At 39.5% G+C, this 72,089-nt stretch overlaps 1 protein-coding gene across 1 annotated transcript; it reads right to left on the bottom strand.

Annotated features, from left to right (window-relative positions):
* Positions 1-27,968: 27,968 nt before the first annotated feature.
* On the bottom strand, positions 27,969-62,964 carry LOC139472984 (LIM/homeobox protein Lhx3-like). Its single transcript, XM_071255481.1, has 5 exons — positions 62,780-62,964; positions 43,977-44,151; positions 30,582-30,793; positions 29,746-30,069; positions 27,969-29,111 (listed from the first exon to the last, which is right to left on the bottom strand). The coding sequence occupies exons 1-5, from the start codon at positions 62,892-62,894 to the stop codon at positions 28,765-28,767; spliced, it is 1,173 nt and encodes a 390-aa protein (XP_071111582.1). The 5' UTR covers positions 62,895-62,964; the 3' UTR covers positions 27,969-28,764.
* Positions 62,965-72,089: the final 9,125 nt, after the last annotated feature.

Raw genomic sequence — 72,089 nt, 5'->3', positions numbered from 1 at the left:
TATGCGGGACTCCGCATTATGATATGCGGTACGCAAAATATCGTGTTTGGTACAAAGGCTTAACATCTTAACACATAATGATCACTCGTGCCTTATAATTTGTATATATTTTTCTATTTTTGCAGTAATTTAACTTCGAATTACTCTCTGTTTTAACACAGGAGCGTGCATTCGTGACCAACTCGTGTTATTCCGGGACAAGGCAATAGCGACTCGTGCCCCATTCATGGCCATTTTTGCGACCGGGATCCGTTTTAGCGCAAAGAGGGAATTAAAACAATTGTCAACTCGTTGCGTAATGGTTCACATATATCTACCTATATATGATAACTTTCAGATGCAATGTAAAGCACTTCTGGACATGCGGAATTATACAGAATGATTGAATACATTTAACTGTGTCTTGAGTACATTTTTAGATGCAAGACATATGTAATATCAAAAAATATTTCTGAGGGATTTTTTGATGAACAACTTGAAATCATACGCGCATTCTGATTTGTTTGTCGTATTTTCGCACATAACATTCATCGACAGGGGGACGAGTCTTCTTGCAGGTTACGGAAAGGGGCGAGTGGTGACGAATAAGGAACGTGTTCTGTAGCTTTTTCGCCTGTTCCCGGCATCTGCCACGACATTTGTGACCAACTTGTGTCATTCCGGGACAAGACGTGCCCCTCTCGAAGATTTCCATATTGGCATATGAACACAAGAACTACTTCAAACAAGAAGCCTAGTTCTTATTATATCCGCATCTTACAGTCAAATGTAGGCTTTATAACAGCTCTGGCTTGTTGCTGTTGCCAAAGTATTGAACCTCTCTGATATGAATATAAATTGTATTAGCTTGAAAAAAAATATATTTGGCAAGCATTTACACTCATTCATTCTTAACTGACTAAATATGTCTATTCGTGGACAACGTTAACAAAAAGTATACACATTTATCACAATTACATTATGAAGGAATTCATATAGACATGTCTAGAGACGTACAGATGTATTTCTAAATACATTAATATTCAAACCCTGTATAGATTTTCAAGTAGCCTTTGATTGTCGTTGTGGGCCGGGTGGTCGGGTTCGGAGAACTGGTTGATCGCGTTTCATCGTATCCCAACTGCGTGGATCGTTACTTACAGCATGATTTACTTGTTGGCCTGGTCAAGTTGCGATTATGTTCGAAGTAAAGACAAATATACACTGGATATAAAATAAACAGATTTGGCGTAGTGGAGATTTAACTGAAGAAATTGTGTTGGGATGGCATAGCCCCTTACGGGTTTAATAAGTCAGAATATATGTACCTCGCCCATTTAGGTTTGCTTGAACGGTATCGGCCCGGGAGCGCCAAATTTGATATTTAGGAGGAAACTCCTCTTGGCTTTCCCGGGACCAGTCAGGACTCGGACATGGTTCATTGACACGGGATTTGGCACTCCCGGTACCAGGCAAATAAAACGAGAAACGGAGTACCTTTATCAACTTCATAACTATATTTATGCATTTAAGTACGTAACTGTTTAAAATGTACATAATCATATTAATGTTCAGTCCCGTTAAGAAGTTCCGAGAGGTTAATGTTTGATTAAAGCATTTTAACTTAAAATGTATAAAAAGTTAAAAATGTACACATTCATAATAATCCATTTTTTACAATACAGCATATGCAAGATTTTCGGTATGTTTGATCTTCTAAATCAAGCGTTTTATCTGTAAACACGAACCGTTAGTAGACTCGTTGCAGCTGTTAACAATGCCTCGTTTTTATCATCAAACGGTACGCATTGACGGTTCACTGCACTCTAGGGTAATCCGTCGATTTGGCACTCTGGGTACCAACAGCAGAATCCCTCAGATTGGGCGTCCCCGGCCCATAACCGCCTGAACCCGTAATGTTTATTACCATAAATTAAGTAAATAATTTCCATTACCAATTTCTGTTAGTATTCATTGCTGAACTTCATACGACAGCGTCTTTATAGCCTATTGTATGTTATAGCGAGTTTTCGCTATCACAAATTTCGAAATAATTCCTTTGAATATATTTGCAAGTATGATTTGTGGTATATAGTCATAAAGTCAATGTTGAGGATTCGATGTTTTTTCAAAGCCGACAGGCGCTTGTTCTTGCCACTAAAAACCGAGCGCCAGGCAGGGCAACAACATGTAACATCTTTATACGTCTTTTGGTATGACGCGGCCGGGGATCGAACCCCGGATATTCCGCTCTTCGGACCACTTGACCACGGAGGCGGTTTTCTTAGGGCGAGTTTTTCGCCCGCAATCCTGCAAACACGTCCGCTCCTATTACTATTGCTAGACACTGTTACTATAGCAACCACCTCTTTTTGTTAGTTGCTTCCTGCTGCCTATAATTATAAATTCTATTATTTCTACAACCACTTTTGTTGCTGTTTGTCCGCCCTGTGTAGATAAAACCTATTCCAAAAAAGGTTTATCTCCCTTCTACCGTGACTAAAATGCGTTTTTTAAACGGACTTTTTTTCTTGCGCACGTTTTCAGTGCAGCGATGCGGCTTGACGTAGCTATGGCTCATTAAACCAATTCAAATTTAGTCAAATTAACCAATCAAATTACATCACCTTCAAAGTCACGGTAGAATTCTGAATAGATTTGTGTTATTGCTATTCAGGGGGCGGCGAGGTAGCACAGTTGCTAATGCGTTCGCTCGTCATGCTGAAAAACCTTTTTTTTTCGATTTTCGACAATGTGACAGATTTGGGAAATAATTTCTTTTTGTTCCCCGTGATAATATTGTTCGACTGTCTCCAGTATGTCACAACTCACTCACAGGTAACGTTTATGTGGCGCGAATTTAAATATTGGCAGTTAAGTCACATTGTCAGGAATGAGTGAGTTGGGTTTAATGCCGCTTTGGTTGGTTTTTGTTTAACGCCGCACTCAGCAATATTCCAGCTATATGACGGCTGTCTGTATATAATCGAGTCTGGACCAGACAATCCAGTGATTAATATCATGAGCATCGATCGCATGATCGCCTTTTACTATGCCGCTTTGAATAGTATTCCAGTTATATCACGGCGTGTCAGCACAGTGGGAGGAAAGCCCGAAGTGATGCAGGTCTCAGACGTATACCCAGACATTGTTAGGAATATCGTTATTTGATAGTCTTCATTAATCCAAACGAATTCGATAAAAGTATGAACAACTTAAACGTAACGGATCGAGAGGTCAGGCATGATGATTGGTTATTTGCATGTCACGAGCATGGATCGATGTTCATGATGTCAATCACTGGATTGTCTTTACTCAAATATTTACAGGCCGCCGTCATGTAACTGGAATAATGCTACATTAAACAACAAACAAACAAACAAACAATATGATCTTCGTGTAAACAACTTCAAACTGTTGGGTCATACATACCTTTACTGCATATTGAATACATTTGAGTGTTAATCGCACGACAAATTATCCTAACGCCGTTTTTCTGAACAGAGCCGTTCCAAATTTAATTGTTCCGATTAAAAAATATTTTGGTGAGAGTGAGTGCGTTTGATGCCTCTCAGCAATATTCCAGCGATGTTAACGCGGGGCAGCAACAATGGGATTAGTTAACTGTACCCATGTTGGGAATCGAACCCCATTCTTTGGTGTGAGTCAAGAACGCTTTAACCACAGGCTACCCGACCGCCCCCAAAAATATAGAGTAGTGTCCCTTTGAATATAGGTTGCCTCGCCAATTGAATCATTCTTCCAGCCTCGCGGAGAATATCGTTATTGTTGGTCATGTGATCTATTTCCCCGATGGGGTAGCCTAGTGGTTACAGCGTCCACTTGTCACGCCCAAGGCCCGGGTCGATTCCCTATATGAAAACACTGTGTGGAGCCCGTCTATGGTGTCCCCTGGGGTGATATTGTTGGAATATTGCTCACTACAAACAAAGGATGAACTTTAACCCTAGAAACGTACACAATACTAGTTCGAGCAAGAAATAGTACCGTTGAGTTTTTATTGCAATCGAAAGTAAAAATCCATCTTTTAACAAATCTCCCGGCGAATGACATCACGCTAACGCTGTCTGCCACACAAAGTCCAGGCTCTGCCAATGAAATCTAGCAGTCCGTATAATGGCTTGCAATCGTAGGTGACAGGTTACATCGAAAACTTGAATTGCAATCAGAGCGAAAGGCTCGAACAAGTTTCGTCCAATTGTTTTCAATTTGTGGAAGTAGCGCTGGACCAGTGACGGGCGCCATACAATTCCCCTACTGCTGTCTCAGCATAAGAACTTTTGGCAGGGATTTCCACCAAGTGCCACTCAAATAGCGGCATGTACATCTTCGTATCGACTGAGAAAACTCCCGACGGAGTCTGCAAATCCTGCCGACAAATCGTTGCTTTGTGTAATTTCTCTCGCTTCGTGTAGCACTGTTATACTTTTCAATTTTCATCAACGCGAAATTTGACAGGTAAATCAAAACAACCGTTGCACGGACTTTTCCGAAATTGGACGTCCACAACGCCGCTGACAGGTCGGGGATGCGGATTTCATGTCACGTGACTAAAGAGTTGATCCTAACGGTTGGTCCTTCAGAAAGTGGGATGTTTTAAGCAAATGGAAGATCAACCTTCCTTGCGAGAGAGAGAGAGAGAGAGAGAGAGAGAGAGAGAGAGAGAGAGAGAGAGAGAGAGAGAGAGAGAGAGAGAGAGAGATTGTATTTTTATTCATTTCGGGAGGCATATCAAATGATATTTACAACATGTGCAATTTTCAAACATACTCATTTCACATTTATGTTTTTAATTGTTATTACAAGTCGAAGTCAGTTTTGAAGCATTAAAAAATATTTTATTATCCCTTTTTATCAACGTTTTCAGTTTCAATGGCTATTTTGTCTCAAACTTTGCAATATTGGGTTTTTTGGGCAATAAAATTTTCCACATGAATAATGTTATCAATAATTTAAAGAATATCAAGATAAAGTTGTTTGGTTCTTATAAACAAGAACTACAGACATATCTTTTTGCAGACCGGAGAATATGATTCTAGAAATTAAAGCCATTATCAGCTCCCGAGAATACTGCCTAGTTTGAGGATAATAACAAAACCTAGAAGTAATTATATGAAGTATTCGTGTGTATTCCATAACTTTTCACTGGAGGAAAACATGTGTTTTCTATTCTGAGTTCCAATTTCACAAAAAGTAGCCATATTATCTAATATTTTCTGTTTTTGCTTTTCATGGTTTGTGTGTTCTATTTGATAACTAAATCGATATTGTAAGTTCTGTAATTTGTGAGTGAGTATGGTTTTACGCCATTAGCAATATTCCAGCAATATAACGGCAGGGACACCACAAATGGGCTTCACACATTGTACCCATGACGGGAATCGAACCCGGATCTTCACCGTGACGAGCGGACGCTTTGACCACTACCCGACCGCCCCAGTAATTTGTGAAAATAAGATTACATGGTACCGCCACGGTAGCCAAAATTCCTCTTTTGTTCCACAGGAAAAATGTTTCTTATTTCATAAGTTTCACACAATAAACGTCCTTTTGTCAGCTAAATCAAATTAATTATAATCCTGTTTATACCCAATTTATTTGCAGAGTATTTTCAAGAACCTTTTTCAAGAACCATATGGTTAAGAACCATTTGGTTAAGAACTATTTGGTTAAGACTGAACCATTTGTTTTAAATGAAACTTTCATCTGATGTTTACTTGGAAATGTTTGAGTGAGTGAGGTTTTACGCCGCTTTTAGCAATATTGCAGCAATATCACGGCGGGGGACACCAGAAATGGGCTTCACACATTGTACCCATGTCAGGAATCGAACCCGGGTCTTCGGCATGTTTCACTTCTTTATAGATAACATCTTGATATTTCAAAAGCTGTTTATTCAGATTTTGCAATACAGGATTATTCCCAGTGTGTCTTCACAGGGTTCATACTAAAATCTTCTTATTCTCAACCCTTTAATCATATATTGTTATTAACAAAATTGTATTATATCGCTCAAGAGTTATAAAAGGTAACTGTATTTGTGATAATTTGTAAGATAACTCAAGGATATTATACACATAATACGACAAAGCAAACTTAAGGATAATTTAGATATAATTAAAAAAACAGACTTATTCTCAGAACATATTAATTGATATTTTAACTGTTATTTAGGTACTTATTATTCTAAGTAATGTTATTATCACACCAAGGCCTATACCTCTCGCCATGTGAGTCAAAAGTCAAAATTAGTTTATTTGTGTGTAGGCCTTTGGCCCATATACAAGAAATGCGATGTCAATAATACACTCTTCAAAAAGAGAAACGCATAGTTAAAAAATAAGGATATTTATTAAGCGGATATAAAAGTATCTACACAGAATATGCGTGAACACAATCAAATGAAATTAGACACAGTGATCGACAAAAGCATTGTCGTCATTGTCAGCATTAATTCAGTTCAGTCATTGCACATGTGTAGCCACAAGCGAGGCGTCATGGTCAGTACCTGGTCACACCACCTCTTGCAGCCGTCACTGCTCGACACCTCCTTGGCACAAATTGCACAAGTCGTCGGATTTTTTCGTGGGGAATTCTTCGCCATTCCTCCTGTAAGGCGTTGGCGAGTTGTGCCAGCGTGTTGGGACGCTGGTGACGTTGACGGACGCGTCGATCAATTTCGTCCCACAAATGTTCAATCGGTTTGAGATCAGGCGATTTGGACGGCCATGGAAGGACATTGATGTTCTCATTAACAAGGAAATTAACTGTTGCACGTGTTGCGTGGGGCCGAGCGTTGTCATGTTGGAACAGCTCCCTCTGGCGGTCCAAAGTTGGGAGGAGGTGAGGACGCAGAATTTGGTCTATGTATCGGTTTGCTGTAAGATTGCCCTGGACAACCACTAACTGTGATCTACCCGTGTAGGATATGGCTGCCCACACCATGACACCCCCTCCACCAAATCGGTCCACCTGTCGAACGCAGTTCGGCGCAAAACGTTGATGTCGACGTCGGCATACACGTCGTCTTCCATCCCGACGTTGAAGAAGTAAACGTGACTCATCGCTGAACCAAACGCGTCGCCAGTTCCTGAGATCCCATGCCTGTACTCTGTTGTACCACCAGACACGTCGTTGACGGCGTAGACGTCGCAAGACAGGTCCAACATTTGGTCTTCTCGCTCGAATTCCCACTTCCCTCAGACGATTTCTGATGGTTTGGTCGGAAATTCTTCGCATACCAGGCACTTGTCCTGCAGTGTCCGTTGCTGTAGCAAATCGATTCCGAAGGTGATGCAACCGGATGTACGGATCCTGAGCAGGGGTGGTCACTCTTGGTCTTTCACTTCTGGGATGATCTTGAGTCGAATTAGTGCGGGTATATCGATCCCATAGTCGAGATATGGTGCTTTGGTGAACGTTGAAGTGTCTTGCAACGGCAGACTGGGACTCCCCTGCTTCCAAACGTCCAATGGCGATATTTCGGTCAGCTGCAGTTAATCTTGGCATTTTTCGATCTCCGTTTACGTCAGACAATTCGTAACGAACAGATGAATTTTGTACGGTCTTTTATAGTCAGTGTCTCTATACTTGTTTCCAACATTTTGCACGTGCATTGTGCTTGAAATCCTTTGCATTTTTGCTGATAAACGTTTACAAAAAAACATTTTGAGATGTGTTTGCGCGCAATGCACAACAAACATGGTTAAGGGGAATCAAACATAAGAATTGTCTTTATGACGATTGCTGGGTGTGGGGGGGGGGGGGGGGATCTAATTGGAATTCTCAAAACACCTTTGCGTTTCGTTTTTTGAACAGTTTACAATGTGAAACACATATGCATAATATACATAATACTGTAGACGTTTTATTAACTCATCATGAGTTGTTCACAATAAACTTTTAAATTTATATATAGTTGGAAATTTCCAATACAATTCTGGCAAATACACTTTACGCAGTTCAATATAATGTTGACAGATCAGTACGAAATGATATTCAATAGATTGCCACCTACCCTCGTTCTGTCGTAAAGGTAAAACATTACATCTTAATTTAATTTTAAAAAACATTGCGTATATGTTTGCTTTTGTAAATACTCAAATATCTTTCAAGTTCAAACAGTGAATATGTTCTTTATACATCACAAATCGGGTACGACTGTTGAGCGTTGACATCCAGTTTTGACGAAATTCATCTACAAGTTTTAAATACCCAAATGGAAGCTATATTGTCCCCAACAGATGCTACCCAAGTGTTATAACCAATGTTGTCGAAATACATCAACGTGTCTTATACTTTTTTTGGGATACGCCCTTCGTGAATTCGGGTTAATTTTAACCAATACTTTATAATGCGGACCTGCGCATTGACATAAAGCGGGTAGCGACAATATTCACCATAGACAATGTCATTTGGTTTTTTTTCCCACCTTTAAAAAAACTTTTACATGCCAAAAGATGAACTCGTTGTAATTTATAATACCGCTGGTATCCCATACTTCTGACCCATATAAAAGTATTGGTAATACCTGTGTATGAAATATTTTTAAAAATATTTTATTAAAAAGGAGTCTGTAAGGGTTAGTTGTAAAACCGTAGCAATTATCTTGAGAATACAAGGGGTTTTTTTTAAAACTTTAAATAACCTATCTATGTGATATTTATAGAGAGGACATTTAAGCAAGAACGAGGCTTCCCCATGAGCTTGAACTGTGCTCCCCTTCTGCGCCTGGGAGTTCTGATCGAATTCAAAGGTAATTTAGTCAAAAAGAATGTATATCGATGATGTGATATCGTTAAAAAATGCTCAAATAACCACAGATTTACCTGAATTAGAAATAAAAGACACCATCGAAATAGCCTCATCTGTTTCATATTCAGACCTCTGCATAAAGATTCTGAAGATTCAGAGATCCAGAGTGCCCAAAATTGTGGAGGGCATTTTAACATTTGACGCATCAGTAACCAGATGTTATAATGCAATACCTATTTTGACTTGTACCGTATTTTCAAATAAACCTTTGCAGGTGTTTGCGATACGACCATTTGTACAGGATAGTATACCCTTTTCGAAAACACCTGGCACCGTCTCTATTTTAGCGTGATTCTCAAACATATGTTAATGGTATAGTGTAGCTAAAGTGGTTCAAATTATAAATTTTCTAAATCTGATTTATTAGTTCTAAAATGAGATCATGCAAACTTTTTTTCCAAAAGGGAAAATAATTATAATCGAAATTAAGCCCCAGGAAAGAACTTCATTGATTTAGTTGCTACTTTGATTACTAAAATTAATATTACCGAAATATATTTATTAGTTGATATTTTTAAAGAATCTATAAATGTTTTAATATCAATATTTCTGTTTCCTTTTGTTACTATAATCTTTCGAAGTATAAATCTTATCAGGTTTGCCATTTTAGATGAAAATAGAAAATCTCTCTAATTCATCTGTAAGTGTTTTAAGTGGATGAGGCAGAGTTGGAAAATATGTACTGTAGGTAGTGAGAAAGTTCTTATAGCCGTTATTTTGTCAATTGTAATTTTTTTTTCTCAAGTTTCCAAATATGTTTAAAATTGTGCTAATTCATTTCCCTAGCTAGGTATTTGAGAATATTGACAGATCTACACAGTCACCATGATGCCAACCTTTGAAATAATCTTATAGTACTTGTCTTAAAGCTGTCTTTCCTCCCACATTAAGCTGACACGCCGCGATATAACTGGAATACTGTTAAAAGCGGCGTTAAACCCAACTCACTCACTCACTCACTTAAAGCTGTCCATGTTGCCCTAGTTGTATCAATGTTGACTTTCAAGACTGACATTCTTTAACAAAACAGAAATAGTATCTATTCTTAAGATTAGTACCTGATCTGGGTGTCTTCGACATATAGACCAAGATTTTGTTCTTTGCCATTTAACAATTCCTTTGATATCAAGGTTGTTTCCAATCAGTGTGCCCTAACGTTCTCCTCCAAACAAATATAGACCCTCTTGTCTACAGACCCTTAAATTAAAGACTTATGCAGGAGTCGTATGGCGCCCTAATGACGTCACAAACACATGGGGGCGCCTCCGTGGTCTAATGGTATAGCGTCCGCCCGGAGAGCCGAAGGTCCGGGGTTCGATCCCTAGCCGCGTCATACCAAAAGAAGTTAAAAGATGGTACTTGTTGTTACCCTGTTTGGCGCTCGACATTAAGGGGCTAAAACAAGGACTGGTCGGCTCGGAGTCAGTATACTCTGTCTGAGTAGGGTATTCATGTTAAACTGTATCTCAGTGTGCTAGCACTATAAATCGGCATCAGTCCGGACTTGTACAAGCAGCTACACACACACACTAACACACACATACATGAAAATGCTTCGATTGTTCCCGTGAAGAAAACACGGCACATATGGCACAAGTCAAAATAGGGAATTGCCACGGACACCATTTTGGAAATGTCCTCCACAGGTCCACCATAAAGAGTTTTGAAGCCTGTACAATATCAATCTGCAATTAAAAAAACTCTTTTACTTTGTTTCTTAGTTTCCAATATTACTTCGTACAGAACCCCTAACTATTTCATATATCGAAGTTAACGATAAAGTGGGGCGTCAGGTATTTAACTGTTGTCAATGTTTTGTTTATGCTGAATAACTTACCCATTTATTGTCGGAGGCACTTTTTGTTGATTATTTAAAAATGATTGTTTAACATATCTAAAAATCCATTTTCCTTAAGCTATCCCAAAATATTTTGGGAATTTTCACGAAAATTCCGTGCTACAGAAATACACATTATTATCACGTTATAAAGGATACTACACCCCAGTTTAACATGGACACGCCACTCAGACAACAAACAAACAAACAAATAAAAAAAAGTCTCGTTGAGTCGACCAGTACTTGTTTTATCCGTTTAATGCCGAGCGCCAGACGAGGCCACGGAATCGAACCACAGACCTCCCGCTCTCCGGGCAGACGCTCTATCCACTAGACCAAGGCGGCTTATAAACCTGGACATGGAACATGAGGTCACATTTCCACAACTAAAATGGAATAACTTATTGGGCGCGTTAGAGGTACAATCGACTTTATCATAAGCATGTATTTAAGAATCACTATGAAATAGTGATCATACAAGGTGTTAGCGGAAAGGTGAGCGTATTCTGCCCCACCGGTGGCATCCGTCACAAACACATGCGAAAGAAAGGCAATTGTTCACCTGAATGGACACGGGAACATACGGTTCAAGTTAAAATAGTGAGTGAGTATGGTTTTACTCTGCTTTATAGCAATATTCCACTAATATCACGGCGGGGGACACTAGAAAATGGGCTTCACACATTGTGCCCATGTCGAGAATCGAACCCGGGTCCTCGGCGTGACGAGCGAACGCTTTAACCACTAGGCTACCCGACCGCCCCTAAAGTTAAAATAGGGAATTGCATCGAACATAATGTAGGTCCAAATTTAGGCGTCAAATTTGGAGATGTCCTCCTCATGTCTATGGACACCAGTTTGCAACCGCTGGAGCTGCTGGAATATTGCTCGATGTGGGAAAGGTGGCTTTTGGAAAGTTGAAGTCATCCCGCTTGGATAGTTTTCGTCATATTGAATCTTTATGCATAAAGGCAGTTTCTTTGATCTCCTAAATCTCTAGTTCAGGTGAGTAAATCAGTGGACTATTTGACCATTATTGAAAGATAATATCGATGTATCTGAAGAGTGTTACAAGTTAAAGTTATCGCTAAATGTACGTGTTTTGATTTCTTTATAGCCGACTCATATGGACAATGAAACAGGTGAGAGGGAGCACAGTTGGTGACTATGGTGATGCCTGCTTTTTGCCTAAATGTCCGTGTTTTGATTTTTCAAATCCGACTGTATGGATACTGAAACAGGTAAGAGGGGGCACAATTGGCGACCATAGTGATGTCTGCTTTTTGCCTAAATGGCCTATTCCTATATTTATGACCAATCTAGGAGGAAGTGATACATTTTAAATATTATTTTCTCAGTACACTTCAGATGACATTTGGTTTCATTTTGGACACAATCATCCAGAACCTCTGAAGGCTGAGATGTCACTATATCTGTGGTCATCACGTCTAAGGGCCAAAGCCCCTTGGATCAAGGCCCCGTTCCACAGAGCGATGTTAGTGCTACGTTGGTCGTAAGCCTATGATAAAGTACGGGAGTTACGACCAACTTAGCACTAACATCGCTTTGTGGAACGAGGCCCTGGAACGTAGTTTCTCCAGGGGTTTTCGTGTTTTAACTTAAGTGAACTTGGTCCTTTTCCGAGATTGCAAACACACGTTTGGAAACAATACGGATATTCTGATCCTGACATTTCCTAATTCAGGAAATAACCGAAAGCGTGGGTTGTTTAGGCTACCAACCATGTGTTTCTACAAGCAAGCCTCAACAACCCTTCTATGACGGCCTAACTTTGTTGCTGGCGACATATGGTCATATTTTGTTAATGAAATCACACTTTTTTTGAATACAGGTCTGTGATTATCAAGTTATTCATGTGCCCATTCGTTGAAAAGTGTTATATTTGCTAAGGTATTACTTATTGTAGTCATGATATGATTGTAATGCTGCCAATGTCTCTTTAAAATAATGTATAAGGACTGATATTTTGAAGGGTGGGCTGTAGGCGGCTGGGATTTTGTAAGGATGCCAGATTATTATTTTTTTCAGTTATAGCTACAAAACCAAATACTCTCTTTACTTATTCTTTGGGCCTGGATACTTTCTTGTGCCTGGCAATATTCATTTTCTTAACAGTCTGTGGCATCATAATTCTTCCCAGAATTTTTGGGGATAAAATCATAGCCGCGCCGATGTCGCTGGGACACTGCGGCAAAAACAATATTCACTCACTGACTGCGTATCTCGATATTCGGATCAAAAGTGTCCGTGAGTTTGACTTCACAAAGGGTCAACAAGACAATGAATGTGAAACGTCCACATACCAATCGATTCTACAGACTGTTTCGTCGCGTGAAAAGAAGTTAATTTATTGTGTACTATATAAATCGTGGACAGTTTACGATGTTTTAATTTCCAACATTGCGCCATTCCCTGAAGCGTTGTCGAACGGCAAAGATTTAGCTATGCCATTTGATGTTGGTCCAAGGGTGTCAGGATTGAGCTATTTTATTTAAAGATATCTGAGAAAGATTTTCTTTGATTTGTGACATAAGATAGACAATTTATTAACCTGCTGTTTGTGATGAGAAGACAATTTACGCCCAAGCCATAGAATGTCATACGGGCGGTCGGGTAGCCTAGTGTTTAAAGCTTTCGCGCGTCACGCCGAAGACCCGGGTTCGATTCCCGACATGGGTACAATGTGGGAAGCCCATTTCTGGTGTCCCCCGCCGTGATATTGCTGGAATATTGCTAAAAGCGGCGTAAAACCATACTCACTCACTCACCCCAAAGCATCGTCAATAATCTATTTTCAAAAGTGAGTTGGTTTAAAACTGTTTCAGTTATATCAAGGTGTGTCTTAGAGGTTCACCATTTTGGTCTTGCTGAAACACGTGTTAACTTGGTGGACTCAGCAGATCCTGGCAAGACTATGGGATACAACTCTGTACAGCGATCTGCGGTGCCTGACTCTGCAATCGGTATCTGGAGTATCGACTCCTCTCAAGGATGACATTCGCGAGGCGCCTCTTCATGCTCCTGATCAGACTGATCCTCTGCAATTCCCGGTGCAGTGCCTGGGTCTGTTCACTCAGGTTTTAAACTGGAGGGTATTGGCGGCCAAGGTAATCACAAAGGTGGCCATTTGGGTTCAGATCAATATTTTTGGAATTTGATTTTGAAACGATTGGGGCTTAATTAATGCTCATGTGAACATTGGTTGACATGGCAACATCAGATATTGTATTTCTACATCTCACATTCATTTCTAGTATATTCACGAGAGACAAACAACGAAGGCCTCCAACAACACCTCAAACCATTAGAGAGCAGCAAGGGGGCCGGGATTTTGGTTCGAGATGAGCAATTCTTTAATGTGAATGAGCTCAATAAAAAAATTAACACAGGTTCAAAGGCTCAATTCCTTTAAGTAAACTCACAAAAAAACGAACTGATTTTTGTATTTTAATTCAAGCCATATGTATTTTTTAGTAAAACAGGGGCTTCATTATATTTTAAGAAACAACTCCCCAGCCCCAATCCAATGGTTGCCCATTTGGTGGTATGATCTGACATGCGAAGATCGGATAGATGGGGTACATAACCGCCTCTAAGTCTTCGAGCCCGAGGGTGTGGATCGTAAATCACATTTGAAATGAGACAGCTCTCCATTATATTCTCGTTTCAGATGCATTCAAGTTGTAACCCAAGCAGCGGCTATGTTGTCAGTCTGCCCATAAGCAATTGAAGCCAATCATAAGAGTCTCTTAAAGACTCTGTTAAATGTTACCGTAGAACACACCCCATGGCTACAGACTTTCTTCCTCCGAAGTCTCGTGTATCAAATACATTTTGGATGAAATTGAAGGCTCAGAATTTCTGCGTTAAAAACCAAAGCTATGGAAACAAAAACTTCAAGCCTTTAAAACGATTTATTCCGATACACTATGGCTTGTGTAATTGCTTTGGTAAAATCTCGGACACTATCGCTATCCCATTACCTGTTATCATGCAGGTGTCCTCGAGAATGACATTTCAAATGGTCGTTTAGGTTCTTCCGATAGTTTGGAAAAGGCTCTCGTTACAAATATAACGATCCTTTAAAAGTTGCAGTAGAGCATAATGATGTTTTGAACTGCATCACCTCCTGACAGCGAGATTTAGAGGAAAGCGGGTCGTTGACGTAAAGAACGGTAGAATTCTGACAAAGAGGCATTCAGAAATCGGCCAAAGATCAGTGAATTCCAGCAGCAAAGGACTTAAACAGATAAAATACAAGAAAGTTAGTTTGTCTTTTGTCTGTAAAGTTCCATCCTAGACATTGTGTTGAATTGATCGAATAAATAATGAACTGAAACTATGAACACGGCAGTATGAAATATGCAGTCATCGTGGATTAGCGGAAACTGCCCGGTACACTTGCAAATTCGATTTGACCAGAGAATAACAACCGTTATGAAAACGTTACAAGGCTGAAAACAAAAGGTCCTATGAGTGAGTGGGTGAGTTGGGTTTAACGCCGCTTTTAACAGTATTCCAGCTTAATGTGGGAGGAAAGCCCGAAGTGATGCAGGGCTCAGACGTTTACCACTTCGGTGAAACCCACGAGAACGGGTATGGTGCTGACAAACCTAGAAACATAATCGGGGTGAACCGGGATTCGAACCCACAATCAATCAACAACAAATCGTTTCATTTTTAGCAACCTTATCTCATAGTAACATTGTGAGAGGTAGTACTATCAAATGAGACAATAATGAAATAAATCAAGTTCAATAGACTGGCCTTTTCATATGAATTATATTGTTGTTTTCTAATTGGTTAAAATTCAAAAAAAATTAAACATGAAATTTCAATTATGAGAAACGGCTGCCCCACATATCGCGTTTTGCAACCGACTGTTTTCCCACTGAACCACTGGGTTAGGTGATGAAAGGTTGTTCAATTTTACATGTCATGACTTTGTGTGCATGCTGCACGCGGTCTTTCTCTCGCATGTTCATATCGAATTCTTTTCATACCGCGATACACTCTTCCGTTTTCTTATTTTTCTAGTATTTCTTACATTTAGACCGTTCATAAGTTGGGCAAAACACGGTTCCGAGGTTTTGGTTTTGGTAAAATCGCGAGCGAGGAAAAATCCCAAGGGCCGTAATCAAACAAAGGTGTATACTTTCGTTTGCCCGTCAGTTCAGTTCGTGTCAAAATGGCGCCAACATTATAGCAAGGTCATTACAAACTCTTACGTCAAACTTACGAAAACCATCACGAGTTTGTACTTACACGTTCATCCCGTGAATGCAAAAAGTCCAACATTCCCACCGCGTACACGAGCGGCCCAGTCATCTGAGGGGCCGCATTCTGCTGTGAAGAGTTGCGTCCCTTGGGCAAGCCAGAAACCTATGATCGTGGGTTCGAATCCCGGTTCGCCCCGATTTTGTTTCTAGGTTTGTCAGCACCATACCCGTGCGCGTGGGTTTCACCAAAGTGGTCAAGGTCTGAGACCTGCGTCACTTCGGGCTTTGCTCCCACATAAAGCTGACACGCTGTGATATAACTGGAATACTGTTCAAAACATTGTTAAACCCAACTGACCCGCTCACAAATTATTACCAATGAATCCAACCATGGCCTGTTAACAACGTGTGAGCCCTGACCAAGAAATGCTCAAATTACATTTCGTAAACGGCAATATTTCTGGGGCAATGTGGCTGACGGTAGTAATGCATTAGCAGACTACAACACATCACCACATAGCGACCGTATGTATTCTCGTGTGATGTTGGAACGAAGCGAATGTAAGCCCGAGAATAGATTAACGATGAATAAACCGATAAGATATAGCTCGGATGCACAGCCTTTGTTTTGGGAAAAAATGTTTTTGAAAGGCACAAAGAGATATCCTACGCAAGCCCATTGGGCCCACAAAATTATCTTTTTATCTTGAAAATTCAGAATGTTATCTAAAATGTTGTTGCCTGGCAACAGAGTCAGCTCAGAGCTAGATTAGAAGTCTTGGGTAGTTTATTTGCTGAATCCAGTTTATGTTGGAATGCTTACTGTAACAGGCGACTTAGTTCTTTTTCCATTGTTTAATACTTAAAAAAGTTAATATCTAAAGACCCGTGAAGATCCGGGGTAGAACATCTCTTCTTGTCGTAAAAGCGACTATGCTTGTCGTAAGAGGCGATCGGGATCGGGTGGTCAGGCTCGCTGACTTGCTTGATGCATAGATCGATCCTCATGATGTTAATCACTGGATTGTCTGGCCCAGACTCGGTTATTTACAGACTCCTGTCATATAGCAGGAATATCGCTGAGGGCGGCGTTGACTTTTCAACAAAGTATATTGAATTTTAAACTTAGTAACTTGAATTGACAAGATATAATAGATAATGTTTAGCTTAATAACTTGTATTTACAAGATAGCAACCTGAATTTTCAACTTAGTTTCTTGAACTTTCAACCAAATATCTTGAATGGAGAGGATAATTTTTAAATGGGCTTCCATAGTCTCCAGCTACCAAAAGGGGAAAGAGATATTCCTGTCCAATTCGAATGACACAGCGCACAACATCCGTCCAATCAGGTTACGTTGAAATACGGCTCCGCCAATAATAACAACCACGACCTACAAGCAGAGAAGCCATGATTACATTTCTGATTGGAGACTCTCACATACCATTCTCTGCATCTGTGAGAACCTTGAGTGATATGGAGAATCATGTAAAAAGAACATGTTACCTTCATCACAGACAGGAAATATTCGACACCTGGTTTCTCGGTAAGCCACATGTTTACTTGTTAGATACTTGAAGTCTTAGTGCTTTCAAGACTCGACTAATGCAAAAGTGTGTTCTACGGTTAACCAAATAAACTTCTGAAAAAAGGCATCACCAGGAGGGCCAACAAGAGGGCCCATATCACACCAGTTCTATAGTCTTGCATCATTTGCCTTCGCGAGCAAGAGAACCTAAATGACACCCGTTCTAGAATCTTGCATCATTTGCCTTCGCAAGCAAGAGAACCTAAATGACACCCGTTTTAGAGTCTTGCATCATTTGCCTTCGCAAGCAAGAGAACCTAAATGACACCCGTTCTAGAATCTTGCATCATTTGCCTTCGCAAGCAAGAGAACCTAAATGACACCCGTTTTAGAGTCTTGCATCATTTGCCTTCGCAAGCAAGAGAACCTAAATGACACCCGTTTTAGAGTCTTGCATCATTTGCCTTCGCGAGCAAGAGAACCTAAATGAACACCCGTTGTAGAGTCTTGCATCAATTGCCTTTGCGAGCAAGAGAACCTAAATGACATCCGTTCTAGAGTCTTGCATCATTTGCCTTCGCGAGCAAGAAAACACTTATAACACCAACTCTACAATCTTTGCACTGGATACCTTCGCGAACAAGAGAACCCCTTAAACACTAGTTCGAGAGTCCTTGCACTGGTTACCACCGCGAGAAAGAGAACCCATATTTCAGTTTCGTGAATCTCTCTGTTTCGTGGTATTCGTTTCCTACCAACACTGGCCTCCTTCAAATCAAAGGTGAAAAAAAAAGATATTAAGTGTCAGGAGTACATTCACGATGGTACCAAAGCACCCCCGAATGTTCTCCACGAAGATTAACAAGTGCGCCCCGAATGCTCTTTATAATGCTGCACCCATGAACCACTGAAAGTTCACCAGTACAAAATCCAAATGCTCTCTGCGGCCTTAAACCAATCCTCTCACAAGAACAAAGAAGGCTCTGTTGGACATACAGTCCCTGAAGGCTTTACCGTGCATGACGGCAATCGCATGGTCGACCTACACTTAATTATCCATACTACAGCCAAATACATCGATTCCGATTCTGGGCCATGACAGCTTTATATTTGCTTTACGAGCATAAGGTCCTGGGAGAAAGGGCGAACAAGTCAAAGAGCTCCTTTAAAATACCCACTGCCACCAATCACAACGTGTACGATATCGCCATCGATCTTGTCTTAAATGGCTTCATCGCCGGGTAGCAATGTCAAAGAGATGTCTTCCCAACTGTTCTATTGCCTTGTATCTCGCCAAGCATCTTTGAGATTTCTTCAGACCAAGGCAGCCTACAAAGTTTGATCTTGTATGGCTTTGCGCATGTCCGATCGGAGCTAAATATAGCTCAGACGGAGTTCAGCTTCCGTTGTGTTAGCATTTGGTCGAATACCAGCTACCTGGATTCTGTTCTTGTTTCCAACAGACTAAAGACGAAATGCAGTTAAATCTAGCTATATGTGTCATCATTGAATACGTTGTCACTATTGTATCATTGATTACAATCTAAATATTTTCACTGATTCTGTTCAGTGAAGACACTATTGCCACTGATTCTGTTCAATCCATATATATGTGTGTGTGTGTGTGTTCCTTGAATACACTGTCACTTTTGTCACTGATTCTGTCATCATATTAATGACTCATGACACAGTTGTTACATGTGTCAAACGCCTCTGTGGTGTAGCGGATAGAGCGTCTGCTGGTTCGACGTTAAAAAAATGGTACTTGTTGTTACCCTGCCCGGCGCTCGGCATTAAGGGAATCAAACAGTTTGAGGCTGTGGTATATTGTTACATATGAACTTACATGCGAGATCGCTGAGTATTTAGTGGTGATTTAGTTCAACACTGCTTCGAAAAAACAATAATTTCTTTCAGGCATCCGTGGTCTGTTGGATAGAGCCTCTTCTTGGGGTTCGAACCTCGGCCGCGTCATACCAAAATACGTTAAAAGATGGTACTTGTTGTTACCTGTCTAGCGCTCGGCATTAAGGGGCTAAAACAAGGACTGGTCGGCTCGGAGTCAGTATACTGTGTCTGAGTGGTATGGTATCTCAGTGGGGTACCACCATAAAACCAGCATAAGCACGGACTGGTAAAAGCAGATACACACACACACACACACACACACACACACACTCACGTGCATATATCAGTCATATAATCTTCAAGGAAACGTTAAACCGAAAACAACCTCAACAAAACTTCATGTCAACTTCATTAATAGTCCTACTTAATGGTATCTATATTACTATCTCTAAATATGGATATTAAGTGCCTGCAACATATTTCCCAAGTAAACAATAAATGTCGCATCATGTTTAACACCGCGTCCAAGATTATTGCACTTATATAGCGACCTGCATGCACGTTCCTGTGTGTGTGGCTGCTTGTAAGGTCCGGATGCCGATTTATAGTGCTAACTTACTGAGATACCATGTCGCAGTTAAACATGAATACCCTACTCAGACAGAGTATACTGACTCCGAGCCGACCAGTCCTTGTTTGAGCCACGTTAATGCCGAGTGTCGGGCAGGGTATCAACAAGTACCATCTTTTAACGTATTTTGGTATGACGCAGCCGGGGATCGAACCCCGGACCTTCGGCTCTCCGGGCGGACGCTCTACCTCAGGACCAAGGAGGCGGTTCTCATAAATGTAGAAATAAAACAACACAACCATGTTGACTTAGCATGTTAAATACCATAAATATAAACGTTCACATAGGGGTATATTGCTTCCCTCGCCCTGTACATATGGCAAACAAAAGGCGTCCGGAGACAGCCATATCTACTTACACACGATAAAAACGCCGCAGCTCTAAGCCAGTCGGGCCCCAGTCTAAATTCACAAACCGTTGAGTTACAGCCATGAGGGAGTGAGTGACTCGGGTTTTAACGCGGCTTTTAACAGTATTCATGTTATATCATGGCGTGTCAGCTTAATGTGGGTGGAAAGCCCGAAGTGATGCAGGTCTCCGACGTTTACAACTTCGGTGAAACCCACGAGCACGGTATGGTGCTGACAAACCTAGAAACATAATCGGGGCGAACCAGGATTCGAACCCACAATCATAGGTTTCTGGCGTGCCAAAGGGACGCAACTGTACAGCGAATCGCGGCGCCTTAGGCGACTGGGCCACCCGTGCCCCCTACAGCCATGATAACAATTGAAGGTACTCAAAAGTAAGGCCGTTGTTTGGACCTTCGGGAACTGTGGTTAAAGCGTTCGCTCGTCACGCCGAAGTCCCGGGTTCGATTCCCACATGGGTGAAGCCCTTTTTCTGATTCCCCAATAAAACAATAAACTACTGATACTCCTGAATTATGGCTAAAAGCGGCTTAAAACCATACTCACTCACTGCTATATCATAGTATCGTATTATTTGATCTTTGGTCATCAGTGATTGTCTACGGCCCTGGCATCAAACTAATCCAGGACAGCTTACTTTTTAGACCTTCTTAACTTGAACAGTCTCAAACTACAAATACAGTAAAGTACGTTTATAACGAATACGCTTATAACGAACTGACCGATAAAACGAACTTATTTTTAGTCCCGACCATTTGTTGTTTAAATGCTGTATATATGCCTATAACGAACCACTAAAATTAGTGGTCCCTTTGAGTTCGTTATAACCGTAGTTTATTGTAATTCGAAATGAATTCGGGTTAACGATGTTTCGCTGTACATCCGCTTGTAAGGCTTCAAAAAATGTATCTCGTACACATTTTTCTCAAAGGAGAGGATGGCAGCAGGACTTTTGCTGTATTTTTATATTGAAAATAATTAATTGGGTTGGGGGTGGGGACGTGAGGGGGGACACTTTTTCTTTTCTTCACACCAAGATTACCAACAAACAAAACTTGGCACACATTAAGCTGAGCTCTTCAATACAATGTCAGTTGTCAAGGGTTTTATGTCATGCATAACAGCGTATTCTCCATGGGGCGCGGGAAATACTGTAAATCAGTTTTATTGCCGATAAAGAGTAACGCGCCGATGCTCGAGGCATTTTTTAGCTTTCAATACATCAGGAATGCACAGTTTGCGTGTTTTGATGCACTTACTTGCCCTGCAAATTATCTGTGTAATGTATTTTGCTTTGATCATTTACTGTCAGCCATACAAAACTCAAACCTATTCACCTTGATTCGTTTGAAATAGTAAATATATAACAAATTTATTAGCTCACACGTAGAACGTTTAAGTAGTTTATTTAATTGTTTTAGAAACCTCAAGTCATCCTAATGCGACTAACCCCAAAATGAAACGCTTTTTCATTAACAGATCGATCTTTTCATTGTATGGTCAGTTCGACATCTAAAACATCACTATTGTGTGAAGCTAATAACGCGACATGTGCACTATTCTGCCAATTGATCTATATTTAGAACAAACAAAAAATAAATGGGTTTTGTTAATTAATAGTCTCTTAGTAAAACGCGATGCTGCCGCCTGATTACAGTGTAACAAGCGAGGCAATCGGCTTGAACGAGACCTCAACCATATTCATCTTATCTTGGAAATCAATCCGCGGAACTACACTTTCAAGGCGCGGAAGCATTGTTTGTGGTGTAATCAGACTACAAAGTTAATCCCTGAAAAAACGATCTACGACGCTTTTGTTCTTTAGTACGTGCATACAAGCTGTTATTGCATTTAGTATGTAAATATATGATTAAACGTTCCATCTCCTCTCTCTGTCACACGAACAAATATTTCAAAATATTAATATTCATGTTTCAGTGATAGGCTGATATCGATGTCAACGCCTTGAAAGATCATGTTAGTGATAAAACACAATTCGAGGTAACAATCGTCATTATTCCCAAAATACTTTAAAAAAATACCTGGCCCTGGCCTCCTTTTTAATTTTTTTATATCTGAATTGGCTTCTTTACATGTTTTCATTTTTTGTAAATTAGAATTTAGATGAAATCCCAAATTCAAATTCTTCCAAAAAAGAATTTGTTTTGTTCTTTAAACTAGTTCTGGTGAAGTTGAATTTATTATGTTAATCTCCATAATGTCCGTTTGTGAATGTATTTCGTCAAAACTTTAATACAGGACACGACCTTTTCACATTTCTAGTTATATGGAAAGGTGGTGCTTAATTTATTTCAAGGTGTATATATAATTTTGAAAAGGAAATAAAGTTTTGAGGTCAGACTCGCTTTGGGCCTATTACAATGGCGTAAGGGGTTGACCATTTGATATTCGTAGGGGTGGGGTGGGATTTTGTATTGCGTCCAAAAAATTTCTTCAGCTATAGCTACCAACGAGTTTTCATAATTAAAACTAAGAGTCAAAATATTCTTTACTAAAAACACTTTGCAACAAGGTAATTTTTGTGGCAGACAATAGCAAGCATAATTTTTAATTCGGAGACAACTTATTTTTTTGGATAAAATCCCAGGCTCCCCCTCTATATCAAATGGTCGGCCCCTAGGGCCATTCCAGTGTGGATTGTTGTGATAAAAAGACTTTGGTCGATCAGTGGAGCCATATTGTCCTTATCATCATAATTTTTATCGATTTTCTGTTATCGGCAGAACGATATGATCACAATTACTCACAGTTGAGTAAATTTATTTTGAATATTCGAAATTGATACATATGCTACATTCCCCTGAAACAATTAATTGAATTCTAACAAATAAAACTATAAACTAATTGGCGAACATCCAAAACGAGCACGTAGATAATTATTCTGTCTGAAACCCTGAATTATTGATGAATAATCTACATAAATGACTGCTTCCGTGTTGACAATGCATAGCTACTTGAACTTTTACGATATTTAGATTTACTCATCACCGAAAACTATATATAATGCCATGTACATCAATACATTTATGTGATTTCCGCATAATAACATCTGGTTCCTTGCTTGGTAGGCAGAACTCGTTTCTACAGCGCAATCGGGCGGTTAATGGGCCACTTGTTCCGATGTAATGATGCGCGTCGTTAAAAACTTCCCGGCCATATGGACACCCTGAGCGAGAGATAGTATTTCATGTTTAACAGATTCCTTTCAATTGAGTTAAAACAGTTACCGCGCACCCTGGGGCCCAGCTTCGAGGGACTGACTTTGTTTAACGGTTTAGACGAGAAAGATCGATGGATCGCCAGTTTTAAAAAGTCAAACTTGAGAGTCCTCCCGCGTTGGGTCGAGAAGTTTTCGCTGCCACCAAATGGCGGAACATGTTTTCTTTGTTGCCGGAAATCGGCAAGTCGTCAACTCGATTTTCCGCATGTCGTAAAAGGTCGTTCCCATCCATCATGTCGCTACAAATGATGACGCATTGTTGCCAATATGAAGAAGAGGCTAGTTTAAATGTTAACATCCTGGGGGAATTTTCGATTTATTACCGATCTGCCTCAACTTGTCCACTTCAGTCTGCACAACAAAGAAAAAGTGTATATGTAATAAACTAGCGTATTTGATCAAGTGTACTTTCGATTTTTTTCTACACGAATTGAAAATAAAACATTCTACCCAATAGGGCACGATGCATAAATGGCTACTTTTTATTTTTAATTTCAATTCGTTTAAAACGTAAAAAGTTCACATTGAAACTAAATATCGTGATATATGGATATGTATATTCTTGAAAGGTCTTACCAGGGATATTATGTGTTTGTATGTCTGTATATTTATGTATGCCATCTGTGCCTAATAATGTCCCCTTACCCCCTAATTAACAGGTTATAAATAGTGAGTGATACCCACGAGCACGGGTATGGTGCTGACAAACCTAGAAACATAATCGGGGCCAACCGGGATTCGAACCCACAATCATAGGTTTCTGGCGTGCCCAAGGGAAGCAACTCTGAATCGCGGCGCCTTAGACGACTTGGCCATCCGTGCCCTAAGGCTATAAATAGAACTTCAACATGATTCCATTATATAACTATTTTTATGTCGGGAAACTGTCGTGATCAATGCAATAGTAGAATGTCAACATAACAATTTTTCACAGAACTCTCAGAAACATGAAGGGCTGTCAGTTGCCTCTCAATTTCTGCTGACGTCAGCACTAATTAACCCTACGTGTTTTAAAAGCATTATTTAAAGATACCATTGAGCGATACCGTAGTGCCGGAAGGTGAACGTGGGCCAAACAGCCTCTCTTCAAAAGACGGGTCGGTCGGATAGCCTAGTGGTTAAAACGTTCGCTCGTCAAGCCGAAGACCCGGGTTCGATTCCCGACATGGGTACAATGTGTGAAGCCCATTTCTGGTGTCCCCCGCCGTGATATTGCTGGAATATTGCTAAAAGCGGCGTAAAACATACTTACTCACTCACTCACTCACTCACTCTTCACAAGACACTAGCTGCCGTAACTGTGTCTTTGTGCTGCTTTTTGTAAATGAGAAACTGCCCTCGATTCGCTTATTAAAACTTTTGCTTCACATATGTGAACATATATTTTCGATCATGCAATTTTCTATGAAACATCGATGAGTACGGAATTTGGGCCGCCACGAAGTGCGTTGCAGATTTGGACCGAGGATCTCTAAGATAATCCGGGGATGTATTAGCTGTAGCCACAAGTCAAAATAAAAATCGCTTATGAAGGCATCACTTAGACACTGTCACCACAGCTACGCAATGACACCAATGGCACAAAATAAACCCCAATTTCGTCCGAAATATCACGATTATGTATGCTTTGGAATTAAGCAGCGCTAGAATTGGACGCTCGATGACTATCTCTAAAAAATGAAACTTTCACCACTATCACTATCAGATTAGATATTGGATTTAAACCTACGCTCATCGGATTCTGGCACCTCTAAGGGGCGAAACTCTGCACAGTACATTATGCCTACACTGTTGAACCCATGTTGACCCTTGTCGGAATAGTTCCAAGGCTGTCTACGACGTGTTGTCAGAGGTGACTAATTTGGACGGGGTGGTCAAGCCCGACGACTTCATTGCCTGTCCTTGAACCACGACGGTGTTGGACATGATGTCAATCGCTGGTTTATCTGATATGGACAAGATTATTTTACAAGCCTGTGTGAGACACCTGGAATGCTATTGACATCCGTGCAACACAGAACGTACATAACAAGGTAGACGCAATTTTTATAAGGCCGCTTGCTTGACAACGGCATAAGTATCTATACCGAAACGTCGCTTTTTACAATATCAAAGAAGCTCGTGGGGTAGCTTAGTGCTTAAAGCGTTCGCTCGTCGTGCCGAAGACCCGGGTTCTATTCAAGACCAGGGTACAGTGTATGAAGCCCATTTCTGGTGTCCCCCGCCGTGATATTGCTGGAATATTGCTAAAGCCTGCGTTAAACCATACTCACTCACTCACTCTACGAAGAGGTATATTTTGTACAATTTTCGGAAAGTTTCCAGATTTTGACCACTTCTGAGTTTGAATGGAATAGCATTCCACAGTGCGTGGGCAGAGACTGAGATAGATCTGATTGCTGTTGTTGTTGTTGTTGTTGTTGTTGTTGTTGTTGCTTGGCGTGTGTTTTTCAGCTGTTATCGGCTTTGGTGTGATCTCCAGGTTATAGAACTGAAGCGAATGGCTTGTCGGATATGTAATGATCTGCATGCTTTATGCGTGGTGATCATCATAATATACTAGTATCTGAGACGATATACATGCCTTTTCCTATTTCTTGGACCCCATTTCGTGATAAATACGCTTGACGTCTAAAAGCATCGGACAAAACATTAGTTAAAAGTATATCTGTTTACATACAAAATATTAATATAGAGTTACAGTAAAATACCCACAGACGTTAACAGATGGAACTTCTTGTTCTGTCTGGCGCTCGGTATTAAGGTGCTAAAACAAGGACTGGTCGGCTCGGAGTCAGTATACTGTGTCTGAGTGGGGTATTCATGTTAAACTGCGGCATGGTATCTCAATGGGCTAGCACTATAAAACCGGCACTAGTCCGGACTGATACAAGCAGACCCCGCCGACCAGTCCAAACAGCGTCAATGAACGTCAATGAACGTCGCCAAGCGCAATAATCCTGAACGTGACGTGACGTTAAATCCCATTTCACCTCACCTAATTTATTTCATGTCGGGTCTGTTTTGACATGAAGTTTGTTTGTTTCTTTTTTGGTCTTGTTTTATTTTTCCATTTCCAACATGGAGTTGTCGCAGGTTATCCACCATGTACATCCCCCAAACGTGTATATGGTGATATGAAACCAAGGAACGCATCGGATCCTGGCGTGACCAAAGGCCAACTATTCTGCACAGCGACATACGGCAATAGAAACCCGTAATGTATTATATATACTAGTACTAAGACCAAAATTGTTATTTTTTATTACCACTAGAATTGTTTCTAGTGAAAAAATCCATAAAACGGATATCGATAAAACTGGATGTTTTATTAAACAATGCACATGAATATTGCACATGAGACAATTACTCAGAACAAAATCTCTGATAAATTAGGATAACGTTAAAAATCGCAACAACGGAATAAATAAACATAAAATTATCATAAAAGGCAGGGTTGACTTCAAAAATATGTGAGTATTGAAATTATAACCAAGACATTGCACGTCGCCCTAAAAGGATACCCCTCAATGCGAGTTATCTCCCCTTGAAAATATATAAGTTGCCATTTTGATAATTATATATTATTATGCACACACCAATGGGAGATAACTCTACAATAAATAACAGTGTAAAGGCATTAAATAAGGTTTAAAGAACGAAAACAATGTTAAACATATGTCATGATGTCAAGTACAATCAAATATCAACTGTAAAATTGGTGATAACGGGACAAAATGTTGTAATTAGATTGTTAAAAGTTGATATATGTATTGTGTATGTACAAGCAAAGAAATTAAGTCATCACTAAACCGGCGTATGACTAGGGATCACTCTCTATAGGTGAAATGTGACCAAATTATTCACGTTCAGGGCTGATATGCGAGACAAAGCGGCCCAGATTGAGCATGACTATCTCTCACTGGCCATAAGTAGCATTTGTTCAATAAAATATGTGATATGTCAATAAACCAGTTTCTTAATAAGTTATATACAACTTTATGTATTCAACTTCCAATGCAATTCGGTGTAAACTACCATTTACTACTTAAAGGAATGACCACCCGACACTTTCATATTACTATGGTTTAACCTGCCATGACAAATTTACTCCAGCAAAACAAACTTTACCACTCAGATGATCTCATGTTTGATATATTATATGCAAACAATGAACAGTACTTGCGCTTAGTCAGCCCTCAAAGAATACTTCCACACGTTTGTTGTTTTTTTTAAATATTATTTGAATTTTTTTTAATGAAAATTAAAAATTCGCAGAAAGCACATCTGCTGTTGGGTATCGTTTCTTTGAATAACTATAAATCTGCTTTTCTAGCACAAATTTACAACATTTTAATAATGGTACAAGTCATGTGTTTGCAAATTCCTTTCTTACCCCAATCTTCATTGAACCAATATATTTTTACACAAAATTACCCAGCCAGAAAGTATTTTTTAACTCTTGCAGGAATGAGTGATGGGTAAATGGACTTAATCAAATTTGACAACAGTTCTTCAATATCAAATTACATAAAATATTAAAAATTATTTAAAGAAAATATTTTTAAAAAATAAATAAATAAATAAAGAATTACATAAAATACAAAATCGGTACACTTCCTTTTGTCCCTCAGTTTATGAAAGAATCGGATCGTCCTTAACTTCTTTTAAGTAATAGAAATGAAAAGAAAATCATAACGCTTTTATATTGTTCAGGAAATGAAAAGATGATAAATAGATTTCGTAAGTACAACATGGCTGAGATCGAAGAATAATAAAGCTTGTTTCTTGGAAATGATGACAGGTGATATGTAGCGACGTCAGAGTCAATAGCTTGAATCGAAATAATACAGATACATTGTCATTATAACGTAGCGTATCGGAGCACCAACCAATGCAAGGAGTCCGTCCGTTCTATAACGGTCATCGCTACGTCGAATCGATACAGACTTCACAAACTTGGTACAATAAATATCGCACATCGAATGAACGAAAGAATTTTCCCTTGACCTCCTCCGCGCAAAATGTCAGGACAATGCAACAGCCGGCAATCGTTTTAACTTGATACGGACGAAAGCCTATTCGTCAAAGATTGTCATTTGTCTTCACGGTGCCTCTACACAGAACGACTAGTATCCATCACGTCACAAAAATATATTTATTTGAATCTGTATACGTTATGCGGCTACGAACGTTTCTCCGCATGACTCCGTTTCATATTGTCCAATCAGAACAGCACAATCTGTCACATGACTAATACACTTCCACGTGATTTTGTGAGGTGACCGGCGGGTAATCGACAAAGCCGGAAGGGGTGTCGTTGACATCGGGCGGCATCATTCGAACCATGTTTTGCGCGCCACCAAGCGGCAGTGAATCCAGTGGCAACATTTGAGGATGGCTAGATGGGATGTTTGGCGAATGACGTCCGATAAATTGCCCCCCTGGCAGACCGTTGAAGTGCCCCCATGCGTCCATAGGGGGCGTACTTGGTGGGCCCCCTGGCATCCCCAAAGATTCGTGGTCCACTGGGCCAGACCCATAGAGGTCCCCAGACAGACGCCCCGAGTGGACGGGTCCTTCAAGGTCATCCAAACTGCCTGTAAGAAAATAAACAAGATAATTAATTCACTGTGCCAGCATTTAACGCCATTTCTTCATAACATTCGGTTTGGTAGGCTAGTGGTTAAAGTGTTTGCCCGTCATCGATGCCCTTGGTTCGATTCCACATATGGGACAAAGCCATGTATTGGTGTCACCGCAATGATATGGTCGGGTTGTTGCTGAAAGAGGCGCAAAAAAGCGCGTTCATTTGGCTGATTGCGTGTCATGATAGCCCGACGTCACGCATAATATCAATCACTGATTGGTCAGGTCTGTCGATTATTTACATGGCCGGATACTGGATACTGATGTGTTCAGCGTTAAACAACAAACAAACATAAGTTGAAGTTGTTGTTTTGTTTGTTTGTTGTTTAAAGCTGCACTCGGTAATATTCCAGTTATATTACTGCGGCCTGGAAATATTCGAGTCTGGATTAGACAATCCTGTGATTGATATCATGAGCATCAATTCACACATGGGATACGATGACATTCATCAACCAAGTTGGCAAGCCTGGCCACCCGAGTCAACTCTTACGACGAGCATTGTCGCCTTTTACGGCAAGAATGGGATGCTGAAGACCTATTCTACACTGGATCTTCACGGGTCTAGATGAAGTTTGGACCTACCCTGAAACGAACTGTCTGTAAGTCCATCATCAGATCTGTCATCGGCGCTAAGAGAACTGTCGTGGTCTCCTTCTCTCTTGATCTGTCGGAAATAAGGGTTCCATCTTTGCCTTCCGGCATCTTTCTTCAACCTTTTTTCTTTGGCCCTCCGATTCTGGAACCACACTTGAACTACACGCATGTCCAAACCGGTTTCGGTACTGAGTTGTTCCCGGACGTGACGCGCGGGTTTGGGGCTTTCATTGTATGCCCGTTTCAATGCTTCTAACTGCTTGGCTGTGATTGTGGTACGTGGGCGCTTATTTGAAGGATCCATTTCGAAATCTGAAATATGAAATATTTGATAATCAGCTTTGATATGAAAACAATAACCTTTCTATCTATCCCGTATACCTTTCCTTCTAGCTGAGTCTGTTAATTAATTTCAGTGATCAAATCCCACTTCATTAAAATGCTTTAGTTTAATTAAAAACCGATTTAATTTTGTTTCATCCGACAGCATTTTTTTCATTAGGTTAAATAATACAAGATATTCTTGTTTTTAAATAATGTTAAAATTATAATTTTATTTTATTTCGACATAGGACTATCAGTTTTGAAATAAAATAAGCAAACCAAAGTATCAAAACGAGGCCTATCTATAAAATATTGCAATAAGACCATCAATTTTACAATCAGAAAGCCTTCAGATAGTGCAATACCTGGCAATTAACTATATGCCACAAAATAACCAGATATGCATAAAAATGTGCATTGGTGACGTCATCTTAAATGTGTCACGAATGACGTCATAACATGCAAATGAGATCAATTCAGGTGTGAGAAAATGTACACACCGGTAGTTCCCCGGGCCTTAGCAGCCTCGTAGTCGCTCTTGCACACTAGTTTCTTGTCTTCCATGAGGTAGAACTCGTCCCCTGTGTTGAGTTGCCGAGAGCACATGAGACAGGCGAAGCAGTCCAGGTGATACACGTTCTCCTGGGCGCGGCGAACAACCTCCGTCGGGGGGATACCCTTCTCACACCCAGCACACTTCGTCCCAAACAGTCTGCAATAATAATAATAATAATAATAATAATAATAATAATAATAATAATAATAATAATAATAATGATGATGATTATGATAATAATAATGATAATAATAATAATAATGATAATAATAATAAATAACGATGGTGATGATGATGAGGAGGAGGAGGATGACGACGGCAAAGGGAAAACTATTAAAGATAATAGAATTCACGCTGCACATTATATTGTTTTCCGTTCCAATTAAAGAGGCACGCAATGTTTTAAGCAGCCGGGCAAAAAGAAAATATACACCCATACTTGATGGTGGCTAAATATGTAAAATACAGGAAATGGTTATACGATAGCGATGTATTTTATACTAGTATCATTGTTGTGTTTTGGACCTTAAGTTTAGTGTTTCGGCGACAGTTTTCAGCCAAGTAACCATTCGATAACGTTTGTATTTTTTTCGTCAAATCCAATTTTCAAGTGTACACTTTCTCTTTTCCAGCATTTAATTGGAAAATTGTACAAAGCTACGTTAAGTCCGACTGACAATGAGTAAAACAAAACAAAAAATAGCACAACCATTGTCTACTGTACATGTTTCTGTTAAAAACGCAGCTACAGTTTTCGTGTTACAATCATAATTTTGTTACAAAATATTTATCATTAAATGCTTGTTACGACTGCTGAGAGCCTAACTCACTTTTACATGTCTATGTTGTTTTTTAATGGGAGTAAATAACACTCCGCCCAATAAAAGTACAAGAACCGCTTCAAACTCCATGCTTTTACCCAAATCCTCTTAAAAAAACAAATTCCCTGACTCAGCATCTACTGTATTCTATTTAAAAAACAGTTCATCACACAAATATACGAAAAAGTTGACATATTTGCAGCTTTTCAAATATTGCAATCACAGGCATTTTTGCATTTTAATATCTTCCTGACAAATGCGATATTCTTCCAACGCAAAAACCTCGCCAGCGAGGAAGCATAATATTTGACAAAAACGTTCCTAAATGGTATAAAATGTTTCATGTTTTGTTAGATTTTGCCAGCATCCAGCGCCGAGATGTCGAGGCGCAGTCTGCAACATTGACCTAAGTTTCGTTGCAGGGCGATGACACGTCCACTTATTAAGTTGCAGCTAATCGGCGAAGTATGGAATACAATAACTGTCAAAATTTGACAAATGAGACTTTCCAGCATCGGTATCCCTTGACGCGTGCTCTCAGAACTGAATCCAATACAAAAACAAGCGGATAGCATGGTTTGTATCGCTTTAGCCAAACGATCCCCATTGAACAATGCAACTTTCGTTGATGCTGTTTGATAACATCGCAGGGTCGATAGCTATACGAACACATATCATGCCTCTAACATTGGCTCCAAATGTTTGATGTCCGCAAATGAGAATTTGAAATATTAGCATGGTTTTGTACAAATCTTAAAGCCATCACAATTGTTTCGCGTTTAAAAGGAAGGAACATGAAAACAATATATAATTTTATAGTTATTTTTAAAAAAAGTGGAAATGGTCTCATGATTTTGTGCCCATTTAACAGAATGTAAGGGCATAAATGGGGAGAAAATGTGTGATGTAAAGGTGCGAAAACTTCTCTTATTGTTTCGTGGTTGTGTAATGATTTCCAGAAGCACTGAAACTACTCGCTGAATGACACGGCGTTTCTTGTATTCTGGGATATTTGTAAAAATGGTTCACAGTTTCAATCTTTGCATTAATCCTATTTAAAAAGAAAACAAGTCCTTTTACGACAAACTTCTTAACACAGCTTCATCCTAGACGCCGGTCGTGTAGCCTAGTGGTCAAAGCGTTTGCTCGTTACACCAAAGAACCCAGTTCGAATCCATAAATGGGAGTAATGTATGAACGTATTTCTGGATCGTTGCCGTGATCTGGCAGTGAACCGTTCCGAGGGCAATTTATAATCTGTCTTAATTATTTTCGTTATTTTTTAACTGAAGACACGCAGCATGTTTACCGTACCGTATTGCAAACACTCATTATTTGTTAGTTTGTTTGTTTGTTGTTTAACGCCGCACACAGCAATATTCCGGCTACATGACGGCGGTCTGTAAATAATCGAGTCTGGACCTGACTAACCAGTGATTGATATCATGAGCATCGATCTAGGCAATTGGGATAGGATGACATGCATCAACCAAGTCAGCGAGCCTGACCACCCCATCCCTTGAGTCGCCCCTTACAAGCATAGACGACTTTTACGTCAAGCATGGGTTGCTGAGGACCTTTTCACGGGTCCAATGTTTATTTACATTAACTGCTAAGCAAAAGAAAGTATACACCATGTTTGACGGTGGCTGAAATTGAAATATGTGTGTGTTTTAAATTGTTTGTGTGTGTTTGTTGTTTAATGTCGCACTCAGCAATATTCCAGCTATATGACGGCGGTCTGTAAATAATCGAGTCTGGACCAAACATTCCAGTGATTAAGATCATGAGCATCGATCCACGCAATTTGGACACGATGACATTCATCAACCAAGTCAGCGAGCCTGGAAAATGAAATGAAACAAAGAAGAAACGGTTAGTCAAAACGGTGACGTATTTGATATGGGTGTCGTAGTTGTGTTTAGGACCTACGTTTGCAGTATTTTGCGCGACTGCTGTCATCCAAGTGACGTTTTTATAACGTTTGTAATTATTGGTCAAATCGAAGTTTGAAGTGTATCACATCCATTGTCGGTAAGTGTATGTTGTTGACATGGAACATTAAAAAAACATGTCTTCAGATAGTTGATTTCGATTTCTATACTACAATATGAGTATGTCACTTTGTAAACAAAAACAAATAAATTTCGTGAGAAAGATAATATAGGAAGGCTATAATATTTGGAAATATATAGAAAACGGTTTGTCTTTGTTCCTCGGTGCAAATTTAATATGAGATATACAGTCTGGGCAAGATTCTTCCCCGCCGTCATATAGCTGGAATATTGCAGAGTGCGGCGTTAAACAACAAACCAACCAACAACCAAGATTCTTCATATTTCGGTTGAGTTTACAGGTTGTTCAACGTAAGGCTGATAACCAATCGAAATCATTATGAGGCATCAATATCCACCATAGTGACCAAACCTATTGACCACTACTGACCAAAGTCCCTCCCCATCCTCATCTATCATCCGCTCCAACACAGAACCTAGTGTATTTCACACAGAGCTGCTGAAGGGGACGATCGATAAGGCTTTTACACTTTTTTCCCCAGTAATCCCTTAAATCGAGTAATAAGCTTTAAAGATGATGGTGACCTTCCTTCTCTCGTTACACAAATCCTATTTAGGGCTTAGTTCTCTGGTTTTACCCATCCCTTAACTTGCACAGGGCCATTCACACATGTGATGGAGCAGGGACGCTGAACACTCTCGCAGACCAGAAGTGTCGAAGTACACTAGATTTGATACCATGTCATTTGGAACATTTTATCATGCACATGTACACGAACAGCCTGGCAAAATAAAATATACACCCACGTTTGATTTTCATAACATTGAAACAAGCAAAAAATAGTTGATGGTGATGTGTTTGAGACGGGTATTATATTTGTGTTTTGGACGTTAGGTTTGCAGTGTTTCGTAAACTATTTTCAGCCTAGTAACGTTTTGAGACGTTGTAATTCTTTCGTTATATTTAATTTTAAAGTGTAAATGTTCATTTTCCCAGCAGTTCGTTTTGTCGTCGTTACACTAAGATCGGATGCATGTTCACATGTGTTCCGTCCTTTAGACTTCATGGTGAGATTTTGGTGCTCAATGTCTTTGGCATAGATTTGTGTTCAGAAACCAGATTTGGAAACGAAATTAAATCATGTGGATGAATGTCATTTTTACCGGTTGAGAGCGCTAATAAGCTTATGACATAGTCTTGGTATGTCGCCCCAGCACGGAAGGCACGTGCTTGAAATCACAAAGGATGATGCGGTAGTATATTTCATTCTGAAATACACACCGCAACACGCGGCGGTCCCAATTGCCAATGGCATACTCTCCATATCACAAAGGCTTCAATTTGACTAATTGTTACGCATTTTTGTAACATGCATATTATAATTTCATTCATGACATTATCATTTAGAAATGAATGGCTACATACACAAAAAGTATTATTTTTCATCACCGATCAAGTTCTTTTCGATTCCGAATTCCTGTCTTGGTTCGGCCCGTTTCTTATTGATTTGCAACCAGGAGAGGCTACGAGCGTTGAAGACATGTCACTTAATACAATTGTGAATTTGGGGGTGAATTTTGGAAAAATGAAAATTGGACCTGACCTTCCCGTTTTGTTTTTAAAAAAATGATGGATACCAGAAAGCTATTATGATGTGGCCTAATATTTACAATCCGCAATATATGTGCTGTAGGACAAGAAATAGGAAATCTGAAAAACTGAGAATATTTAAATGTTCGTACCAATAACGTTCGTCCTACTTCTTGAAGTCAAAGTCTTAGAATTTGAAAATGAAAGCCAAATTCCCATCTGAACGTTCAACACTCGCAGCCACTTTAAAAATAGTTCTGTTTTTTCACTTCACCATCGAGGTTGTGTAGTCATAGACAAAGCATCCCCCGGTGTTTTCATCCGTATCCTAAACTAATTAGTTCGAGAAAATATTGATTGGTATATTGATTAAAAAAGCCCAAACTACGGCCAGTCAAGTACAGATCATCAGAGATATTAGAACAAGGGTTTGTGGCCTCAAAAAGGATATACAGTGCATATCCTTAAGTGCAACTACACAATAGAGTATTTATTTATTGATATTAACTTCTTGGCTTTAGGTGAGATATTGGAAAGACCAACTGACTCAAACGAGATGGGACTTTAACGCAGATCGATATAGACTCTCTTTAGATACAGTTCATGCTGGATATTATTGTTTGTCTTGTTCGTTGTTAAATGCCGCACTCTGTAATATTTCACGATATGACCGCCGTCTGAAAATATTCTAGCCTGGATAAGACAATATAGTGATTCAAATTATGAGCCTCGATCCACGCTACTGGGATACGATGACATGCATCAACCAAGTCAATGACCTCGACCACCTGATCCCGTTAGTTGCCTCTTGAGACAAACATGGGTTGCTGAATTTTAACCCGGATCTTTCCTCCTTGTTCAAGATACAATACGCATATATGAAAATATCTGTATGAAGAACGGCATGTTAATACATTAACAGACAATTTCGACTTGAATGTATTTGCAATGTACAAAATCTTAAATTGACTTAAAAATACATTGCATGTTATCATGTATTTTTACTGTAAGCGCACATGCATTAAAATAATTTATTTGTAACAAATGTATTTTACCATCTCTTACAAATACAGTCAAAAACGTCAGATGTATTTTTGCTCTTTTCGTTCTCTCCGAGTACTCCTAAACAAATTATCCGAAGTGCGATTCTTTGATGTTGATAATAAGCATAGGACTGACAGATTTTTTACAAATCACCTCAAATTAAAAAATCCCTGAAAATTGAAGCTCCATATGGGACTTTTGTTTGCGGAGAAATTCGTTTTCTCGACCATGTCGAATCTGTCATTCACGAACGAGATAAAATCTCGCGATCTCGCGTGATTTCTTTGTTCTGCGCGCGCAGGTATATTGCCTATCTAGACGTTGCCGTTTCACCAAACGCGAAGTGAAAGTTGATTTGGGTGCTTTCGTGATTCCTTGTCAATACAGCTTCCCCAGGGGCCCAGTCGTGATAAATTGGAAATATCGAATACCGGACGAACGAACCGCTAGAGATGCTCACCACTAACCAGCAGCGGATGATAGGGGGGAAAAACAAAACCAATCAACTTTCAAACTTTCTTCAACGTTTTAATTAAATATCTTTAACAAACACATAAGGAATAAATTATATGCATCCCAGTCACTGTGCGATTGTTTGAATTGTATCTATCCACGTGCTTGTACATTTTATAGTTTTTTTATGAAATAAGTTTTAATTAATTATCAACGTCCCTTTCCAAATAAACAAATAAGAAAAGAATTACATGTGTATCTTGATAGCTGGGCGATCATCATATTTTTGTATTCATGTGGGTGTACAATTTATACACGTTAATTTAATAAATTTTAACTAATTATTAACATATCTGTACCCAAAAACACACAGGGAATGGATCTCATGTGTGTGCACGTGTCCCGTGTAGATCCGGGTTGGAATAGGTCTTCGTGTATCCCAATTGTGTGGATCGATGGTCTTGATGTCAATCACTGCATTGTCCGGTCCAGACTTGATTATTTACAGACCGCCGTAATTACTGGAATATTTCTGAGTGCGGCGTTAAACAACAAATAAACAAACAAACATGTATGTGTATCTTGGTCGTTGGTTTGATTATTTATATTTTTTCATTTATGTGAATGTAAAAAAAAAATTATATGTTTGTGAAATAAGTATGCACACTGTTTAAACGTCTGTGGAAAGACGCGTTGTTTCTGAAGACAGATAGCTACATTATAATGAAGGCAGTTCCTTGATGCCACGGCGATCGTAATTACTGAGAAAACCACTTTTCACTCGTGCAGCTTTGCATCTTAATCTACGTTTGTTTAAAGCATCTAAATGCCATAAAATGTCTGTTCTTCTGATTGCGTAATCTCATATGAAACATAAATATTCGTATATTGTTTTTTATAACACAAAGCAATGCATTATGTCTTTTCAAACGTCCTTCCAAGTTTGATGCGATCTTGATTCAACTGCTGTAGTTTTTGTCTTGCTTTATTGTTGCGGTTGATGTCATACACATTACATCGCTGGCTGACGATGCTGCCGTACCAAATGTTGTCCGTTTCACATGGCTTTCAGGCTCATGATCACAGAGCGAAGCCATTTCACGTGGAGTGGTGTCGATATCACCTGAAGCCGTGTTAATTTCAGAGACACAGGGCTGAGTACCTATAACGCGCGATATCAACTGCTGGTTGATTTCATAGTTCGCATGTCTGCTACTTAATAACCCAGCAGGGAGGGTGGATGTGCTTTGAGTGTCTCGCAGATACGCCATTACACCTGTCCTCTTGTGAACATCAAAGGTGTGCCGCTGTACAGGTAAACCAGGTGAAAATGGCGCATCGATTCTTTCCTGTTCTCTAACTCGCGATAAATCAAGCTGATTAAATATTCAGTAAACATTCATGTCTATTTCAATCTCGTGGTGTTTGCTGCTGTTGTTATCGTACAAAAAGCTCATAAAGGATGCGAGCGAGATAACTCGCACATGCACCTAGAACACCCATGCGGAACGATTGTGTCATATGCCCGTAATATATTGCATCTGAAATTGACATCAGTGGATTTCACTTTGTAAATAATTCATCCAGAATCCCCAGTAACAGGTCGTCTTGCGTGAACCTCAATTCAGTCGACTTGGTTCGAAAATAATCCTTCAATATTTAATATTTTGATTTTCATAGTCTCTTGATTAACGGGACAGCTTGACACCCTCCGAAGATCGCGTGACAAAAACTTATTTCAATTGAGGTAACCTCATCTAAAGTCTATATTCATATGGAAATTTTGGTCTGTGTCACGCGATCAGACTCGTCCCTGAGACACGAGACAATCTGCACGTGCCGCACGCGACATACCTTGTAAATATCACGTGAAATCCGTGCCTTTGAAATCGGATCGTGTCAGTTAGGAAGACTTTGAAACACCCCTGAAGGATGCACGTGGCGACGTGAATGAGATCAACCAGCTGTGAAATAGACAAGACTGCAACGTGCAATTTACATCATCTCGACAAGTATCTTCGTATCTCGTCTCCGCATATTACCCTGTTATTTAAAATTTATAACCCCTCTAATGGTTCCCAGGTCGTTAGTAACACAAATATGACTCGATAAATCACGTTTTATGTTCAAATCCTGACAACATGAAAGTTACTGACATTTTAAGAAGTGCCTTTTTCCCCCAAATCACTGTTGAGAACTTGATATTTTCGCCACTATCTTCTTATTTCTCGTACCACCACTCATCATAACTCATCATCATATTCATTCTTCGCGATATCGAATAGTTTTCGTTTTCATTAATGTTAAATGCATGGCTATTTCTGCTAAGATAGTTTTGACATTTCAAGTAATAAATCTAATTATTTCAATGCCGGGTGGCCAACAATTTAAAACCCTATTCAGGGTTTGGCTGTACGAATTATGCTAACTCTTAATTTCTAATTATCAAAACATTTGAAATGACAAAAAGAAAAAATACAACTCCTCTACGATTAAAATTAAAATCTACTTGAGATATTTCTTGATTCTAACAACCAGTAATCTTAGATTCTTTGTTTTTTTATAAAAAAGCATTCGTAAAATTATTAACAGTTCTTTCCCGTGTCCGCGCTTCGTCGCCACATCGTTCCCATTGAAACAGTTTATGTTAAACTGTTATCAGCTTGACGATAATGGCTTCATTCGTGGAAATCAGTTTATAACAAATTATCGAAACCCTGTGAGAATTCTTCTCGTCTGTATTTGAAAGGGGTCATGCGACACGACAAAATTGATTTAGCCGAATGAAAAACATTGGAACAGGAACCGTCCATTATGTTTATGTCACACACAGGAGCAGAATTTGGTGTCTATTTTTTTATGTTTTTAGGGGCGCTAGTTGTTAAAGTGACGCAGTGTTATTTTTCAATGTTGCTTCTTATCTATATTTGCTTATTGATATTTACTAAACAAATGTTATTCTTTTCATACAAAAACCAATTTTATCTACATCGCGAACCAAAATCAACATACTACATCAAGATCAGTGTTTTTTCTTTGAAATTAAAATTTAAAGAGCCTAAAATTTTATTTTTTGTGACCTTAAGTTATTGATCTTAAAGATAGAACAATAACGAACACATGTAATATTTGACATTTGATCAGCTAAGTTTGTTTATGTATTGAAAAACGATCTCTCGGGCAGTAATGTCATTAGTCATCAGATACCATGTCGTTTTGTAACGATATAAATCTACAACTAAAACCGGAAATAAACCCAAAGAACATTAAGAACGACAATTTGAAAATTCGTTCGCTAGAGATCACTTCAAAGTAATCAAAGGCAGTAATTAAGGAAATTATATTTCTCTTTCGAAATTGACATCTTCGAATTGCAATACGGTTCCATATTCCGACGTCAATTTCATCATATACACCAGATTGCCGCAAAGGTGACGTTGACATTAGACGTGCCTAACTGTCGGAGGATAATTCCCTGCTAAGATATAAAAGCTTCTTTAGGGCGAGCGGGAGACAGCCGTGACGTCACAAGGACGGAATTACTGGATTTTTGGCTTTTGATAACTGCCGTCAGCGATATAAACTATTTATATACAAATGTCGTTGAAGCAGTGCGTTAGCGGAGGGATGGTGTATTTCTGTATACATGCCGACAGTGCAACCCAGATAGAATTATTGTGGCGATATGAAGGACATCACAATTAATACCATTACCCGAAAATACGAAAATAAATTATACGTTTCTTAACTTATTCAGTGATGTTGATGCAAGGATCGGTTTATGAAAGATTTATATAAGACTGTTTTATGCACGTGAACCCAAGCTGCAGTACTAAATACGGAAATTGTACTTGAAGCGCGAAAGTTATGAAATTTGCACTCGGAGTAAAAAGTTGATTTCATATATATGTTAACGTCATTAGCCCGGGGCATACTCAAAAATGGTTCATGTGTATGCTTAACTGTCATATGCGTAATACAGTTTCACGGTGCCCAACATTTTAGTCTTAAAACTCGGTTCATGAACTATTCTAACAACCCACCACCATCTACGACTTGTTCTTATCCAAAATGATTGGTTGGTTGGTTTGTTGTTTAACGCCGCACTCAGCAATATTCCAGCTATATGATGGCGGTCTGTAAATAATCGAGTCTGGACCAGACAATCCAGTGATTAATGTCATGAGCATCGATCCACGCAATTGGGATCGATGACATGCATCAACCAAGTCAGCGAGCCTGACCACCCGATCCCGTTAGTCGCCTTTTGCGACAAGCACAGTCGCCTGTTACGGCAAGCATTAGTTGCTGAAGACCTATTCTAACTGGGAGCTTCACGGGTCTGTCCAAAATGACCCCGCCGACAAGTCGCATATGCCGACGCAGTGGTAGGATGGGTGTGTGAAACAGGAAGCGAGATCTTAGGTTTGTTCGGAGGAGTAGAACGTGTGCGGGTTGAAAATACCTGTTTTAGTTAATTGGTATACATATCGTTAACATATCGTTTTAAGTTTAAATCAGTTAACGCGCTATCGTGTCACTGGATTGTCTGGCCCAAACTCGCTATCACTGGATTTACTGGTCCAGACTCGATTGTTTGTTTGTCAAGAGTAATGCTCTACAGATTTGGCAACAAAGAAATCTTACTTTTTTGTGCTAATTGTGTGAGTGGCGGACGCCACCGGTAGAGCAAGTAAGGCTTACCCTTTTCGCGAACAAAGCGTAATCACTGATTTTCAGTTATCCATTATTATAATTTTCAAGGCTATTTTGCCTTTTACGCCCTATGGAATCTGCTTCGCTGGATAACCGAGTGCGGTTTTTCTCTGACGTTTTATATATATAATAACTCCACTGGGTTAAAGATTTCAGGTTTTCCGTTGCTTCAGACAATATCTGTATTATATCATTGCGAACGAGTATTTGAAACTCAATATGATACCTGGTATTTAGTTACAGTATACGAAATACCATAATCGATTGTGGTTTCAGTATTTCAATATGAGCTGTCAGTTTGAAAGCAAACACACGTTTCGTCAGAAAATTAATACAAGATATATATATTTTTGATTTCATATGGAGATATATAGTAAGCGTTGCTTCCTTATTTAACATGATCCTTTTCGTTGGAACCATCCAACTCGGTAAGGCTGACACCAATAAACATAATAATATTCCTGTAATTATCATCATGACTACGACATCGCTGTCAGTGGATCATGTATAAGGACCACTTGACCACCCCTCACTTGACCACCCCTCAGGCCCGTGAAGACGCCGGGGTAGAATAGGTCTTCAGCAACCCATACTTGCCGTAAAAGGTGACTATGCTTGTCGTAAAAGGCGACTAACGGGATCGGGTGGTCAGGCTTGCTGACTTGGTTGATGCATGTCATCGATCCCAATTGCGTGGATCGATGCTCATGATATTAATCACTGGATTGTCTGGTCCAGACTCGATTATTTACAGACCGCCGTCATATAGCTGGAATATTGCTGAGTGCGGCGTTAAACAACAAACAAACAAAAACAACCCCCCTCAACAGGTGCCACCCTTGTCCCACGAACAACACTCATTCCTCCAGGTAATATCAACACATTATAACGACATAGTCTCACATTCGCAATGCGTATCAACTTTTAACAAGACAACAGATCCTCTACTTAGCGTCTGTTGAAATCAAGTCTCTCTTTCTTAGCACCCTACTTCAGATTTTCAACAAACTGTAATCAACGACAGGGCACTTAAAACATTAATGATTTAGAACTATATTTTTTACCCGTTAGTGTGTCGGTGATTGTTGTCTCAGGGAGTGCGTTTCTATTCAAAAAAAACAATCAGCTTTTCAGCGTGTTGGGACAGAAAATCATAAATATTTAACAAATACATTTCGTGTGTCCATTATATTGCAGGTGTTTTGAGCACATAGCATTATCTTCGCCAAATATGACGATACAAACAAAACGCAAAACTAGAAAGTCACTCGAGTATAACGTTCAGTTTTTAACACTCTTCCGACTGCTTAGAATGTGGTCCCGCCCGCTGAATTATTCAGCCATCCATTGACGCTAGATTGTAAAGCAATTTACTTTTTTTTCAAATCGTTGGAGATGTTTTTTGTCAGAGATATAGTTAATAGCTATCATCAATTGTGCAGCGGGCTGCAGGAAAAGCTTGTCAGTTGCAGGTGGATTGTCAACAGGAGAGTATGAATAAATAACGCACAGTCTTTAAAGTTTATCCTAACAATTGAGTTCGCTGATAATGTTAAAAGCCTGAAGCACAGTAATTACTTTATTACTGGTATTTTCTATTGTTAGTTTCCTAGGATTCAAAAGCTTAGTGCTGCATCTCGATAACAGCAATACCAAAAAATAAATTTGCACCATTGCGCGATTATAATAAATGTAGAATGTTTGAGATTTTTTTCTAACATCTAAATTACTAGACAACCCATATAATAAAAATAATAATTATTATTATTATTATTATTGTTGTTGTTGTTGCTGTTGATGTTATTTAAAAATTAATAATAATAATAATATTTTTTAATAATTGCGTAGTCTAATTAAACTGCTGTTGTGCCCTAAATAAATGCAGGAATGTTAAAACACGTTATGGACCTCATGTAGAACGAAAATGAACAATAATCAAAACCGTTTATCTACAAAGATATCACATTCAGTTTGACGAAAGATGCATATTTTTTTTAACTTTTACCAGAGTTCTAAAGCCGTTCGGTGTGTCATAGTTCAAACAAGCCCGTGACGTTGTGTATGCACTTTCCATAGAAAGTTTCCCGTGCACGGTTTTCGCGTGCACAGATGGTTGGAATTCAGAGCGCGAGTCCCCGTCAGTGAAATTCTAATTTGGCTATCCTCAGTTGCAGGACCCTGTTTGCTGTGCGTGCCAATATCAGTTGGAGGGGGATTGCAAGAGGGAGGGTACGTGAGGAGATTGTATTTTAAGAAACAGTTTCTTGCTGTACAGATGTCGATGGGGGTTTGGCTAAAACTCAGGGGGGAACTGCGAATACTGTAAAATCATTTTAATGCCCCAAACGTGATTTTCAAGATTCAGTCGGGAAAAGTCTTGATCTGGTCGATGGTGTCTTGTCTGTGCAAGATTTTAGATGTATTCATTGTTATCGTGTGTGTAAGATGTCGACTAATTATAGCTATAGATGTCTCTCATAGCTATAAGTATCTCTCTCTTATAGCTATAAGCATTGCTCTCTCTCTCTCTCTCCACTTCATCGGTCAACTACATATAAAAAAAGTACGTGAGCGTACTAAACCTGAATAAACTATGAAATAACATGTACTGAAAATATCTCTCTATCTCTCTCTCTCTCTCTCTCTCTCTCTCTCTCTCTCTCTCTCTCTCTCTGTATAAATGATTTGTATGTACTTACTTGAAAAAATCGTCTTTGCAGTACACTTTATCTCCTTTTGAAAAACATTTATCGGATAGTTGTGCCTGGCAATCTGCACATTTTAGACACTTTGAGTGCCACGACCGGTCGAGCACTTTTAGTATAAACCTGTCCAGAATCTGCTCTCCACAGCCAGCACACTTGGGAATTGCAGCTGAAAGAGGAAATGGACACGTGAAATAGACATCTCTATCTGTAAAATAGACAACATTATACATGATAGTGGCATTAATGTACGTGCAACAGTATACACGAAACGCTCCCCAATTAAGTCATAGATAGGCTTCACTTGCATGGAATTCACATCACAGTTTGAAGAACATTCATTCTCATGTAGATGAAATATACAACGGCGTATATGAAATACACAACCATCCGTGAACATACAACTTTAGTTGTACATCACTATAATTGAAGCATACATCAGGACTGAGGTATATCGACAACAGATTACAGTACGTTCAATATACGATGATTTATATCATCACGAAACTGACTTATTTATGCGGAGTCAATCGATGTGTATGTAAAATGCATAAATATTTATGACATATACTGCAATAGACATATCCATTAAAGTGTCTGGTACCCTTTTCAAGTTTGGTATTCAACATCAGCGCTTCGTAAAAAAATGAACCATTAACACACGTGATCAGTTCTAATATACGAAATATCACGTGGTGTGAAACCACTCTCGGTCTTGACACTGGGGGATGGGGTGGGGGGCGTATTTACATAGCAGAGCCTCACAGTTCTGTTAGACGTCACCAATATGACGACAGAATATCACAGTGCTGTAACCCCGTGAAGATCTGTGTTAGAGATGGTCTTCAGCAACCAATGCTTGTCGTAAGAGGTGACTATGCTTGTGGTAAGGACAGGCTCGCTGACTTGGTTGATGCATGTCATCGTTTTCTAAATTGTGTGGATCGATGCTTATGATGTCAATCACTGGATTGTTTGGTCCAGTCTCGATTACTTACAGACCGCTGTTATATAGCTTGAATATTGCTCAATGCGGCGTTAAACAACCAACAAACAAACGGATATCCCACTAGACCTGTGAAGATCCGGGTTAGAATATTCTTCAGCAACCCATGCTTGCCTTAAAAGGCGACAATACTCGTCGTAAGTGGCGACTAACAGGATCGGGTGGTCAGGCTCGCTGACTTGGGTGATGCATGTCATCGTATCCCAGTAGCTAGGATAGATGCTCATGATGACAATTACTAGATTGTCTGGTCCAGACTCAATTATTTACAGACCGCCGTCATATGTGTGGACTATTGATGAGTGTGGCGTTAAACAACAAAGTTCAGTTTCTAAATGCCTTTTAATGCGCGTCAATTCGCTGTAGAGTTACGTCCTGTGAGGCTTAAACATATCATCGTGGGTTCGAATCCCAAATTCGCTTTGATTATGCGTCTAGGTTTGACAGCACCATACCCATGCTTGTGGGTTTCACCAAAGTGGGAAACTTGTAAGACCTCCTATACATGAAGCTGACACGCAGTGATCTTACTGAAATATTTACAAAGGGGCGTTAAACCAAACCAACGCCCTCCCATATCAAAAAGTTTTTGGATAAATAAAATTGTTTCACGTGTGTGTCAGACAGAAGTTCGGTTGAAGCGAAACAACGTTCACAGATGCTGCAAGAAAACAAAATTCCTCCTCAATCTTTGTCAAAAGCACTCGATCCAGACCGACAGATATGGTTGCCTTTATGCGTATGCAGTCCTAATAAACGCTTCACTGACCATAACCTCGAAAACAATAGCACCTCAAAACATTTTAGTACCCTTCATCCGCCGAGAAATCACTTCTGAAGGCCAAAATCAAATAAAGCGAGTCAACTTCTCCTCGTAGCTTCTTGGGTGGTGCACGAAACAACCCAAGCGGCAAAATGGCGGACAGGCATGGTAGCAGACGACAGTAGAGCGATCGGCTGCCGTTCGGCATTAAATGAATTAAACTGGAGATTTGGAGACTAATTTAATTAGGCTTTGGGGTGAGATGGTGCCGAGAGACTGGCACAACATCCCTGCATCAAAATAAATTTAATTAGCGCCTCAGCCAAATGCGGTGAAGCCAATTAAGGTAATACGCTGTCTCGAACGCGTGCGGTGTTCTCGTGCTAAACGTGCGCGGGATAGTTCGGCAGACGTGCCCGTGAAACCAGCCCAAGAGCCAGTTTTCAAGCTACGTGCCTTAGCATGGATTTCAGCCCCACGTTTGGGCTGTAACTGTCAATACTTGAGAGAGCTGTGGGTTTTCGGAGAGACCCAGGAGTGCCACAAGCGGCCAAACTCAAGCCAGCCGTCTCCCCGACGTCTCTGAGCCAAGAAACCAAACAAGAGAGGGATTCTCGAATTTCATTCCCTGGATCCGGGTTTTACAGGACGATCCTATCCCGGATCAGACGCGGACCAGTCCAGCTGTATCTCCAAGGAACAGACTGTGCAATGGTCTGGGCTGTATTCTAAGCAGCGATGAAGTAGCCTTCACATCCCAGGGTATATTCAACATCTATGTAATTAGGGAATTGCCGTCACTCTTGTTATGAGGGATAGACTGCTTTGGTCGAAATCTCATAAATTAATATTGGCATTTTTAGTCTGGCTATTTCAAGCCCAGATTTCCTATGTACCCATGTAAGGACATCTAAAACTTGGATCAGGCCGTGATTTAACGGAAAGTGGAATAATGAGTATAGATTTCTTTAACGCAGTTATAATATCTGATTTCCCTGAATCCCGATACACCTCAATGCTATTTGCAAACCAATAACTTTGATAGAAAAGGCCGCCCTGTATTGATATTATATATAAGATAAGATAGTTTGGGCTGACGTGTATGTACTGCGCTAGGTTTTTGTTTGGTAAGCTTAATGTGAGTCTCGGCAATTACTTTATTATCAAATTCATTACAAAACAACGAAAACTGATATACTGTCTAACGCCAGCCTCACATATGTAGCTTATAGGATACAAAAGAATTATCTCCCTTTGTAATTCAATCGGTCTCGAAAATGGCGCTGTTTCAAGTGATCAGATAGTTTCGTTGTCATTGTTCTTTAAACCATAAAATATATCTCAACGATTCTTAACAACGTGTAAACGAATTAATTGTTATACCCTTATCCCATTTTCAGAAGAAAAAGACTTAAACAACACAATAATGACACAAAAGCAGCTTAATGGTAATAAAAATTCTGTGTGATGATCTTTGATATTATTTGCCAACATCGCGACATGTTTGAAACAATGCACCAAACGCCGACATACGAGTGCGGACTGTCTCGAATCCTTAAACTTATTGTCCATATATCAGTAATGTCGATCAAAGTCTCGAATTCCAACCATTAAACTGTGTGCGAATGTGTGCGAAGTACACGAACGATAACTCACCGAAATTAGTATTTTATTAACCTATTCATGTACACATCAAGTATATAAAAAACATTAATAACCGTTTTTCATCGGTAATTCATCGGCTTAAAAGTGACCATGCAGATAAGCATTCGAATGATTAGGTTACAGTAGGCAATAAATTCTAATAAAATATCTCTTGACTTGCTCTTATTGATAAAACTGACGTAAAACAAATATCATTATTATTCTGGAGGTTATAATTGTCTTATGCTTCGATCAACAATTAGCTGTCTTCATTGTACAATATCTGAACCGTTTTAGAAAAAAATATGTAATGGGAAATATCATTGCAGAAAAGGATTATTAAAGTCTTTAACGATAACAGAGTGTGTGATGCCTCGAAATATGAGACGTAACTCGAAGTCCAAACAAGTCGAAGTTGCCCTGTCCAGTGGTAAGAAATATAGCATGTTTATAGTTCATGTTTATAGTTCATGTTTATAGTTCATGTTTGTTTATCTGTTTATCTGTGCAGATACATGCGGTCATACTGTTTGCATTCATGCGTATTTTCAAATATGGTGTTACAATTATGACGATGTATGTTATTCAATCTGTACTTCATTGCTGTTCAGTATTTTGTAGACTGTTTTACAAAGCAAAGCTCGGATACAATGAGTTTTGAACAATTGGGGTTGAAGCATGATCTGTTCAAGTTATATAGCCAAATTCAACAGAACCTAAGACGTCAGTTTGAAGGGGATGGCAATATTAAAAACCAAATTTCAGCCATCTTGCTAACCCGACATATGGTGAGAAATTGTTTGTCAGGTTGGGGGGGGGGGGGGGGGGGGGGGGGGGGGGGGGGGGGGGGGGGGGGGGGGGGGGGGGGGGGGGGGGCGTGGATAATTATCATCAGCTATACTTCTTTGTAAAAAAAACATTCTCGTTTGCTCTGTGATTATCATAGAAGGATTCGAGTGGAGTTGAAACTGATACCCTACTTTGTTAACACAGAGCGCCCGGGGCACCGAAAGGGGTTCGGCGTTGGTGTAACACGATCTGTAACTGAGTCCCCGGAGTCTCTGCGAACTGTTACACTGAACTAGTATTGTAACGGGACAAGTTTAGCAGTTGAGGGGCCCGGATCAAGCGGGGGGTCCTTCAGGGATCAGGAAAACCGTTACATTAAACAGAAAATGTCGGGGTCGGATATGGGCGTGGTGAAACTGTCGAATTTTCTTCACACTGACTAGTAAAAGGGGACTGATTTGGGGCTCGTCTTTATCCCTCTCGTTGCGGTGTTAAGGGCACAGATTGCTGCATCGTTTCTTTGTTCAAGGCGAACCTTGGTTTGATAAAACTGCATTCAGATTTGAATCGACAGTATTAATGTTAAGGATTCCAAATGCTTAAAGTAACAGAGCATTATTTATTAAATGTAAATTCCCATTGTTTTTTCTTCATATTTTTCCAAAAGAAATAGTTTTATAAGACGTAAGTGAGGAAAATGTTGGCCTCATCATTTATAGTGATAGCGTAGTCACTGTTATAGCATGAACGTAGACACTGTTATAGCATGAACGTAGACGATGTTAATGGCATGAACGTAGACACTATTATAGCATGAACGTAGACACCGTTATAGCATGAACATAGACACTATTATAGCATGAACGTAGACACCGTTATAGCATGAACGTAGGCACTGTTATAGCATGAACGTAGACACTGTTATACCATGAACATAGACACTGTTATACCATGAACATAGACACTGTTTTCGCATGAACGTAGACACTGTTATAGCATGAACGTAGACATTTTACTTATTTTTAAAATATGACAGTCATGATGTAACAACTATGGTCATAGCTGCTGAAGGTGCAACTTAAAATAGTCGGTTTCAAAATCAGAATTGTTAAAAAACTAAACATGAAAAACATGTTAAAACGTAATATTTGTTTAAAATACTTAACAAAAACATATCGTAATTTCAAGAACTTTCGTACAAATATTCAATAGAGAAAGAAAGATATTTTATTCAAAGGTTCATGTTCACGTGACCCTGTAACAAACCCAAATTAACCAAACATGGTACACAGCTTGAACAATTGTCGTCATTTCGTCACCAGATTGTGAATTGCATTTGATATTGCAGCGTTCGCCAGAGCGCTACTTACACGCAATCACCATTGATTGATTGATAACTACATGCTAATTACCACCAGGGGCAATCTAGGACAGCACAATACGTTGTGTCTAAAAGAAAACAAATCGCTCAACTGTATACATATGGCAAGTCAAATTGGTACCCTTCAACAACGAAAGGTAGCTTGAAGCTATTCGCATGAAGTTCATAACGCCATTGGCGAGCATGCGCAAAAGACGGCAGTCGGGCGCCATCTGTTGAACGTAATTTGAAACGAGATATTTGTGATTTATGCCAATTAAAACAGAATCTTCCTAGTTCAGATTTGCTCTGTGAAATATAAACGGATTTGAACACTTCTCACAAAATATAAGTATCGCATATCTTGCAAGATATACATTTGGAGTCCAGTTCACCACATTTTGCAAGGAAGCATATTTCTTTGTGGGTATCCATCCATTTGGCTTCCTTACAAGTATTCTTGTCCATTGTTACACCACACCACAAGAGCACATGATCTATATGGTGGCCCGGAATATGAATCAATATTATATAGTTTTTTCGAAGTTTACATACTCTGAAATTTCAACCGCGCACGAAATATCCGTAGCAAATTCATGCACAGTACACTTAGCATAAGAAGACTTTACTTTCATTGGATTCAGTGACAAAACTTGTGTCCGATGCTATCCTCTATTTTCGCTTACCATACGTCCCCGTGTTTATTCAGGTGAACAATTAACTTGCCCTTGCATGTGTTTGTGAGGGTGCCATCGGAGGGGCAGGATACGCTCACCTTTTAGCGAACTCCTGGTATCATCACTATTTGATCCTGATTTGTTTGTTTGTTTGTTTGTTTGTTTGATGTTAAACGCCACACTCAGCATTATTCCAGTTATCGTGATTCATAAACACATGCTCATAATATACGGAATCGTACGACTCAGCTTTTAGAAGAGAGATTTCTTTTGAATATGAAAAGGGTTTTAACGTGTTATTTAGCAGCCATTTGACGAAACGTCTCTATCTTTTTAACAGTGTAAGTCACGTTCGCTGTAAGTCATTTTATCTCATAAAATCATAAATCACGACGAGGCTGGACGGTGATATCCAATTTCAGACACAAACTTAGTCATCGTCATAACACGATCCATAAACACGGTACCTTTGTCAAACAGGATAGATCATTCAATGCGATGTGTTATAAATTCCATAAATAAAAAAAGCCCAAAGGAAGAGCATTCTGCGTAGCAAATGGCGTCATCGCAAGAAAAGGAAAACGGATCGAATTCAATGGCGACATGCGATCCAACACTAGCTGCACGAACAAACCATGAGCATTATTTTCATTTTTCAAATTGTTTATGAGGTAACTTTTTTGGGGATTAAAATGGCAAGTGCGTTTCGTTTTCAGGGCGTACAGTGGTTGAGTAAGGTCCTTATTAACGTCGTGTAGTCAGAAGGATCATATGTATGACGGTTTACGTCGATAGTGTATCTGTTCCAAATTTTAGTGCAGTTCAGACCATGTTAAATGTTGCCCGAGTAATTTTCGACAAGATTCACGTTATGTTGTTTGCGTCCGTGTATACACCGTGTTATCAGCATCATACAACATCGACGGTAACCTCCCCAAACCCCTACATCCCATTTCCCCTACAGCTTAAGACAACAAAGTTCACGGTCCATGGCACTGCTAATCCCTAGCCTGTTACCTATTTCATACAATGGAACAACCCAAGAAACACGAATAGATTGAGATAAATATTTAATTACGATTACGATATTATTCAAAATTCATAATACATTATAATAAAATGTTCATTTTTCAAAATTCATAATACATTATAATAAAATGTTCATTTTTCAAAATTCATAATACATTATGATAAATTTCATCACAAATGTTCAATTCACTCTTTATCCCAGCCTAAGGAGATGGCCAACCGCATCTAGAAACTGCATTGGGGATTTCACCTCTCTACAGTCTACAGCTGGACGTCGGGACTAGTTTTATCATCAACGAATTATCTAACAAGATGATATTAATATTCATTAAGTCAACAACCAGTGAATACATCTTCTAATGTAATATCTAACTTGGTATTGTGATATTATTATTAATTCTTCACAAATCAAACTGGTTGCGCATGTGTTTATCAGCTGTGAGGCAGTTATTACCTTACAAAAAATACATACGCGTGTTTATATTTAGAAAGGCGTTGTAAAACATATGTAACACATACGAGTGGGTATCTTTCTTCCTACAAATCGATATGTAACTACAGTCGAACCTCGTTGAGTCGAACTCCTGGGGAAGTGGAGAAAGTTCGAGTTAACTGATGTTGGAGACAAACAACGAATTGTTATGAGAGAGAGAGTGTGTGTGTGTGTGTGTGTGTGAGTGAGTGAGAGAGAGAGACGGGGTATGCTTGTATTAGTCCTGCCAACTTTGACGCGAATACCCCCCCCCCCCCCCCCCCCCGACACAGTATACTGACTCCGAGCCGAACAGTCCTTGTTTTAACTCCAAGCGCCAGACAGGGTAACAACAAGTACCATCTTACATCTAATGCTATGACGCGACCAAGGGATCTAACGACTGACCTCTGCTTCCTATTGCCACGCAAGAACTACTATTAGTATTATCATTATCCGTTGAGTAGCATAAATCTAAAATATATATGATAATAATGTATTTTTATCGATACACGCCAGTGCTCCAAGGTCGAATTGACACTTAAACTAACACTAAATCACAGTGGGCCGAGATCAACTGACGATAACAGCAAGGAACACGTGTTTAATTACCATGGAAGTTACCGTTATCAGTCCAGCGTCCATCTCGCGTGTAAGAACAGATGTTTAATAACGCCGTCAAAGGCACCGCGAATAGGTAACGAAAGCATTAACAGAAAACTGAAAATCTATAATGCATAATGATATCTACATCAATTATCAACATCAATATTCAAACCGGCAACGCTTGACTACCCTCCGTGGGCAATGCCCATCCGTTTATCCCCCTCCAAATTGACACCTGACCCCCTGCGTCGTTTTACAAATTACACTACCCCACTCAATTTGCGCTACCTGAACCAGGTGTGTCTGTTTCGTGCATGCGCGGTTGGGGTCTTGGCGTGCGTACGCATCGCTGCGCGCGAGATGAAACCGTCTGTGCTATTTTCATCCCTCCCGAGTGTAACCTATAAACTCTTCGTCCCCTTATATTTCCCATATGAACCCCCGCAGAGCCTTCTTTCTGTTGCGCCGGCAAAAGCATTATCAATTAAGCTGATACGGAGATGCGACGGCCTCCATTACATGGGACCAGTTTAGCGCCATCTGTCGCCGACGTTAGGCTAAATGGGTGTTGCAATTGGTCAGGTTAGGTCACGTGGACCAGGAAAGGGGCCATCTTTGTTTGAAGGGCCGTGGCAACTGTCTCGCTTCATTGAAATGGGAGGAGGGATGCGGCGCTTCAATTTCCCCCTTTGATCTGACCTAATGAGTTATTGGAGAATATTTAATTACTAACGGGACATGGGAGTGACAACAACAAGGAGACATGCACCTGTATTACCCTCCCATGTGTTCAATGTACCTCGGCAGTATGGTGTTAGAATTAAGGGGTGATTACAAGAGTCTAAACAACGCAGCCCTTTTAATCAACCCTCCAGTTTTATTGGTAGCAGACTGTTAAACAGTTCGAATTTGTTTCGAAACAGTTCCTGCTAATCCCGTGTAATCCATGCTATTTTCTAAATCAGATGCTTTAGAAAATACGTTATAAATAAGTCTTGCTACCCGGTTCGCTCTATAACGACTCTTCACACCACGCCCCCAAATCACGCTTTTAATCCCCCGTTACAGTATTCCAAGTATTGGTACTGCCTGACTGTTAGCATTACCCGATACCCCTTAATACTTCTTACATTGCTTATTGCACGGAATAAATCACTTGAATACTTATGGATCTTATTTTTTCTTTTATTCTGGGAGGTCTAAAAAAAAATCATGAAACCTCCAAAATCAGCCTTTGTGACACATATCACTCCTTACCGATACATTTGGTGTTGTTCTAAGTCTGAAATATGCAAATGTTGAAAAAAGTTTAAATGTCATTCTTAGGACTAACTGATTGAACACGATTTTCAAACATTTTGCTTATAGGTTGCAAGATCCTGTGTAGACTAACATCTAGTCTCTGAAATGAACATATCGTACATAAAAAAACCAGTTGTTCAGTTATCTTAATAAAAATATAATAAAAAGGAGCCCAGTGACTCTCTTCATTTTCAGATACTGCAGTGATCTAGACTTGCCAAACACTATAGACTTGCATGGGCTGTATTTGATATATATTTGTATCAGGGTCTGTAAGACAGACTAGATCATGAGGACCAGAGACGTTCGAGTCATATCTTATATTTCGCCGGCAACATTCATTAGAATTTTGAAACCGTCAGTGAAATCGGAGGCGTTTTAACATTCCCCATGCCTCTTTTTTTAAACCGAACTGGTATAAATTATTAACATATTTCATTAGACTCGGATTGACGAACGAACTCAAGTTGTGAAGTGGAAAATTTGTCGACAATTTTAAAAATAATCTCCCTCCTTCCCAAGGACAGACACCTCAAATTCACTGATCGAGGATGTTTTAAATGAAAATGTGAACAAGTTGAGAAAGTAATTATCATATCAAATTAAGTACATCACATTTGCAAGCAAGGGTGCAATTGGCAGTGAACTAGTAATTTTAATTAATCCAATAAACAGCTCTCTCAGTCACTTCTGCCTGTGTCTATTAACAAGCTTCTCACAGTGCCAGTAACGTGAGTTAAAGTATGTATCGGTGGAATTAGATTTTAAATATTAATATCAATGACGCTGTAAACAAAAAGGGACTGACTCATCAAACGAGAAATGACAAAAGTCGGATGTTACCTATCAATCAACACCATTGTTTACTGATAAACGTGACATTGTGTGCATTTCAGGCGCACACTTTCGATTGGATTCCACCGACATTATTGCAATAACCGTATCACCATATTCGTGATCCTGTTCTCACAATTGAATATTTGTTTACTCACTTATTATTCTCATGACTTAGGATACACTAACCCATTGGTTGTTGTTTAAAGCCGCGCGCAGAAATATAGCAGCTTTATGACGACGGCCAGTAAATAATCGAGTCTAGACCAGACAATCCAGTGACTGACATCATGAACATCGATCCACGCAAGGGGCCCCGATCTTAGAACTACGATTGTCCTAAGTATGTTAAAGTATGCGGGTGACGAGCTTCTTTGCGCTAAGATCGCTTTGTGGAACAACAAGTGACTGATATTATGAGCAACATGTCTTGTCGTCCGGGTACGATGATACACTATCAAGCAAGTCACTTAGGCTGACTACAAGATCCATTCGCTCATAGATTGCTGGAGCTGTCATTCACCCCGGGAGGATCCGGGGTAGAATAGGCCTTCAGCAGCCCATGCTTGCCGTAACAGGCGACTAACGGGATCGGGTGGTCAGGCTCGTTGACTTGGTTAATGCATGTCATCGTATCCCGATTGCTTAGATCGATGCTCATGATGTCAATCATTGGATTGCCTGGTCCAGACTCAAATATTTGCAGACCGCCGCCGTATAACTCAGATGTTGCAGAGTGCGCGTTAAAAACAAACTGTCCTTGTTTAATATATAGCGTTGTTGCAATTATTTTTATTGCATGGCTTATGTTGTCAACATCACCTTTATCGTTGTAATCAACATGATTATTATGATGAAATCATAACGGACATTCACAATCGATAACCTTAAAGTTCGATTTCAAGAGAACAAAACATATCCAAGATGAAGCACTTCAGACGGAAGAATGTTCGTCTTGCAGGAATATGTACATTGTAACCTCGATAACCCAGACTCCGTTGTCTGTTCTGTCCAGATTATCAGGTGTCACGGAATTCAAATTTCTTAAAACGTAAATCATTATGATGACGTCACGCTATTGTTGTTCAATTGATTCTGAGACAGCATCACACTGGCAGCGTACATGCTGACAAAACTATAAGTAATTATGCAAAATTATTAAGAAAATATATATCAACAATAACATGGTTTACGTCGGAGAAATCACTCGAATCTGTTGATTACGGAAGCAGTATCAACAGATTGTCATGTTTTTTTCTAACTTTATCAACCAAATATGTATATTATAACGAAAACCACATACTAACATATCAAATGTAGTATCCCGCCGTCACTCAAACCAGATCCAGCCCATGAATAAGCCGTACTCCCCCAACCTTTCTAATACGGTGAGTTTATTTGTCGGATTAACATTATGGACAGTTCTCGCGGGAGAAAATCGGTCCCTCGGTACCGCTTGTTAGGGGGTACTTTATTACCTAATCACCGTTAATGAAATATATTCCAAATCACAGCAATGGTTTTTGTCGCAATCTTGTTACAAATGTGCGACGTGTTCTTTTCATGCCCCTTGGAGAAATCATTCGGCTTAGAAAGGAAATTTTCAAAATCATTGAAATGTAATTTCGTCTAGCTTTTGTCCCTTTTTCCTTATGTTTGGGGATATTTAGCAAAATTAGGGACTGTTAAATTAGTGCTTTGTTAGAGTAGAAGAAATTGTCTTTTTACCAATAATGATGAGATCGCGAAAACACGGAAATATTCCCTTTAAATATACTTGGATACATAAGTACCTACAAGACTGTTATGTGTCCTTTTCTTTAAAAGCTCGCATCAATTGTGATGTTATTACCAACGTGTATCGACCTATTTTATTAAAAGTAGCTCCGAGAAACTTCAACTATATAAATAAGTATATGTTGTCTCCAAAAAACAGTTGTATATATAAACAACTATTAATAATATACTTGAGTAAAATGATAAGAGACTCGCCACACAAGATATTAAATTATACCAATAAAGTCTTGAATGCCAGATCCGCATCTATCGATTTGCAATTGGAATATATTGAGATTAACGGAGCCATAAATATAGCATTTTAATATAGCAACATCGTGCATACTTATAAAAACTAGGGTTTGCATATCTTCTCCATTCCGTTATTTTTGTGTTGGTTTCATTTTGTGTCAAGTTCATAATTGTTCGAAAAATCAACCATCACTGTTGACAACGACACCATGGACGCGACATATACAATGAAATTGACAAGGTGATGAGGGAAAGAAATTATCCTCAGCAGCTGAATATCATTTAAGGATGGTAATGGTATTTCTCAGACACGATACATGGTTACACAAGTGAAAAACTCCAAGGCGTTGAGTGGCGTCATCTCTGAGCTTTGACGACACGGGAACATAAAGCTTGATGACGACGTCCAATTCACACTTAGGTTCCTAACACGTTGAAACTGTCACTGATACTATCGGGTGTTATATACAAGCAGCAATTGCAATATAGGCGTCGTGACGCAGATATGATCAATCCAGGTGCGCAGGACACCTGTTCAAAACTTTAACACTTTGTGAAGCCTTGGTGTGATAAATGGTGTTAGCTAATGTAACCGAAGACGAACCCATGAACTTTTGTGCTAAAAACAAAACTTTTGTGAAAAACGTTAAGAGATTTTGAGGCCTTTTACAATATTTTATACACCTTTTATATAGTTGGGTTGGTTCTATATCAGAAAAGAATATCAAGGTACCATATGCTGTATGAAATACCTTTTTATACATTCTAATCCTTGAACTTTATTGGACATTTAACCATCACCTAGTATAAATGTATTTGCAGAAATTCTGCCACATATTTTTTTACCCTGAAATTAATTTGGTAATATTTTTTCATTTCGTATCTTTAATTGATTGACACTGCCATTGGCATGGCGTCAGTTTCAAGTTGGTATCGATTTCAATGTTTTAAATTGTACAGGTGGGGTTTTGTGTGGTTGTATTGGAGGTGACGAAGCTTGGCCATTGTTATGGAAATTGATCACAATATGCCAACAATGCACTTCAGATACATATCAAGCTTAAACAGGGAATGTTATCATCAAAACACGATCACATCTCTGTGAAAAGTGAGTTTTCGCAAGGTGATAAATATGTAAATATATTCCGATATGTGCGACGATGACTCGTTAACGATAATGCCTGACTGCCGTTTCCTTCAACAAATCCATTAGCCACTTCTATCCAGTTTTCCGAAAGCAATTATCTTACAAAACGGTGTGGACGCTTTGCATTTCCTCAAATTTTCACCAGGGTGTAGCGGTTAATGCTTCGTATATCCTGCGACAGTGACCTATGCCCTTGTGATTGACAGCTTCCTGACATAATGAAATCCACACCAGGTGAAAAACAAGCCAGGTGGTCGAAAAGATAGATAGAAATATTGCGTCAACCACTCCCGGCAATATATCGGACGACAGATGCGTTGGAATCGCTCGAGCGAGTCTGTCCATCCGGCACGCGCCAACGACGCACGCGAATATATCACGTGACACCTGCCATTGTAAACTTGTCGTTCCCGACCTTAAGCTCATACATTTTGAGGAACTACAAAAGTCAAATCGAACATTGGAATGGCCGACGAGATATTCCCACCCGCGTGCTCTGCCCAGAGCCGCGGCTTGAGAAATAGTTTTCCCATTCACAATGATCAAATGGATTGGTAGTTGCACGTGCGGCACGTGCTATCCGTGTGTCTGCATTGCGTGAATTCCGTGCTGTAGAGGTTAAAGGGTGTCGGAAAGACGAGAAATAGGGACGATTAATGAATGGTTGAAATAAAAACTTTCTTCATATTCATTGAAACACGCGATCGCCATCTGTGAGTTTCAACGAAATATGTTACATTATTCCATTTTTTAACAGAAACACTTTCCATGAAACCTGATAATTCAAGAGTGTCCACGGTGATAATATCTGCCAGTGTTGACACGACTTGCAAAGTGTGATGATTATTGACAATTTGATGTTCACAATGAAAGGTAAAAGATTATATTTATCTGTAACTAACAGATCGATCCGGTGTATTGATAACTATTTATAGATAGGTAGGAAATCGATCTGATTTTCGTACAAACATAATGTTCAGTCTCATATAGATGATGAATAAGTAAGTATTCAGTGTAAACCATGTTTGGACACATAACATAGAGTCATTTTCATGAACGACCAAGAACACGAAATCCGAAAATTAATATTCTAAAACGAGCTCTCAAAAAAGCTTTTCAAAGAAATACCACTATTTCAACACCAAAAACGCAACATCCTCGATTTCAAGCCTCTAAAACCTTTCTGCGCAAAACTCTTTTCAAAACATTTATTGTAATATTTCTCTAGGTGGCAATGCCTTTAAATCCAACCCTCCAGGCAAATTCAACAGCGCATCGATTCATTCTCATGTCCAACGCTCATTCGTCTGTATCGTGGCTTTTTCATCGTGGCATTTATACGATTTAGGGCGAAATTAGAAACGATAGACCGACGTAGCCTGTCAAAACCCCTCTCCCTCAAATCCTATTACTTCACTTAGAAGTCATCAAGCGATTTGAGGAAGATTCGAGCAGTTAAAATCCGCTAATATTGTGGGCTAATCGCTGGTCGGAATCCTCTTAAAGGATTCTACGGCTAAACGTCGGTTAAAGACAATAGACAAGCAGTCGCTCCGGCTTTCTCTTCCCCACCAGTTCCGAATTTTGTACGGTTTCTTTACTCTGCTGAGCTTTTAAGGTTTGTTTCCATGGCAACCGTAGTGTTGTTTTTGCTGATCCGTTCTTCATAACAATTCTTTACAGATCCGATTTCGAAAAGTCCTCAAAGCTGTCTCCCGTCTTTCAATATATTCTAAAAATATTGCATTTCCAGCACTGGCGTCTTCTCCTAGAGAGACGGATGTCTAACAGTTCAAGGTGTGCCTTGTTTGGTTATGAGATGGGTATAATGTCTCATGTCACTACGCCAAATTAATACGCCAAAATATAGTACGCAAATGAAAAGAATACATTTAATTTTCTGTCATCGTTAACCAATAAGAATTGGTCTCGTTTAGATAAATATTTGCACATGGTAGTGTACCACATTTTCAAATGAACATAAACAGATATCCAGTTGGTTTAAAGTTATTATCAGTGAAAAAGTGAAAATACTTCATGAAGCCGATACGTGTGTGAGTGTCATCTTGCAAAAATAGTTCAAAACTTTATCAACTCCTGATCTCTGCCCTCAAAGCAATATATCGTTTATTGTAAATGTAAACAAATACCGAGTAATTGCCAAACTGTTATCAGCTCAACGTCCCAAGTCGTGATAAGGAATAACAATTACACTAAATATGTCATTGCTGTATGTCAAACCATAAAATTTCAAACCCACAAAAGAAGAACGGCATACGAGACACCCATAAATATAATTTACGTAACTGTTCTCGTGAAACTACAAGCACGGAGAGCACGTGGCACGTGCTACACCCTGAGGCGTCGCACGCTTCGTTGGCCACAGCAGGTGTACGGAGGGCAGGGGGCTTGTTTAGGAGGGGGAGCGAACATAGGGAAGCGTCTACCTGGCGGTATCTTCAAAAGAAACAATATCCCACATCGTCCAATTGACAACGCGACCGTACACCTGTTATGTTAACTGTATTGCACGACTTGACCTTATCCGATTATGAAACGAAATTACTCCCTGTGGCGAAAGTGATACGACTGCTTTGAAACAAACTGTTAACAAATCCATGATATTTCTCAGTTGTAAGCGCGCTTCAATGTGTGTGTGTGTGTGTATTTTTTGCAGGTGGTTCGAACCATTGTTTTCATCAGTCTATGTGAAATGTGATTGCAAAGTTCATTAGACCTCCATTTCACAAGCTTACACCTATTTGTATACCTTATTACTTGAAAGAAAAGTATATGTTTATGGCCAATACGCGATTAAATTTCACAATTCCTTGTTTTTAATTCAAATTTTCATTTAAATTTTACATATTCGGAAACCCGTTGGAAACGAAATCTGTGCAAGTTTCACGTATAATGACCTTGTCTTCGTATTTCGAAACAGATCAAATCTCTCTTTGAACAGAATCCAAACATTTTTCAGAAAAAAACTATCAATAGCAGCATATCGGATGCATGGCGTTTGTTTGTATATTATATGATGCTAAGTTAAGCTTGTTTAAGTGGCAGTGGTAGTATATTAAATAAACCAAAGACGGATGGATCATTTACGTGGAATTTACGCCAAAGAAACATTTTACGGATTTCATTCTAAAACATTTTTCAGCACAAAATCATCTCGGTTGGCATAAACATCTAAATTACTTTTACCAGAGTTAGTTTTACATTTCTTTTATCAATATTACACAACAGATTGTGAATAATATTCATGTGAAAAGTATCCCAATTTAATACAGGTATTTAACTAATAATTGTGTCTCATAGCCAAATGAAAAATTAAGACGCCGACAAAACAATTATAAATGACTTCGAAGTGAATTTGAAAAAAAATATTCATATGTATCAGAAGGAGATATCGACGCCATCATATTTGAGGATAATTCGAAGCGGTTCCTTTGTAAACATAAATTCACTCTGTAGCAGCCATTCTCAAACCACGTCAGTCAAAGCGATGTTTATTTAGATAAAAGCGCGAGCGTAATTCTATTAATAATCCTAAGACAGAAATTATATCTTTTTCACGGGAAGAATATTAAAAAAAATCACTTGATGAGGTCACGTAAAAGTAAAACGAAAATTGATTAAAACATGTATTCTGTATAAAGTTATTAATGAATATAAAGTTCAAATAACATAGATTGCACATCACTTGTTTTGTGCAGTTATACTTGTATGCATAAGACACACAACGATATATCTTCAAATCAATCATTTGAAAGCCATAAGAATGATTAATTCCTATTTTAATTGTCACTAATGACATGTTATGGGAAATAAGGATACGGAAGTTAAATATCAAAGTTAAGCCTACTCCCTTTGATATACCATAGAAACCCTTCGGGGCTACAGTTAGAATGCATCGTCGTTTAAACGGGGATGTAATATTGTGTTCAATATCACTTTTTTAATAAGGTATCAAATAAAATTACGTTTCTTTGTATCATGGAGTTAATGTTCGTATTCGAATAATTCATCGCGTGTACTCTTCGACCACAACAGATGTCGTCACGTCCTTCAAGGAACATATCAAAGGGTGAATGGGCTGTTTCATGATTGTTTGTAGAATTACGATTCATTTTTAAACGAAATATATATTCAAAAGGAATGCGTCTATTTATGAAATAAACTACAGTGAAATGAACATGAATTGATCACCACAGGCTTGTATAAGCATTTCGAAAAGAAACATTTGAAATTAATATACCGTTACATTATGATATGAAAATATGCATGTAGACTTATATTAAAGAAGATACCGTTATATCGTACAGTATTAATGGATGTAACCTAGGATCTTGTTGAAATAGTTAAAGATATGAACAATCTCCATGGTTAATTCTCATTCAATATGAACGAATATTTCAGTTCTCAAAGCGACATAAGACTGATTGGCCAAAAAATAAACTTCAACTCTCAAATAATTATTATTGACAGTAGAATAACAAAAATAGTATAATCAGCAAAGAGGTTAAACGGGGTGCGAAACAAGTAAACTATATTGACAAGGGTAGATGTCTAAGAACTTACTAAAGTTGCGTCGAGGTTAGGTACTCCGGTGTCGGATTGTCATCCCAATCCGAACTGTTCTCCCCAGTTTCAAAATACAGACTGATCAAAATGGGACATTCCCCGAATTGAAACAAGCATCCCCGGTGAATATTAGTCTGCTTACGTATACTGAAAGTCCTCCTATTAATTTGGCAGCGACCAAAATAATCAAACAAAATCGAAGTTATCTTCAAATTTATGGAACTAGATTGAGGGGCGATCCTGTTATTTGCGACATGGCCGAGCGTAATATTGAATTTCGGTCCCTAGATCAAATCAGTAAAATAAATGAGGTCGGGGAACACGCAAATCAAATCTTCCTGGCTCATGAACTTTTAATACAAAATATTATTCGACTGTTTGCACTCCAAAGTAATTACATCGAACAATCAACCTAATAGCCCCACGCTAGCACACAGCCAAAAACGAACCGCGCTCTCCAAATCAATTAATTTAGCGCTCGTTCTGTAATGCAAATTTTCATAATAGTGTATAACTGCTTGTGACATGTATGGTCTAAAGACTAAAAGTTTACCTTCTAGAAACTTGTTTCGACTGATCATATCCGCTAACGTCGACGGCGGAGGACTCAAAGAAGGGCTGCAGGAATGAATTCGGGTATGTTGTGGACTAAGATCCGTATGGGCCATTTCTCTGAACACTGAATTCTCCACGATGGTCGACTTTTCGAGGTCGGTAGTCAAGAATTTTGGTATTTGGAAGCTAACTCAATTCTTAATAGCCTATGTCATACTCGCTTCATCCAACCGGTTGGGATATCTTGCTCTCGCGTGTCACGTGACCCAATTAATTAATATTCATGACCCAGCGATCGATCTTGGCCGGCTAACAATAGCCTTGCTTCCCCTAAACACACCTCCTTGCGGAGAAAACATTCAAACGCTAATGTCAGCAGTCCGTCAAAGCTATTTCAATGCAAGCCGAAGCCCCTCCTTGCTTGCAATTCGCGAGCCGCGCACGTGCCCGGCAGACGACAGTACTGGTCGTGTTCTCGAGCACACGACACTACGCGGGTTTCTAGCAGACGACACCACAGAAGTGTCTGTGTACATTGTCAACGAACACTTTTGTCGGAAGTCGTCTAAATTTGATAGCGTGTTTGCTGCACAAATATTTTCAGCGACTATCAAAGAAAGTAAGAGTGATGAGCTACGGTGTATTCGATGCGTCAACAGCGATACACCAGCGTACAAATGCCCTTTAATTACCCATGATCGCGGGGCTGTTTGATTGTCAACAATCGTAGACACATCCGCAGAGAGAATGTCTCCAGTTCTAAACCTCGCAGGTACGGGATTTGAGTGTAAACACACCGTACGGGAAAGAGCTACTCAAGCGCGACAATACAACTCAAATCGCTATCATTTTATCCGACGCGCTTCGCTGCTACTCTTTTCACAATAACTGTTTGATAAAGTCCTCGCGTGCTTCGGATGTGTTTGGACAGATTTGGAGCAGCGATCCACGACTATATGAATGCTATGTTCCCAGAACATAGTAGGCTGGCTTTGTTTCCAGGAGTAAATGATATAAACCGTTATGTCACAAACTGGCTTCTTTTATATCAGCAGTGGTCGTAATTTTATGACAGAGACGCCACGGACACAACAAAGAAGTCAAGATTTGTGTCGCCACATCAGACTAGCTCTAAAAGTTCGTTATAGACAAAAACAGTTAATGGGAGCGAATTACTGTGCCATATGTTGTGTGTATGGGAGAATATTACAAGTTTGGGGTATTAAATGTAATGATTTTATCATAAATTTGCATAAGACAAAAGGCCTCGTTTCATGACGTCGATAAAAGGTTCATAGTTAATATTTAATTACACTTCAAATGTTTAGTGATATTGCTGTTATACATTGAACTGCATATTTTAACTGCAGACTGTGAAAAAAATTGTAGTTGCGTTTATGTTGTAAAGGCATCATCATCATCATCATCGTCGTTGTCGTCGTCATCGTCATCATCATCATCATCGTCGTCATCGTCATTGTCATCATAAAACTGCTTCTGTTTGATGAGTTTAATTTAGACGTTTTATTTCAGCGACACTGCCTGGGTTCGTCTGTATATGAAAATCAACGTATAAATATCAAATCCAAATGATTTAGTGGTGCATTTTGCTATCTGGGTTTGTCTTAAACTTGTTTGTTTCAATGTGTAGACCGGTGTTCGTTTACGAAGCAGATCTCATGTACATTTAAATATTTTTAAAAAGCAACTACGATGTACATATCCTATTTAATAATATAATATATTTGTTTTAATAATATCATGTTTTGCGTTATTGGTATAGCGATGGTCCTGTTATGGAGTACCGTTGGTACACGAAAATATAATTTTCTAATTTTTAGTAAAAGATATCAATCGAGAAAATCGTAGTTCGCGGTAAGCGAAGTGCTGATGCGAACACAATGTGTTTATAAGGATTCTGTCAACACAATAAGGACACATGGCCTTAAGCCATATATCTGATGAAGTTCTACTAGGCGAGATTTGATTACATCTAAAACAGACAATATGTTTTCAACATAAACAACTAAATGCTTGTTGAGGTATTTTGGGCCAAAGGCCTGTATACTGAATACAACTGTCTGTCTGTCTGTCTGTCTGTCTGTCTGTCTGTTCGTCTGAATCTTTGTGTGTGAGTGGCGATGGATGTTGTATTGGTCAGTGGGTGAGTAAGTGAATGTTGTTTTACGCCATTGTTACCAATATGCCTGCTACATAACGTTGCCCTGTACAATTTCGGGACTTGGGAAGACAAAACAATGATTGATAGCATGAACGACGATGTACGGCGTCGTAAAATGACATGCGCTCAGATACATCACGCACAGTGATACTAATACCTACTTACTCAATGACGGTTGTAAGAAAAAGCGTCATGTTGTTTATGAGGATTATAATGATGACCACAAAGCAAGTATATCAATTCTAAATACGCCCAGAGGGATTCAGGGTTAGAGTGAGTAAGTGAGTTGGTTTAACGCCGCTTTGAACAGTATTCCAGTAATATCGCGGCGTGTCAGCTTAACGTGGGAGGAAAGCCCGAAATGATGCAGGTCTTACACGTTCGCCAATTTAGTGAAACCCACGAGCACGGGTATGGTGCTGACAAATCAAGAAACATAATAAATCGGACCAACCGGATTTCGAATCCATCGATTTGCAACGCCTGAGACGACTGAGACACCCGTGTGCACACACACACACACACACACACACACACACACACACACACACACACACACACACACACACTCACAATCACACACACACACAGCCCCCAGGGTTAGAACGGGTACCCTATATTAGTCGGGGGGGGAGGCATATGGATCAGAACCTCATCCTAAGTGACTTGGCGAGTCATCTTACCTCGACCACGTGGGACGTTGATCACTGGTTTGTCTGGTCTGACAGGCTATGATGGAATATTGCTACCTTTGACGTTAAACAAAAAACGAAACAATTCCTAATACAAGTACACTGTTATACCAAAATACACTGCCGGGGAAAAGAAAAGAAACTTGAAAATTCGATTGACGCAAAAATTACAAACGTTATGAACACGTTACTAGGCTGAAAACAGTCGCCGAAACAGAACACCCTTAAGGTCCAAAACACAAAAATGTCACCCGAATGAAATACATAAAAAACATCACCGTTTACTAAACATTTCTTGTTTGTTTCATTTTCAACCGCCATCAAACACGGGTGTATACATATTTTGCCTGCAGTTTTTTTTAATATTAGGATTTTAAAGTTCAGTAAATTACGTTTATAGCAAACACGCTTGTAACGAACTGACTGATGTAACGAACTTATTTTTTATTCCCGGCCATTTGATGCATATATGGTGTATATATGGTTATAACGAACTACGATTATTACGAATTAAAATTAGTGGTCCGCTTGAGTTCGTTATAACCGTAGTTTACTTATAACCGTAGTTTACTGTAATAATCAGCACAGAACGCAGTGTAGATCTATGTGAGTATTGGCAAATACTTTATATTCTATTATAAACCAAATTGCCTGAACATAATCAGAATTTACCGTTAGTCACGCCGTTAATAGTGAATTAAGGGGGACATGAACTAACGCTATCAGAGACCAGAAGTCTTTTTCGTCAGTGACCTTAAAGGGTTAACGTCGACCATGCGTGAGTGAACGGGTACACGGATAAGTCGGTGAGTAGTCAATACGTTGTCTATGTACAGTAAACTACGTTTATAACGAACTGACGGATAAAACGAACTTACTTTTTTGTCCCGACTACTTGCTGTAGTTATGCTGTATACATGCTTATAGCGAAAATTAGTGGTCCCGTTGAGTTCGTTATAACCGTAATTTACTGTATATTTTTGAAGCATAAAAAGGTTTCTCTACACCATCGCTGTTTAATAATGTCCTCTTTGAGGCTGGGGAACAAATACTGCAAAATATCAACCCATTTCGTTGTATGTCTTTTTATTAGTCTGCTAAATGTGTGTTTTGTGAAATGATTTTATTATATTTTCTTATCATATAGCTGATGTGGACATTTAGAATAGGACGCTAACGTTTGACGCAATACCCGAGTGTGTATTGTTTTACGTCGCTTTTAGCAATATTCCAGTAATATCACGGCAGGGGACATCAGAAATAGGCTTCACACATTGCATCCACGTGGCCTTCATCGTGACGAGCTAACGCTTTAACCACTAGTCTATCCAACCGCTCCCACAATACCCGACTGAATTCGAGAACGAGTATTAGCAGACAGTGACCTGGCCGAGTTATCGTGAACCGACGGTGAAGCTGTGCTCATGATTTCAACCTCTGGTTTGCCAGGCCCAGATGTGATTGGATTACAGGCCGCTATAGTGTATGGTGTTTGTTTGTTTGTTGTTTAACGCCGCACAGTAATTATTCCAGCTATATGACAGTGGTCTGTAAATAATCCAGTCTGGACCAGACAATCCAGTGATTGACATCATGAACATCGAACCCCACAATCGGTATACGATGACATTGCAGCAATTAATATAAGGCAGCGAGCCACCCGATCCCGTTAGTCGTCTCTTACCACAAGCATCGACGCCTTTTAGTGCAAGCATGGGTTGCTGAAGACAAAAATAGCCCGGATCTTCACCGGTCATGGTGAACATTGTTGAGTGCGGTTTATAACAGCGTTCCCTCTCCGGACTCAAAACAACCCTCACAATATACAACTTCTCCTTCCGTAAACTAACATGTTCACCTATACGCCACCGCGGGATACCGGGCTAGAATTGGTCCCCAGCAACCTATGCTTGTCGTAGCGGGGACTAAATGGATAGGGTGATCACACACACACACACACACACACACCACCCCTACCCTACCCCGCCCCACCCCACCGCATGCTGTACATATCTATCCTCGTCACTGCCTGGAGCCACTTATTCCACGACAAGGGCCGTTCGGGTAGCCTAGTGGTTAAACATTCGCTCGTCACGCCGAACGCCCGTTTTCTATACCCCACATGGGTACAATGTGTGAAGCCCATTTCTTGTGTCCCTTGCCGTGATATTACTGGAATATTGCTAAAACCGGCGTAAAACCATTCTCACTCGTTTTTAGATAACACGACCGTTTCATTTATATTTATTGTCTTTGGACGACTTTTATTATGATTATTAAATTATACGTAATATGGACACGCAAACGTTGTTTACAGTTACGTGCTATGCATGAGAACATACAACCAATAGAATGCATATACAGACAATTAAAAACACAACATGTGCAACTCTATTCATATTTGTCACAAAACCCTTAAATAAAGGGGATGCGCGAAAACAACCTCTTTGTGAACGGCTGCTTACATGTTTATTCCTGTAGTAATTCCAGCTATATTTTGTGGGTTTATTATATTAAAATTGTTTGTCTTTATGTTTTGCATAAGTGTATCAGTATTTACTCAATATCTGAAGACGTGTGTGTTGGCTTACCGTACCTGTTGTTAGTCTCAACAAGAATGAGAGAGTGAGTATAGTATTACGCCACTGTTGGCGATACTACAGTAACATCATGGCGAAGACACCAGAAATGGGCTTCACACGGGGTACCCATAAGGGAATCGAACTGGGGCGAGGGTGATAAATTGTCCCGAAAAGATTCTTGAAAAAGTACCTATGCGTCAGACCTTTGATGAAAAAGGGATTGCCTGCCATAAAAATTACTTTGTTGCAAGGTGTTTTTCTTTAAACAAAATTCAGGCTCTATAGTTTTAAATAAAAAAAATATCTGGTTCATAGAATACCAAATAAAGGACCCCTTTCTGCAGGATACATGTTGAGTGAGTGAGTGAGTTGGGTTTAACGCCGCTTTTAACAGTATTCCAGTTATATCACGGCGTGTTGGCTTAATGTGGGAGGAAAGCCCGAAGTGATGCAGGTCTCAGACGTTTACCACTTCGGTGAAACCCAGAGCATGGGTATGGTGCTGACAAACCTAGAAACATAATCCGGGCGAACCTGGATTCGAACCCACAATCATAGGTTTCTGGCACGCCCAAGGGACGCAACTCTGTTGGATACATGGAATAACAGGGGTCACAGTGGTCGCTCTTTTTGTCGGACCCTGGTTCGATTCCCGTGATGACTGAATTGTGCGAAGCGTATTCTTTCTGTCCCTACAGTGATAGAGCCTGTACACTTCTGAAAGCATTTATCGGCACAACAATGGCCAGGCGACGATTTTCATATGAATTTGATTTGAAATTATTATACTGCGCTGTACTGCTGGATGCACCGTCCCTCCTTCCGCAGCAATTGATGATAATATTACACTTACTTAGCGCCCCCTGACCGACCCTCCCATCGATTTCACCACTATGTTTAACAGTCGCGGTGTTTAACTTTCATTCACTTAGTTCTCAGCTCCCTGAGACGAGAGGTCAAGTTCCAGCGCCAGACCCATTTCAAGCTAACGTTGAACTTACAACTTTAACAACGGGGAAAATTTACGATATTAAACCTTGTCGATTTCAAAATGGCCGTCGAACATGTTGTCGGCTTCATATTCTGTGAGGTAAACAACATTATTCACTGAGTGTAGGTCGCGCGTTTACATATAGTCCTGTCCGAAGTCGAAGAGTCGGAGGAAAATCAATGAGATAAATCATCCAGGATGACATTTGAGAGGTAAAAGTGTTCTGGGCTTTCCACAGTGTATGGATCGGCGCATCTTCGACGGCCCGGGCGAGATGGCGGTATTACGGAGCATTCGGATGTGCTGCGAGGGCGTTTTCGTGTCGATCGTTTCCGAATGCTGAGCCTGCCTCCTTCCATGGTTAATACTGCCGTAGTCAGTGTATTGACGTGTATGAATAATCTGATTGATCCAAGGTGGTTGTTACTTGTGTTCACTGCGGTTATTGGTGATTAAACCAGGGGTATGGTTCTGATATAGATGTAGTTTTGTTGTTAAACAGATGTGGTAGAAATAGTAGTAGAGGTGGTTGTAGTGGTAGCAGCAACAGTAGTAGTAGTGGTAGTGGTAGTAGTAGTAGTGGTGGTGGTGGTAGAAGGTGTCTTAGTAGTAGTGGTGGTGGTAGAAGGTGTAGTAGTAGTAGTAGTAGTAGTAGTGGTTGTAGTAGTGGTTGTAGTAGTAGTAGAAGTGGTAGTAGTAGTGGTAGTAGTTGTGGTAGTAGTTGTGGTAGTAGTAGTTGTAGTAGTAGAAATAAACGCAGCAGTGGTAGTCGTAGTATTCGTGAAATGAGGTGAGGTGAAATGTGGTTTTACGTCACATTCAAGACTGTTGAAGCGACGTGCGTGCGTGCGTGCGTGCGTGCGTGCGCGTGTGCGCGTGTGCGCTTGTGTGTCCTAGTCCGGACTAATGCCGATTTTTTTTAGTGCTAGCCCATCGAGATACCATGACACAGTTTAACATGAAAACCCCACTCAGACACAGTATACTGAGTCCGAGCCGCCCATCTTTGTTTTAGCCCCTTAATGCCGAGCGCCAGACAGGGTAACAACAAGTACCATCTTTTGGCATTACCTGGCCAGGGATGGAACCCACGACATTCCGGTTAGCGGACAGACGCTCTGTCCACTCGACCACGAAGGCAGTCAGTAGTAGTAGTAACAGTAGCAGTGTCATCAGTAGCAGCAGTAGTAACAGCAGTAGCAGTAGTAGCAGTAGCAGTAGTAACCAGGACAGCTCCCTCATATAGACATTAAAGGAACAGAAAAAAAATCAGAACGCGTGACAGCTGACGTCATCCACACGTCACACGTGGCGTAACGTCGGATGAGAAGATTTCACGTTCTTGTCAGGGTACTTTTAGTTCAGATTACAATTCAGACAAGATAGTTTGAAAAATATCTGATCTGACATTTAGGCACGTTTCTTTTGACAATTTGATTTTCCAAGCCGTCAGGAATAACGTACAATCAGTTATACTTGTCATTGCTAACAATATAGTTTCGTTTCCATAACCAAAAACTTCTGTTTCAGAGATCAGTGAAGATAACATATTTTCGTGATAGAAATATATCGAATGGTACTTTAGAGAGAAAAAAAACACAGCCGAACTTAAAATAATCTGTCATCTATTAAGTTATTTACACATATTCACTAATTCATGATATATTATAACGTCATGATCAAACAATTGTGAAATAAGTCTTTTAAAAAGACCAGTTTCGTTAAGCTGTTCAAAACGAACCCATTTAGCAGGGAGAGTCTTGTCGTCAACTGAACCAATGCATTAGCTACTTTAAATCAAATTCTCGCGCCAACAATTTTCATAGTATTATCAATACCCCAATTCTCAAACTGACATAAATCGAATACTTGGTAAACATTGTTCCATATCCTAGCAGAGATAAACAAACACAAGCTGAATAAATTTCGACAAAAGACTAACCTTTTTCGATAAGGAAATCCCAAACAAATGTGCGAGTATATAACGGTAATCAACTTAAAGCTTTTATGTTTCCCCAGGGAGTTCATAGGGAAATAAGGATTTTTCCCTAACCGAGATAGAAAGCTATCGATGTTGTTGAAGAACAGTTCCCGTAATTGAATTTGCGAGATACGCCCTCGTGTGCGCGATTTCGATTCATGAATGAAATGTTTTTTCTTGCTTTCTAAATTGATACAAAGTTGTGCATATATTATTCAAATGTTAATAGTGCCTTTCCTTTATATAGATAACATTACTTACTTGTTGAATTGTGAATGAATTTGTGTTTCCAAGTTTCGTTTGGTAATAATTATGTTTAAATATTATTTGTAAAAACTTTTCCTTGAAAAAATAATACTTTTTTAATTTTGTGGTTATTAGACCATAACTTTAGGCTTATAAACTATTGCCAACAGAATGTATATACACATGTTTGATGGTGGCTAAAAAACAGTGATGTTTTTCATACTTATTTGATGATGATGATGATGATGATGATGATGATTTATTCAGGTAATGAGGCCACCGGCCCATTATACACGTGCAGAGCATGATGGCATACAAATATGACAGAGCGCTGAATTATAAGATTTACAATGCAGTATTCAAACTGTTAATATTGGAGTTAATTATATGACACAGGTATTCCCTTGAAAATGGAATTACGTTTCTTACCAGCAAGAAATACATATTTTGCTAAATTGTTGCAAATACTTTGATTAGTCGAGCTGAATAATAAGGACATTTTCTCACGACTTGGAAACATGTGATAATAATTGGGTATGAGATTAGACCGCAGATCAAGATAGAACGGACACACCATACAAAAGTGTAACTCATCTTCGATAGCACTTACAACACAGAGGGGACAGAAACGTTC

This window comes from Haliotis cracherodii, unplaced genomic scaffold, assembly GCF_022045235.1.
Source record: "Haliotis cracherodii isolate W230 unplaced genomic scaffold, xgHalCrac1.p SCAF_26, whole genome shotgun sequence".
NCBI lineage: Eukaryota > Metazoa > Mollusca > Gastropoda > Lepetellida > Haliotidae > Haliotis > Haliotis cracherodii.
The sequence above is the reverse complement of the archived record's forward strand: the minus strand, read 5'-3'. Positions and strand labels throughout refer to the sequence as shown.

Excerpts from the sequence above, each read along its gene's own strand:
- LOC139472984 (XM_071255481.1), bottom strand. The coding sequence starts at position 62,894 with ATGGCCCATACGGATCTTAGTCCACAACATACCCGAATTCATTCCTGC. Across the intron at positions 44,152-62,779 it reads TCGAAACAAGTTTCTAGAAG|CTGCAATTCCCAAGTGTGCT; the intron begins GTAAACTTTTAG and ends TTCCTCTTTCAG. Across the intron at positions 30,794-43,976 it reads TGCAAAGACGATTTTTTCAA|ACTGTTTGGGACGAAGTGTG; the intron begins GTAAGTACATAC and ends TTATTATTGCAG.